The sequence below is a fragment of the Engystomops pustulosus genome, chromosome 1 (assembly GCF_040894005.1).
Source record: "Engystomops pustulosus chromosome 1, aEngPut4.maternal, whole genome shotgun sequence".
NCBI lineage: Eukaryota > Metazoa > Chordata > Amphibia > Anura > Leptodactylidae > Engystomops > Engystomops pustulosus.
In genome coordinates, this window is record NC_092411.1 from 239,778,004 (window position 1) to 239,848,489 (window position 70,486).

The 70,486-nt window shown below is 39.2% G+C and overlaps 1 protein-coding gene across 1 annotated transcript; it reads right to left on the reverse strand.

Annotated features, from left to right (window-relative positions):
* Nucleotides 1–38,386: 38,386 nt before the first annotated feature.
* Nucleotides 38,387–44,022, reverse strand: FGF20 (fibroblast growth factor 20). The gene is made up of 3 exons (XM_072131132.1): nucleotides 43,292–44,022; nucleotides 39,912–40,015; nucleotides 38,387–39,380 (listed from the first exon to the last, which is right to left on the reverse strand). Exons 1-3 carry the CDS (start codon nucleotides 43,569–43,571, stop codon nucleotides 39,135–39,137), a joined length of 630 nt encoding a protein of 209 aa, XP_071987233.1. The 5' UTR covers nucleotides 43,572–44,022; the 3' UTR covers nucleotides 38,387–39,134.
* Nucleotides 44,023–70,486: the final 26,464 nt, after the last annotated feature.

Genomic DNA, 70,486 nt, shown 5'->3' on the forward strand with positions numbered 1-70,486 from the left:
ATTATACCATGTCAATATGAACACCATGGCCTGGTGATAACTTCCAACTTGAAGCATGAATCACGAAAACAGGTCTTCCTTTAGTAAAGGTGTACAGTAGGTGAGATGTAATATAAATATCTTTGAATTGCATCTCCACTACTATTTGACTGTTAACCTCGAAAAAAGGAAGACTTGTTTCATCAATACCTTCTGAAGTGGTATGAATGTCCCATGCTTCCATTTTTGATTAAAGTATAAAAATGTTGTTACTGTCTCAATATGGTGAATTTTGTACAAAAGATTTATGTATTTTTTAATGTATTAAACATAATAAAACCTTTATATATTTGATATCTCTTAGATCATACTGACCAAAACAATAAGGCAGAGTTGTCATTTGGAATGCACCAGGGTCAGACTGGGGTACCTAGGGCCCACAGGTGAAATTTACTCCAGTGGCCCACCCTACTGCTACATAGAAATATGACATTTATTGTGGGTGTCTGGAATACAGGAATTTGTAGGGAGTGAAATAAAAAAATTAAGTAATACCGTTTATTTGCCTAAAGTGCTTCAGAGCATGTTACAAGAGCCCCACTAGACACTAGCACATTGCATGGAATATTAAATGGCACCACTAAAAAGTACAATTTTCCCGCAGATAACAAGCTCTCACACATCTCTGTAAACATAAAAATGTTATTGCTTTTGGAATAACAAAAATAACGTGCAAGTCCAGTAAGGGTTAATCTATATTTAGTGCAAAAAGGAGGAGAGAAGGCCACAGAATCCAATATGATGAAAAAAGGTTAAACCTTTATTCACACTGATATACTGATATATATTTAGGCCCTCCCCCACAAAATAATTACTGTATATAGCCACGCACATTATTATTTTACATATAGCCCCACAAATTATTTTTTATATATTTTTGATTTTAAATATAAATAATACTTAAGATATAGGCCTCCCAACCTTTTCATAGTACATAGCACAATATTTCTGCAATTACACAGAGTGCCCCACAAGCTTCCCAAATCTGTTACTATTCAAACAAAAAAAAATATTTACTTACCTTTGCTGCCGCTCCCAGCAGCTCTCTTCTGCCTTCTCACAGCTGCAGCTCCAGGACTGAAGAGAACAGACTGCATGCCTGCGTTCCTGCATGACGACGTCATCACTCGGCTGTGTATCTGAGGTCAGAGAGCGATGTGCCCAGTCAGTCAGGCCATTAAGTCCAAAGTCGAATAATACATATGTCAATGTTATTATTATCGCAGACTTTTTCCTTGGTATACTCTATGAATATATCAAAGCTTAACCACAAGCACCTCTGGCATCTGGTTGATATTTCTTACTTTAGAAGCAAAGTTTTACATTGTATTAAAGATATCCAATGTCCATTTCTCAGACTCTTGAATGCACTAGACCAATTGACTCTGTTTTCCTGTTCTTTTAAAGAATTTACAGTGTACAGTCCTTTTAAGTTACAGACATGAGCTTTAAACTCAAACCTTAAAATGCAAACCCAGTGGGATGTAGTGTATCTCAAAATCTAACTTATTATAGGATTAAGCACTGTTTAACAAGAAAATCACCCTGCATTGCATTTGAAGGTAGAAAACTAAGAATATCTAATCCTTACAAAATCTTTCTCACATTTCAAAGTGAAAAAAACGTGTAAAAAGCAGAAATGTAACTATATCCTTTAAGGTATTCAAGACAAGTGATACGTGAATTTTCAAATGTCTATTATTATTGATGCACTTTCCCATGTTCCCCTTGACCATACTAACAAATTGGTACTTGATGACAAGAGAAGATAAGCTTCTCCCTTTGTGCTAAAGGACCTTTCTCCAGCTTCCAAGGACTCATTTGTTACAAGATGCATGTAAGTTTTAAGGTCCAAACTGTATTAAAGAAACATAATTTAGGTGATAATTTTGCTACACATGGTATATATTTAAAGAATTGAGTTTAACATGTTTACAATATGTGACTCTTATAAATCTGAATTATTCATTTATACAGTTGTATAAGGGAACGTTTAAACCTTCCCTGTTTATACTCAAATTGGTTTTCCATCCAATGGGCTTCCTGGCTTTGGTGGAGTTGCTGGATCATTTCTCATGTACACCAGGGTACTATAAGATTTAATAAGACATTGATGTAATGGGGAATATGTGGAGGGATAAAACATCCCATCCTCAGATTTTCATCCCTCCACCTTCTACCAAGTACATTAATGTCTCATTAAATATTATACTCTATTACGCCTCATGGTTGGCTCAAATTATACTATTTGGCTCTTTTACCATTAGACCCACTAATAAAGGCTGGCAGATTAAATACCCTGCCGGTGCTGAATTTATGTGTTAGAATACTGATACTGTACTTGGCTGCATCCCCTAGATGTTACTATCATAATAATTTGTAAAATTATACCACATCTTCATATATTTGCACTGAAAAGAATGTACAAATATATGAAGTGTCTGAGCCTGTTCTGTCACGTGGCTGCACTTTCTACTGTGCCACAAAATTCGGAACCTAAAGGGGCTTTCTGGTGCCAATTCGGACCATACACCACATTTTTTACAGGTGAGATTTTACATAAAAGATGGAACTCTACAAAGGACATTTCATACCCTATATGAGGGTGCTAGTAGTGTAAAGGGATAAAATCCCTTCAAAGACCCTTACAATAATCCAATTTCTCTGTCATCCTCAAAAGTGCAGGAGTAGAAAGTCCTTACTTCCACGATGAGTTTTAGGATGGAGCACTGGTTAGTTCCTTGAAATAACAATCCTAGTTAGTGAGTGAAAACAGGCTACAATGCTCCCTAATTCCACAGGGGGACGTATGTATGGCCGAAAGCCTGCAGCAGTACATACGTCCCCCATAGACAGCTATGGTGCACGGGCTCGGTTGGTGAGTGCAACAAGCGCTCACCATTCCCAGCCGTAGCTGCAAAATAATAGAACCTGCTCTTTGCTAGTATTTTCTATGGAGAGGGGCAGGGGCGAGCAGTGTTCACCCCCTCCTCCTCTTCCGTGCGCCGACATATGCACGCCGGGCTACGACACGGCGGGCATACGTTTGTGTGCATTAAACCTTAGAGATCCAAAGAAAATAAGGATTTTCTAGACTGAACTGCTTCCCATATTTTGTACAATATTACAAAAAAAATATCATCTCTATGTGTAATACCACAGCATTTGCAGTCTGTTATTCGGCCACCTGTTTTACTGGTAGCAAACTAATTGGAAATACTCCTTGCTCTTGACAGATGGTTGGTTCTATTTGCCCTCAGGTGCTTCCCTCTAAATTTTAATCAATAGAAACATATTCAGCTTTAATCTGTCAATTTATTAATTCCTTCACAGTGATGGAGAATTGTGAAGATTGGTCAGTGCAAGGCAGCCTGAATGAGAGCTCTGTGTACCCTTCTCGATTATAACCATGATGAGTGATGAAAAGTGCCCAGATTAGGTAATGTTGGGCTCTACTTTTACTAAAAAAAAACACTATAATCTAATCCAGCTGCAAAACCCAAAGTGATCTAACCTTATGCTGTCCTGCCAATACAGGCGGTCCCCTACTTAAGGACACCCGACTTACAGACAACCCATAGTTACAGACGGACCCCTCTGCCCACTGTGACCTCTGGTGAAGCTCTCTGGATGCTTTAAAATAGTCCCAGATTGCAATAATCAGCTTAAAATTGTCTGCAATGAAGCTTTATTGATAATTCTTGGTCCTATTACAGCAAAAAAAATTTAAACTCCAATTGTCACTGGGGCAAAAAAAAAAAATTGTCGGGAACTACAATGATAAAATATACAGTTTCGACTTACATACAAATTCAACTTAAGAACAAACCTACAGTCCCTATCTTGTATGTAACCCGGGGACTGCCTGTATAGAATTTGGTGCTAAGTTCAAATATATATAAAAGAACGTCTGCTCCTAAGAGGCTGCCCAATGTGTTGTAACTTATTTTTAGACAGTTAATTTGTCAATATGGAGATCATAAAGTCTTGGTGAAACCTGGAAGTAAGAGTTTCCCAGGAGAAATTAAGAATTACACACACTTTTTGGTGGAATAAACTTCTTTTTTCAGAATTACCGGAGTGCTGCTTCTCAATCGTATCTCCTTAAGAATTACACAGTTGTAGGTCAAAGGGATTTCCAGGAAAACAGAAATATATTTAACTGAATTATTGGCCAAAGTAAAAATAATAAATTCAGTTATTGTTGAGAAAACATTAAACAAGCCACAAACACACTATCAAATAATTATGTAATTATTGCTATAACTGTGCCTTAAGAAGTAACTCTAAACAAAACTAAACAATGGGAACAGTTATTGTGTGGACCATTCCCACACACCTTGTAAATTTCATACCCGAGGTCCTAATTCAGAATGTCAAGAAAACAGAATAACAATATCCAACCAGATACCAGTATCAAGTATCAAATTGACCGTAAGATTTAAATATTCCATGAAAGTTTATTATTCAAAGAATAAAGAGCACAAAACTATGTAAAGCAAATTGCTCTATTTCCTGAAAGTATAGGATGACCTGTAATACAATGACAGCATCTTTCTCCAAATCACCATTGACTTTCTTTTTCCGAAAACCATTCGAAGGGAAAAAAACATATAAGCTTCTTAATCCTTGAATAATAACATTTGGTGATTAGAACATTCGCTGAAAGCTACAATACATGGCACTGCTCCAGTGGCTGATTTCCTGTGTATTACACAAAAATAAGCATACTACTGAATTTATTATCAGTGGGTATACTGAGGGAGGAGAAATACATACATTGTACATAGAAAGATTCATATTAATTTAAAATGCATTGGTTTTACAAAGGTCTGGACTAGTATTGTACATGCAGTATGGGAGCAAGTCGAGACAATGATCAGAAGGCAAAGTCAGACAATAGTCTTGATAAGTCTACATTCCCACCACTAGGAAAGCTCCCAGTGTAAACGCTGACCGTATCCATAATCATATTTTGGTAGATGAAGGCATCCTTTTTCACTAGATCTGACCAGAATATGTCATATACTGTGGTAAACACAGTATGGGAAGAAGTAGCAAGTTGCATCTTTCCATCCTGCTCCCTCCCTTAAGGCCATTGGAGCCTACGTTTGACAGATTCAACATAATGCTTGATCCCTGGGCGTTAATGAAGGCCCCCAGTGATGTAACTGTCTATATAAGGAAGTGGGAAACAACGTGAACATCGGTAGCTAGACCTCCATTTTATGGATATGGCAGGTATCCGCCAAGCATATCCTTACAAAGAACGGTAAAGATGTGATACAAACCTACATAAAAATATTTTTAAGGAAAAAATCTGCTGGTATAATTAGCAAAGGAGCCTCAAACCTAGAAAAAAGAAGTCCCAATCTTTTCCAAAAAAAAGTATAACATGAAAATTTTAACTTCTCAAGGCAGCAAATGACACACAAATAAAAATCAAGTGATTTGCCTTGCAAAGTTTGTAGGAAACTGCGAGGATCAGTAGATATGTTCAGACTTAGCGTTATCCACCACGTGTCTTTGCATTTACAACGGGCCACTCCAACTCCATTCACCGATGGTCCATTAACTTCATTACAAATTAAAGTGGACATAGTGCAGGTAACTTTGGTTGCCCTGAAATTCTTGGATGAATTGAATCTGATCACTATACATTTTTATCAGACTGCTCTCTTTATTATTTTGTTGTTATATTGTTTTATATTGTTTTAAAACAATTAATAAAACCCTTGCAAAACCAAACTCTTAGAAATTTACAACAATCATTATGTTGCCCATTGCCATAGATCACAAATAAATTACATAAAGATCTTCGGTTCTATACTGTTAGCAGTAACTAAATGTGTATCATGTGTATTTATCATGTTGTATATGTAAACTATACATTTTAAATTTTTTTATTATTTCGATAATAAAATATTAATATTTAAGAATGAAATGACAGTTAGTTTATCCTTTACACAAACTATGCCAAAGATTGTAAATGTCACACCAATATTCCATAAATAAGAAATGTTTATGAATTATAAATGTATTTAAATTAAAATATTTAAAAAATAATTTAATGAATAAACGTATTAAATGTATTTTTAAATGTATTTACTTCTTGGGATTTTTGTAAGTTCTATAAGTTTCCAGTGACCCCCAAAGTTACTTTTATACTTGAAAAAACTTTTCTGAATTATTCAGACCTTATAGACCTAAATTCTAAAATTAAGGAAAACCTAATTTTAATGTCAACTTAAATAGGCTATTTCCTGCTCCCCATAGATATAGACTGTGAATTTGCAGCTGTCATTTTTGCAATGAAGGAATCTTTTGTTTCACTGATAAGTGGCGCATTGTTCAGCATTCAGGTGCCCAGAACAAAACATATAATGGAATACAATCTGTGTCTGGGAAGAAAAAAAAAGAATGTTCTAGATTACTTTCAGGTAAACTTTCCATTTCCATTTGTTGCACACCCTAGATTTGTTGAATATAGAAAGTAACTCTAATTGCGGTCTATTTTAATATCTGCCCCATCACTCTCTTTTATGTATACCATTGGTTTTATAAGGATCCTATTTTAATGCATTAAACCACAAGCCTCCTCAGGAAGGGTAAGAAATCTTCTGGAATTCCCTCTTTTATATGAATTGTCACATGTTTACCTCCTCCTAAGTCATGTTAACCTTACCGATGTGTGACATATCTGTAAGTCACACATCGGCTGCATGTGTATGGAGAGTGCTGTTGAATTCATCTGAAGATGTTAGTTTCGTGCAGCATCTCCACACTGCGCCCTTAAAAATACAACAGTACAAAACTGTGCTCCTAAGTAGTATATATCCCAAACTACACAATTACATATACAGCACCCTAATAATTTAATAATACTGCCAACCTAATAAATGAATACATAAAAAACCACCATAATGAACTTACAGTATATACAGCTCCCAATAAAATTCTATACAGTACCCCATAACAGCCCCGTAGTATAACAGCTAGCGGCAGGTCTAATGTCTAATGTTAAAAACAAAAAAGTGGTTGGTAACTCCAAACTAATTCCCTTATAAGTTGTATTATATTCTAACATGCAACATGAAAAAGGCACTGAATGCATATGTAAAGATTCATCTCTCTGATGAGCTCAGTAAACTATCACTAAAACTTCTTTCATTGGTTCCGGAGAATAAATATTTTATGTATGATACTACCTTGTATTATCAAAAATGCTGTACAGCCATTGGCTCAAGACTAGCACCAGCTTATGCCAATTTATTCATGGGCCTTTTTTAGGCCAATTTTTATTTTCCACTGATTCTTTCAGACAGTTTATCTAATTTTATCGACGTTATATCGATGACCTGTTCTTGATTTGGACAGGTACATCGGCTGATGCAAAATCTTTTTATGACTATTTAAATACTAATGATTGGGAGATATCCTTCTCCTCAGGAAAATACGATTACATTTTTAGATTTAGAACTTCATATTAAAGATGGCTCCATATCCACATCCACCTTTTTCAAAAAGGTGTATACAAACAGTTATATAATTTATGAGTGCTCTCATTTTGAAAAATGGAAAGACAACATCCCGTACAGTATAAGACGGTTAGAAAAAAATGTATGGGCCCTCTGTTTTTAATTAACAAACATCTGATAAAAAAAATCGTTTTCTGGAAAAAGGCTATCCACTACAAATTTTAAAACAGACATACCATAGGACTAACCCAGCAAGTTATCATCTGAAAAATGACTATACTTTCAATTTTAATACCAGGTACAATGATTAAGTCAGAGAAATAACTAATATATTAAGAAAACACTGGCATGATCTAGAAAAGACTAGGTACTTAAGACAGTTTTCCCCAAAAAACCCTTGGTCACATGTAGAAGGGCCCCTACTCTTAAGAATATTCTGGTTCCGAGACATCAAACAACATGGCTTGGCAAACCGTACTACAATCCATAAAACCTGATCTTCGGATACAACATCGCTGATTAGGAGATGCTGCCATAAACATTGATTGTGCTGTTCCAACATTAATAATAATGCCACTCTACAAAAAACTACAATGACATGCCAATCTAGTTGTATAATAATAATCTTATTAAATGCCTGTGTGGCTTGCAGTATATAAGTAGGACCACTCAAGAACTACATGATCGCATCACAGGCCATAGAGAAAATATTAAAAAAGGTTACCTACAACAGAGGCTCTCAAAACATTTTTTTATTTAAACATCATGAGAAACTCTTGATTATTAGCCAGATTGACCATATCCCTGAGAATGTACACAATGGATATTAAACACTATGTAGAAGAGAGGTATATTGGATTTATAAATTACATACCCTTAGCCCTGATGGCTTAAATGAAGTTTCCGAAATGGTTGTATAAAACCTTGCAGCATCCCCAAATACATTGGCTGTCGCGCACACTCTCTTATCCTTCACTTTTGGAAATATTTTGTCCACTTACAGCCACTGTAGTTCTTCCTGAGTGTTCCATTTAGCGTTTCATCTGGCCATTAGTCTTCTTCCGGGCCGATCAGGGACTTGCATTCCATGCTAATCTCGTCTATTGCACAATTTATGATTATATATGATATGTAAACTTAAAATCCAACAGTGTCCATATGCCTGAAGAATATCATCATATTGTAATTGCAAATGGTATTTAGGGTATTTAAACTTTCTTTTTTTCTTTATAATGATGAAATCACTTCTGCCTCTATATGTATATAATACCATGATGATATGTATTAAACACTGACCTGACGAAGTGCCGGGTAGTAGGCGTTGTCCTTTTTTTATCTTTTATATATGTTTATTATTTTATTTTTTGAATAAAATAACATAAAAAGTCCTTTTTTTAACTGACATCCAACAGATAGGAATTGACCTTCTTGATCCTTGGATAACCCCGTTTAGGCGGATCATGTGTTTTGTGTCTGCCAAGACCATTATGGTTTGTAGGTGTATGATGTATTTTTTACTTACCGGTACTTCATCAACTTTCTCTATTGTCTTTATTCAATTTGTGTATATCTTCTTTCCAGTAGTCTTCTTTATATTGTCAACAGTTTCATAGCTCCTCCTGTCCCTCATCTTATTCTCAAAATGTTTCTCACACCTGTTCTATTAACCCATTACCGATCAGCTCACGGGCTGATCCCTCTCCATAGCCGGTAAGTCTTTGCAGCATTTTGCATCGCCATCTTTTCAGAGGCGTAACTTTAATATTTTTTCGTTTACAAAGATAGTTTAGGGCTTATTTTTTTACATGTTAAGTTGTCCTTTCAGGTGGTACCATTTTGGCGCACATAACTTTTTTGATCCCTTTTTAGAACATTTTTGTGAAGAGATTTTATGAAAAATGTACATTTTTGGCGAGTTTTATCGGGTTTTGTTTTTACGGCCTTCACCGAGCGGGTCCAATAATATTTCTGAGTTATTGTACGGATTGTTTTGGACGCGGCGATACCAAATATGTGGGGGTTTTTGGTGATTTTGTGTTTTTTTCACTTTATTGCATGTGTATATGGAATGTTTGTGTTTAGGGGACTTTAACTTTATTAAATTAATTCTTTTTATTAAAAATGTTTTTATTCATTGTTTTTAACTGTTATTGATTACTTTTAAAGGTTAGCTTGAACAAGCGATCCACTGATCGCTTGTTCAAGCTCTTCTTCACCTTACACAGTGTAATTCAGATGACCGCATGCTCAGTGTGTTACAGTTCAGGAGCCGGCGCCAGAAGTTTGATGTCATAATACTGCATTTTGCGGGAACGCACCTCCCGCGATGCAGTACTATTACGTCAAATGTCGGTAAGGGGTTAAATACCACCATTTTGAAGTGTAATTTGTTACGCAGAAAATAAGCCATATGACACTTTTGTACATGGAAAAATAAAAAAGTTAGGGAGTGAGAAATGAAAACGCAAAAACGAAAAAGGGCATTGGCGGGAAGGGGTTAAACTGGACTCATCTGCTACAACTACAACATCTTCTGCTCTTCTTATCCCCCCAATTATTGTAACCAACAAGTTCAACACTGAATTTACTTGAAAACCACAATTTCATTTGGCATTAATAACAAAATTGGTAAATCCTTTAGGAAATTATGTATCCTACACATGACGTGAAATCTTAGTAAAGACAAAAAGGCAGGCCACACACAGAACCAGTGACATGAATGAGAGCTTTGCCACTGAGCATGAAGTAGTTATAGGCACTTAAGTGTTTCAAAAGGTCTTCTATTTAAGAAAAAAATCAAGATGGGACATGTTGGGATGTTTTAAAGCAATTGTTGCTGTTTTCTGGTCTTCTGTCTTGTTAACAATGGGTTCATAACGCACAATGTAGGATTGATTTCACATGCAAAATTGTATAATATGCATATGTACTCAATGTGAAGAGGGAAATACACTGCTCCCAGGCACCTCCAGCATTTAAATCCTTTTGGACCCCAAATTCTGACACATTTAGGACACCATTGTAAATAGCTAAATGTTAAGTTGACCAACATTAATTTGTCTGCCTTATCTGTTCCGCTTCTTTGTATCCGCCTGGGTCCCTTTCATTGAACCAAGGACAAAGTCTCATATTGTAGTTAAGACTGTACTAAATCTTTGTCAAGTGGTAACATTATAAGGTAATAGTGTACCATTATGACCCAATCCTGCTGGCCTGACATGCAGTGTCGTTGCTTGCTAATTTAAGGTAACCATCCAAAATGATACAGGTAGACTCAACATTTGTCGTACACTGAATCCCAACTGCCAAGTTAATACTTAGTGTAGTCGAACTTGACAGATGTTTACTGTGCCCAGGCCTGGGTGACCATTGGTGCTGTGAGATCACCAGCACTTGGCCACTGGATTTAAATAGGTTTGGGGCACCCAGCTGGGATCTCCAACAGCTCCAATGATAGCCCAGCTTCAGTACATAATCATTTGCATACAAAGCTGTAAGTGGCACCAGCAATGACGTAGAAATACCCTTGCCTTGTGCACTCACCCCAGTGGCTGGGGTGCTATTCAGATACTCCGGTCTCCAGATCCTTGTTGAACTACTTAATGTATTGCTATTGACTCTTCTTTGCCTCATGATCCTGTATCTCATAATCACTTGGACTTGACCTGGTTACCCTGACTATACTTGTGTCTTTCTGTCTCTCTTTGTTTGTCATCTGGACATACTCAAAGTAGGGAACATCAAACAGTTGCCACCTGTGTTAACACAGGACCTGGCAAGTAGGTAGGGACAGTGGTTGTGGGTGAGTACAAGGTCTGCACCTCTTCCGTGTCTTTACAAGGTCTCTGTATAATATATTAATAATAAATACTGGTCTTTTAATTTCATTAATTGGATTTCATTCAGCATGGAGGTTGTGTTCAGTCATTACATAACATGCTAATTGGACCTTGTACAGACAAATCTTTAAAAACCACCCACACCCTAATCAGAAAAGGCTGGCAGCTTTACTAATAATTGACACTACACACACTGATGCTGTCTCACACATTAGTAGTCAGTAAGTGACACAGACTTGAGTGGCATCTAGAACCTCACAGGATAGGATCTGCTCTATCAGGAAGAGAACTTCATCACAACTTCTCCAGCCATCACTGCTGAATTAACCTCCAGATGTCCTCAGTTCTATGCAGCACATCTCCGCACTGTACCCGTAAAAATACCACAATCATTTACACAGTCTATATACAGATTTTACTAAGCTGTATAAAGTAATTAATACTGAGGTCGATAGTTTAGCATTACAGAGAGATTTGTGGAAGCTTGAGGAGTGGGCAGAGAAATGGTTGATGAGGTTTAATGTAGATAAATGTAAAGTTATGCACTTGGGCCAAGGAAACAAAAAGTATAATTATGTTCAAAACGGTCATTTACTTGGTAAAACTGGAGCTGAAAAAGACTTGGGGGTGTTGGTGGATGGTAAACTTAATTTTAGTGAACAGAGCCAGGCAGCTTCAGCTAAAGCAAATAAAATCATGGGATATATCAAGAGAGGAATAGATTCTCATGATAAAGACATAGTTTTGCTCTTATACAAATCACTGGTCAGACCACACATGGAATATTGTGTACAATTTTCCCCTGATTACTTATGTACAGCAATTAATAAAAAAAATTATGGTATAGGTAATAAACGGTAATATACTATAGGTAGTATATGGTAATCATGGTATAGCATATTTGTGAAATTATTGGTGATAGTGGTCTTTGCAGTATGGTGGTATTATTCAGTCATTATGTAATGATAATAGGCATGACAGAGCAGTATTATTTGGAAAAGATCATCAATTAATACAGGTAAAATTTGTGCGATTAATTTTTATACTGGTCTGGTTTGGTCCTGTCAGTATGGTGGAATTTTCTGCCTAATTTACAGGCTGTCAGTGCCTTCCCAATTTGGCCTGTGAGTGTAAGGGAGTAGGCTAACATAATTTGTAATTACTGATTTTGGAATTCTTTTTGAATTGGACATGATACAGTGTCAGGCTCCAGGGGTAGTGGACCCACTGGACCACCATGGATAATGACGTTTTCGCCAGAGCCCGCCGCAAATCGGGTTGGACTTGCTGCGATGTGGTACCACCAGGTCGTTCCACAGGTGTGACTTTGGTTTCAGTTTTAAATTTGTTGGGTAATAAGCAGATTAATTGGATTTGGGGGTTTGGCAATGGGTTAACTCAAACCTCATCCATAATGCATCTATGAGGGACTGTCTCTGTAAACTTTAAAGGAAATCAGTAATATCTGTGTGCCTGCACATACAAGTGATGGAGCTACACAGTCTTGGACTGGTCCACAAGGAAGTACATTCAATTCTAATAAAGTGATTATATCTGGAGCTCAATATCACATATAGAGCTATTTTTCAGGAGGTGGCCCAAAGTTTATTTGAAGCAAAATCTGAATGAGAACCTATTCTCCAAATCAACTTTGGGACTTTTGACATTTTCACATTGGATCTGAACACCTTCTGAAAAGTGTCTACATAACCCGATGTCTCCAGTTATTATGATCTTTATTTAAAGGAAATATACCACATATTTTATACCGAATAAGCCACCAACATTGTCTTGAAGATGAAAGTATACAAAAGTCATGCATACCATTATATTGTGCTTTACTACATATCACCTCCTGTATAAATTGTTTTAATAATTATGTTAATTAGGCAGAAATGCTTTGGGGGCATTTCCAGTTTAAGAAGGACACAGCACACCCCAGGACAAGTGCACCTGCACAAGATTTAAATGGAACCTGTAACCAGGGACCTCATTTTCACTAAAGACAGATTGTAAAAGCCCATGACACCTGCAGTGCAAAAATGCCTCTCTGCCTTTTCTAATAATTTGCAGTACAGTATAATTGTGTGTTATAACTTACTCTTGCATCCTGACAAAATCCTGGGGTAGTTCCTGGGGTTGGGCTTTGGTTTGGATGCATTTCAAAAATCAACATGTGACTTGTCTGAGCTGCAGGCTGCCTCCATCTTTGTGCTCCTGTACAGCTTGGCCCTCCCCCACTAATGTCAGCTCACCAGGCTGTGACCTCTGAGAAGGAGCAGGAGGAGGAGCTGCACAGGAGCACAAAGGTGGGAGCCAAGCTCTGAGCAGTCTGCAGCATAAGTCACATACTGTTTTTTGAAATGCATCCAAACCAAAGTCCAGCCCCTGTAACTACCACAGGATTTTGTCAGGATGCAAGGTAAGTTATAACACACATTTATATTGTTATGCAAATGCTTAGAAAAGGCAGAAAGGCAGATTTGCACTGCAGGTGTAATAAGCTTCTGCAACCTATCTTTAGTGAAAATGAGGTCCCTGGTGAAAGGTTGCCTTTAAAGAGAACAGTTACGTCATTGGGGGAAGCTTCATAGGAGGCAGATGGGAGGCCAGAAATGCTGCAGGGGTTTTGCATTAGGAAGTGAAGCCAGAGCTCAGAGAGATCTGATAACGCCCCTGGTAGGACTTCTGCCAAAATAACATGGAACATGGTAAAATATGATATAAAGTCATGTCTGGCATGTGTATGCTTTTATCTTGAAGACAGTGGTCGCAGTTTATTGGGTATAAAATATGTGATATATTTCCTTTAACAACTGAATTTTCAAAGATGCCTCTCTTTCAGTTGTGCCCTTTATGCAAAATTAAATCAAAGTGTAACAAAAATTATAATAAAAATAATTAGAGGAAATCTATAATCAGAATCCATCATGGATAAACTAGTCTTACTCTTAGATCCAGACACTGTGACTGTGGTAATATAATACTCCAATTAGGTTCATTAGCATAATGTTAAATGTTTATTTTAGAAGGAGGATTACCAAAGCCACAGTGCCTAGATCTATGGGTAAGTGTAACTGGTTAATCCTGCTTGATTTTGATTTCCTTTAAAGAAATAAAAGTCTAATCTGTAGTATAATTATGACAGTATGACAGAAAATATAAAAATAACAATATCTGGGCAAGAGAAAATGTAACTAATATAATGAAAGAAATAGCATTTGCACAATACCTGATTCCATTTATATTTCACAGGGACATCATACCACTAGGGGGAGCAGTATGAAAACTGATTTATTAAACGGCCATTGAATTCAGCAAAAATAGCCATCTTCACTTAGCTCCCAAGCTCCCTCTGCAGCTCTGTAAAATATATTTAATCAATCAGCAAATTATTTGTTTAGTGGGAAAAAATAATTAGTTCTATTAATTCTAGTGGCATAAAAAGCTACAGTATACTGAGTTTAGACATAGTCATAGTGATGTCAAGGGTTATCCCATTGACACTGTACTATATGTGACTGTTATATTTTTGGGGGTGCAGTGTGGAGATATGCTAAAACTAGCCAAAAACATCTGAGTGTCAAATTCTACAGCAATAGGTCTTTGCACTTCTGCCCATGTTTAACTAACCTTCTAGTATGTGAGACAATGATATGTATGTTACATGAGGTAGTATTGGTATCCTTAATGTGCGCTATGGATAGGGGGGGCACAAAATTTGCCTCCATGGAGTGCAGAAATTTCTGGTTGCAGATGAGATGCTTGTTTGTGTTAATAAACCACATCTTTCACAAGGGCAGAAGTTGTCTTGTAGACGAAACTAGAAATAAATCTACCAGACCTAACTATTTTTGACATACTCCTTGTTTTAACTTATAGATATTGATCTATAAAACTGAAAAGTAATTATAATAATAGCATAAAAATTCAAAAAACTGACATTGTAATAAAATTCAATATAGTACAAGCAAAATGAGAGGAACCTGCCTGGACTTTGGGACCACTTAAGTCCTGATTTCCATAAGCCTGCCTTGTATGCAAGACTTTTTTCTGAGACCACCTTAGAAGATGTTTTTAAGTAACACAATTCTTAAAAAAAATATAAAGTTTGAGTTTAAAGGTTAATAATTTTGTTAACCCGCCCACCCTCACAACATAAACACATAATGGGCCCGGGATGAAGCTGGCAGGTACTCCAGGAGCATTTGACTGAATCACTATGCCATGGCTTTTCTGCTAAGCTTCTCTAATTTCTAAATTACTATCCTGTCATTCTTTGATCTGTGAGTGTCTGTCACATCTGACTCTTATAAATCCCTCAGTTTGCAAGAGATGTTTCTAAGCATTTGAATAGCACAAATGTAAAGTATGCAAAGGTAAATCAGACTTTTAACTGTCTCCAAAAAGGATTCCAGAAAAGTTAAAGGTCAAAGGAGTGTGAACTGACAGCCATCTAGCAGCACAGGACACTTCAACCCTTGTAACCTTACACTTGTTGCCTAAAGTGGATCACTAAACTCAAGTGTTTCCTTAACCACCAGTCATCTACTACACATATTAAAGAATTCCCCAAATTTTAGGACCGGTGACGATGGTAGACCTTTGCAATACTTAGATTTCTATAGTATGTCTATAGTGATTCACACAACAATTATAGGAAAAAAGTCACAGCCATATTCATTGTGTTTTCACAGTTGAAAATAACAATTTTGTGGACCTCAGCAACATCACAAACTTTACCTGTAAATTATGTTATTAGAAAGCCTAAAACCTTCAAAATTACAAATGTATTAAAAAGAGTGGCATGTAGTTACATAGTTACAAAGTTTATACGGTTGAAAAAAGCATCAGGGTTGGCAGCGGAGGAGCATAAACAGGAACAGGTCCGGGGTCACAACGGGAAATCAAGAGACGAGCACAGGGAAATAATACTAGCTTTCTCAAAGGCATGTAGCACAAAGATCCGGCAGGCAGGGGCGTTGCTCGGGTGGTAAAAGATCTGGGGCACAGGCCCCAATGCATTTGTATTAAATTGACAGTAATGACCATTTTTGTACATGACCCCCTCAAATGAGTTTCCCACCAAAACCAATTGAAAATTCAGGAGAAATCCCTACTTATTCCATCCATTGCCTGCAGGTGATGTGTCCTCGGACTGTAGTTGTTCTCTTCAGCCACGTTTCCTCCCTGTAAAGTTTACCACACAGACATCTTATGTTCTTTATTGTTCCTATATCTTGGTCCCATAACACGGTTATCCTGCTGCTACCTCTAACACTTTACTTCCAAATACTGTAAGAAGACTACACGGAATACACAATTTATAAGCCTAAAATATTCTAGTTTACACATACTACACTATCCCCATTTTAGCCCCCACAATAACTGACTCTCCACAATACATTGGCCCCATAAGTTACATTACTCCCTCATTGTGCCACCCACCTGATAATGTTCCCTAAACATGGCCTAACATGTAATAATGCACATAATACCAGTCACCTCTGATAATGCCCCTGCAAAGTGACCCTTTCTAATTATCTAATTTGGAGCCACCAAATAATTCCCACACTAAATAATGCCCCCAAACACTGAATAAGGTATGTCCCCACAGACCCCATTCAGTAATGTCCCCCACAAACCTCCAGTATATAATGTTATATATATATATAATGGGCAAATAACAATCCCCAAAGAAATTGATGTTCCCCAAAGCCACCCAGAAATTCATGTTCTCTGCAGCCCCCACGACAATGGATGTCCCTCCTGCGCTTTACACGAATTGATGCCCTCCCACCCCCTCCCAGTAATTGGTGTCCCCCAAAGCCTCCCAGCAATTGATGTACCCCCTTCAAAAATGGATATCCCTCCCAAAACCCCAACAATGGATACCCCTCAGAAATGGTTGCCCCCATCCCTAGCAATGCATGTGCCCCAAAGACACCCAGCAATTGATGTCCCCCCCACTTCAAGCAATTGATGTCTCCCACAAATCCCCCCAGAAATTAATGTTCCCATTAGCTCCCCATCAATGTTGTCATATACAGTCTCCCCAGAAATTAATATTCCACCCCAGCCCCCCAGAGCAATGGATGTCGTCCACACTTTCCCAAGCAATGGATGTCATTACCTTCCCATAACCTCCCAAGCAATTGATGTTGGCCGCCACAGTGGACAAAGCCGCGCCTGTGGAACGATCTGGTGGTACTAACAAGTCCAACCTGTTTTGCGCCAGGGTCTCGTGAAAACCGGGTACCACTTAGACTCCGGTCCCAGGTGTCGGCTTACGTCATCGTCCGCGGTGGTCCAGTGGATCCACTACCTCTGAGCCTGACACATTTCTTATACAGGCAGTCCCCGGGTTACATACAAGATAGGGTCTGGAGGTTTGTTCTTAAGTTGAATTTGTATGTAAGTCGAAACTGTATATTTTATAATGGAAGTTTTAGACAATTTTTTTTCTTTTGCCCCAGTGACAATTGGAGTTTCAAAATTTTTGGTGTAATTGGACCAAGAATTATCAATAAAGCTTCATTACAGACATCTTACAGCTGATCATTGCAGTCTGGGACTATAGTAAAGCATCCAGAGAGCTTCACCAGAGGTCACATGGGGCAGAGGGGTCCGTCTGTAACTATGGGTTGTCTGTAAGTCGGGTGTCCTTAAGTAGGGGACCGCCTGTAATCACATATAGACCATTGTCTTTATATATAGTCCAACATTATCATAATACGGTTGATGTCTTTGAACAAATTATGGTTGGTTTACATTTATATGAAAATCTCATGAAACCATTCCAATAGGTAAAATGGGTAAACAATAACACAAAACACCATTATGTCATTATTCCACAACACCCAGGCTAAATAAGGGCAATGTTCAAGATGGCAGCATATGTAAGGTTGGTATCCTCCAGGGTATAGATCAGAGGAAGAATATCATATCTAAAAGGAACGTCTATTGGTAGAAGTCACTTTAGTGACCATCTGAAGTGTTCATATCCTACATGACATTTATATGCTGCTGTAGTGCAGTTTTTTTGACCTGGGATAGGTAATCTTAGTACTTTGATCTAAGGGTCTAGTTCCCTATCCTGGCTAGATTGAGAGGACCCACTCATATACCACATATTTGGTTTTAACACTACCAGTTTTACTGCTTGATTTATATTAATATAATCTTTTTCACAATTGCATCTCCTACTGATTAATAATAATTCATTTATTTATATACCGCACTCAGATTACACAGCACTTGCCAAATCACAATCTAATCAACTTACCAGTATGTTTTGGAGTGTGGGAGGAGACCAGAAACTGATTTCATGTATATTTGCAATAAGAATCAAAACATACCATATATAATAAATCCACTTGTTTTTTGTAATTTATTTACTGTCTGTTTCAGTTCTCCTTGTTAAATACACCTGAAGGGGTATAGAAACAAAGCCACGTGTCACAAATCAGCATCTGTCAATCTAGATCACGTGATCTATCGTGCAATGTCTTCACTATTTGTACTTGAAAGGCAGGTAATTTATACTGTTTAGTCTAGACAAAGACATTGCAGCAGGTCTATGATCCACATACACAGATAAAATCCATCCTTATATGTTTTCTGTGATAAAGAATGACAGCGCTTTTAGCTGTGTCATTTAGAAATAGAATTATACTGAAGACTTTTTTGTAGCCTAGTAGAAAGTATAATAGTAGGGACCTGATTGAAACTCTTTTCCAATAACAATTACTACATTTGTGCTCAGTTTTGAGTTTTCTAACTATTTTCTGACTATTGGGGTGGTTTCACATTGGATTTTTTTTTCACTTCATTGATTTTTCACTTAAGCCATTTTGGCCTGTGGACACATACAGATTGTGATTTGTCACTGATGCCTTACTGACCCATTCTTTTCAATGGGCTTGTTCACACTTGAAACTTGTAGCCACTGATTTACTGTTATCAGTGAACACAAAATGAACAGGTTCTAAACTGATTATTGACCAGTGAAAAAAAACTGTAATGTGAAAAAACCCATTAGAAGGAATGGGTCTGTAAGACATCTGTAAAAAATCACTGAAGCCTGTATGAGTTCATAGGCCGAAATGGGCTCAGTGAAAAATCACTGATGTAAAAAACCGCCAATGTGAAACCACCCTTATTAATCTGAGTAATCTGTGCTCTCATTGTGCATTACCAAACCCTTTGGAATGTGATAGCTCCAGGCCACCATACACGTGTTAATACCAAATCTACTATGGTTACTCCACTATTTCCAACCATAACAGGGGAGTTTAGGTACAATGTTCTGCACATGTATCTAACATAAATGGCTACAACCAATATTAATGCATATTTGGGGTCTACAATATATATTGGCCACATAATCCAGACATTATAGTGTAGGCTCAATAAACACAGGAGCAACATTGCTAAAGGGCATTTGCTTCACAGTGTATGCAAAGACGCTCTAACTCATCATTTATGCTCAATAGACAATTTACAGATAGAATAAACAACCATGTCGCCGTAGCTAGTTGTAAAAATCTCAAACAGATGGAGATATTCTAGATTTAAGTTCCAAAATCTGGTTCCACCTGGATTCAATGAAGTATTAGACCAAAATTGACTTTAATAGTAATTGATTATTAGTATTAATTTATTTAAACTATTTTATTTAAAAGCCCCCCTTTTGTGACAGAGTGTGATGCTATGTTTATGGATTGTAATTTAATACATTTACTTATTTATTATGTAGGCCATACAATGTCCCACTAAGTATTGGTGGTTTTTCTAGGTTACTTTGTTTTCATTTTTCATACTGTAACCGTAGGTATTTAATTATAATTTTTATAGTTTATACACTGGAGATCAAAAGTAGATCTAGTTTAGTTTATTAAACTAACTGTGGCATAGTGAAATTATTTTCCCTATTTCTATGGACTTTTTCAAAGACTGTGTAAACCGGTCTTATACGGTGAGTAGCTCCTTAAAGGGCAAGCTGTGCACCACACACAACTGTGTTTCTGTCCTGGGGCGATGGCCTGAGTGCCCACAGAAAGGGCTCTGAGTGCCACCTCTGGCACCCGTGCCATAGGTTCGCCACCACTGCTCTAGAATATTGCAACTATACAACATCATAAACTCATTTAAGTCCCCCAAATGGCTGGTCACCTTCCAAAGATGAATGCAGGAGGGGACAGGATAATGCTCAGAATCTCCATGGGTAATTGTTTCAACACTGCAGCTGGAATTACTCACCAGTTCAGCACTAAACAGAGTAACGATCTGTCTCGTCATACAGTGTCTCAATGTCATCTCTGTGGACTGAAACTTTACTGTGCAGTGACCAAACTTCTCATTAACAGAAAGAGTCATTAGGCTAGACTCACCTTTGCTGTGGAGCGTGTTGTGTGGACAGAGGAAAAATGGTAAATAGTTTATTTTAGTAATGAAAAAAAGTTTAATTTATTTGGATCTATTGGGAAACAATATGTTCGTCGACAAACTGGGGAGAGATTACAAAATTCTGAAAAATCAAGTTCTGCTGCCATTCTTTATGTTTTCTATATGTAGATGGGTTGAGTCAAATCCCTGGGCTTGGCAACCGCCTGTGTTTATTCTTGTGCTGCTTTTTTAATTTTTAACATAAATATAGTTACCACATGAAAGTTGTGCAGGTGTACATACCCTATATAAAAAGTCACCTATGCATGTCTTTCTCAGACATGAAATCAGAATAAACGCAAAATTATACCTACATGCATTAGTATTTGATCCTTCTCCATTTACACATTGCAGAAAGCCACTGAAGTCTGCAGTTGGGTTTCATTATCATCATACATCTCTTCTGATGGTCTGCCGTCCACACCCTCATCTCCAACACAAGGGGGCACACTTACACCCGAACCCGCAGAGTTCACAAAAGTGCATTGTCCGACAATAATGCACAGTGCCCAATATCCTGCATGTGTCCCTTCCCCCGCTCAGGTCCGACAGAGTTCACCTTCTTCTTCCTGGTTCATGTATGTGCATTGTCTTGAAACACAATTTGAATCTTAAATTAAAATACAGTAAATTAAAGTACAGTAAATTGCCAAAATCCAGAGGTCAGTTTGTAACTACAGGTTGTCTGTAAGTCGGGTGTCCTTAAGTAGGGGACCACCTGTATTGATATTCTGTTAACTTTTGTCTGCGCAGACTCAGTGGGGAGAATCTATAAATAGTGCTCCAGCTCCTGATGGCGGCAACGAAAGCGTTAATAGCCGCGATCGGTGCTACCTCTGTATGAAGAGGACTCAGCCCGTGAGCCCTCTTCATACACACCCTATACCTCTGCGCCGTAGAGCTACGGCGCAGAGCGTTAAGGGGTTAAGTTGAATTTGTACATAACTCGAAACTATTTTTTATAATTGTATCCTTAGCCAAATTTTTTTTGCTCTTTGTGACAATTGGATTTTAAAAATGTTGGCTTGTCATCAGAACCAGGATTAAGAATAAAGCTTCATTGCATACACCTTTAATAACTATTATAGCTGTTTATTGTAGTCTAAGGCTAAAGTACAGTAAATTGCCAAAATCCAGAGGTCAGTTTGTAACAACAGGTTGTCTGTAAGTCGGGTGTCCTTAAGTAGGGGACCGCCTGTATTGATATTCTGTTAACTTGTGTCTGCACAGACTCAGTGGGGAGAATCTATAAATAGTGCTCCAGCTCCTGATGTTTGCCATTTGGCACAAGTCGCACCAGATGTACTGAGTCTCCATACTCTCACATGCCCATATTAATTCTATGCCAAGTACTGTCGGAGGCTATAGTCAATTTGCCGGCTTCTGGAGAACATTTTTCCACTGCAGAAAATTCCCTTAAACCTTGTCAAATATTTGCAGCTAAATGGCCCCGATATTTATAACTTTCATCATTCTTTATTAGTGGGAGACTCACATAAAATGTATAATAAATGATATGTGGCTTTCCAGACAATACTTGCAGTGGCTTACCGGTATTTATTCTCCACACAGAAATATCCATCTCAGTAGGGAGTCAGGGGGGATAGCTGTTTGGCTAAAAGTTATGTAAAGTGTAAGAGCAACTTTAGACTGATGCAGAATATGGCTTGAGCACTAATGGTGCCTAGGGGAGCATCATTAATGATGAAGATATGAATTCTTTACTCTCGGTACAAGAAGGAATCTGCTGATGGCACACAGACAAACATATCTGTGCCTTAATGAGTGGAGTCAGCATACAACTTCCTCATAAGCCACATAAACAAACGAGGGAGACATTTATGATTTGCTTTCGGTCAATTTTTTGGCAGTTTTTTTTCCTTTATTTGCCCAATACACCATATTTATGATGTGCCGGCACCACAATTTAGCTTCTTTTCCGACACTCACACTTTTTTCTTTTTTGTTGCTCAATTTGGATGCAGTTCGTCAATCCAGACCCTTTTCCTGCACTTCTAGTTTCCCAACACTTTTTTGGTGCTTAATTACACCAACAAACTTCTAAATCCCTTTATGAACGTGGTTTGACATTTATGATGTTTAATTCTGTTTCTCACGGTGCAACGAATAGTGGCTGTGCGCCACAATGTAACATCACAGTGCAAATCAATTCTAAAATTGGAACAAAAAAGAACAACCAGCGCCAAAAATAATGAATGCCAACCCTATTGTCCAAGGTTCTGCACCTCTGATGTAAGTCCTGCGCTCAGATGGTCGTGCTGCTTGAGATGAAGTTGTTGTTACTTTAATTGTTGCTATTTCATTCTCCATTCTCACCTCTAATCTTTAGTTTGGTTTTTAAAAGTCTGTAACCACCGAAGGTTTATATGTAGAGTACTTAACAAGGGGGTGGTAAATGTTTACTTTAATACAACACATGCCTCCTAAGAAAGTGAAATGTTACCTCCCTCTTGGCTAATATGAGCTCATTCACATAATAACTTCCAGGGGCTGTATATTTTGAACGGTGGACGGAGTTACAATAACAAACACCAAATTGATCAGGCACAGATGAGATGCTATTTAGTATTTTGTACTTGGTAAGAGATCTTCTTTAAGTCCAAACTTAAAGTTACAATAAAAACAAGATATGCAGTGCATCTTTCATATCATCTAAAATATGGTAATAGGAAATCTTCAGGTGTATAAATATATAAAGTACAAACATAGCTAAGCAAATGGTCCCCAGTGTGCCTCGTCTCTCAGTAGTAAGTACAAATGCAGGTGAAAAAAAACATATATTAAGATTGGCTTGGCTCACTTTACAAATCCATACCACCGCTTTTCTACTTGCATAGTATTGTGTGCTATTGTCGGCACGTGCGTGTCACGATATTTGGAATATGGAATATTATGACATTTAAAGAGTATCTGTCAGGGTGTGATTTGGGACACTAAACTACCCACAGGTCTTTATTGACCAGAAGTTTAGTGTCCCGAATTACCCTTTACCAAAATGAAAAAAGCAAACCTTTATACTTACCTAGCGCTGGGTCCAATAAGACACATTGGACCCATCTCTTGTGCTTCCAACACCTGTGGAGTCATGTGGTGAAGCTGTACACCCTGTCATTTCGCAAGTGCCGTAACTGTGGTGCATGCGCAGTGAAGCTGGGGTGTAGTACGTCGGCTTCACTATATGACAGCAGAGGCACAAGGAGCACCGGACTAAGGTAAGTATAGACGCTTTTTTTTTTAAATAGCGGCACATAGGCACTTGCTAAGGGGCAATTTGGGAGAACTTAACCACTGGTCCATAATGTTTGAGAACAAAGTGCATTTGTATAATTATTACCAATCGGGATAACGCTTACAAAGTATTCACATAAGGTCCCTATACTAACCGAAACATAAGTACCAAATTCAAGTATACAGAACCACAATAAAATTCTAAATTCATCAAAAGTAGATAAATCGAACAGTATATCTTTATTTCTATTTGAACACAAAACTGGCAATCAACAATCAATATTAAAAACATCCCATAAAAACAGAGAGTGGTGGTGGTCAATACAATAATCAATATTTAGCCATATTAGGCATACAAGTAAAACAGGGAGAAATATCACGGTATAACCAGAGTTCAGAGCCTTAACCAGGCATTCTACACTATCTATTCATACCACAGTAAGGAGACTCCCCGGCCACCACCACAGCACCCCTACTGTGGGGTGCTGTGGTGGTGGTCGGGGAGTCTCCTTACTGTGGTATGAATAGATAGTGTAGAATGCCTGGTTAAGGCTCTGAACTCTGGTTATACCGTGATATTTCTCCCTGTTTTACTTGTATGCCTAATATGGCTAAATATTGATTATTGTATTGACCACCACCACTCTCTGTTTTTATGGGATGTTTTTAATATTGATTGTTGATTGCCAGTTTTGTGTTCAAATAGAAATAAAGATATACTGTTCGATTTATCTACTTTTGATGAATTTAGAATTTTATTGTGGTTCTGTATACTTGAATTTGGTACTTATGCATTTGTATAATAACAAGTAAAACTACTGTGGGGCAGTGTATGTATAACACATAACTTATTGTATACCTCAGTTATAGAAGAAAATGTTGTGAAATAACCAAAGCCTATATATGGATATCCTATTCTCTATACAAGGATATTAATGAATAAGTAAAATGTATGTACAGGCAGTCCCCGGGTTACAAGATAGGTTCCATAGGTTTGTTCTTAAGTTGAATTTGTACGTAAGTCGAAACTGTATATTTTATCATTGTAGATCAAGACAAAAAAAATTTTGCCCCAGTGACAATTGGTATTTAAATTTTTTTTTGCTGTAACTGGACCAAATATTATCAAAAGCTTTATTACAGACACCTTACAGCTCATCAGTGAAGTCTGGGTCTATAATTCTTCTTAGATATTTTATGTACTATTTTAGCATTTTTTAATGATGTTTTCATCTTTGAATTTTGCAGCTTTTCTGTTCTGAATTTACTGTCATATCTATTTAAAATTTAGGAAATCCCCGACTGTCCAAACAGGAAAGCAAGCATTGTACCTACAAGTCAGTGATACAAAGCTACCTCAGCTGAAACCATCATATAGCTCTCCTCTGCTTCTAACATCTGATTCCTCAAACAATCAGGAGGATTAATTGCCTTTCAGAGCCTAACACTGCAGTCATTTCCCACAAAACCCACATCAATGATATTATGTTAAGACTCTGCTGTTGCTCGATTTAGTGCGTTTCTTCCATAATTCAGTGGTATTTACTGACAAAATCTTTCTTTAAAAAACAGCGCCTGCAGCGTATTGCACATTGTTTGGGAATCAACATTGTGACAGGTTTGGACAGAACAAGCATCTGCATTGTAAAATAAACAAAAGTGGGAAAAATCCATGCTCCAAGTTAATATCAAGGGTGTAAAGACTTAGCTCAAAGTGTATTATCAGTACTCATGCAACAAAAACCTAACATTTCTTCTAGATTCTGATGTTTAAAAATCTATGAAAATGTGTGAAATAAATTGATACTGAGCTATCACGCCAAAAGATAAGTTGAGATTATGCATGGAGGTATCCATACTTGGTATGGTTCTACTACTGAACCTTAGGTACTATGGGGGAAATTTATTATGCCTCAAGGGTCAGCCACAAACAGGAATTGTGACTTTTTGATGGTTCCCCAGATTGCGTGCCACCTTCTCCTAAAGTGGGAAGCCCCAGGGGAGGGTGCCTGCTTGGGTGGGATGCTCTCGGGGGGTTGTCATATTTCATATAGTCTTCTAAGGAAAACTGTTGGAGACTACATCTAACATCTCAACCAGGTCTGACCTGGCAGAGATTTCAATCGGGCAGCGGAGCACATCTCCGGATTTACTAAGAGGCCAGAGCCTTTGGAGTGAGAACGATAAACTCATCCTAAACGTGAACAAAACCAAGGAGTTGGTCATAAATAAAATCCCCAATTAAGCTCAAGGGCCAGGTTATAGAACAGGTTCACACCTACAAATACTTTGGCTTAGTCATCGACGATAAACTTGAATGGTTTTCCAAAAGCAAAAAAGTGTGTAAAAAGGCCAGCTCCCATATATACTTCCTTGATAAACTGAAATCTTTCTATCTGCAGTAGGATCCTAAAAATGTTCTATGACTCCACTATTGCAAGCAATGCCGGCCAACAAACTGAATCCGTAGGGGCTTTATATAGAATAACCATGGCAGAGCATTTTGGGAACACTGAGTGTTTAGGGAACACTGACTGTTTTAGCATCAGAATTTTTAATGTTGCCACATGAGTTCACTGCAGTGGGGCCCACTGAGGCTCTAGAGCCAACCGTGATTGCAAGTATCATCCTCTTTGTGTGCTGGAGAGGTGTTATCAAATTCGGGGAAATTATCATGTGCAAACAGCACCACATGTTCTCTACATTACAACTGCAACAGAGTTCCATCAGCATTCCACAACCCTTTCATCCCCAAATCCATCAAACTTTTTAAGCAAAACCTGATTTCCAGAAATACTAGGAACTAGCCCCCGTCCCAATGTGCAGTGTGTGTTCTGATCTCTTTTTTCTCCCCTACAGTTCCTCCAGTTTTTTGTTTTTGCCTTGACTTTGCATGTAATTACTTGTAACATCATAACACCGTGTACAAGTGATTTTGTATAGGATCAATAAAGTAAATCCAGCGTACAGTATACTGGCTGAGAGGGAATTAAGACTGGCGCACAATAGCCAAGTCTTAATAAGTTCATCCCGGTGTGTTGTATGAGCTGTCTGCATCTGATTATATATTACTGAACGGTTCTCTTTTATACAAACATTTTTTGTATCATATGTGTAGGGGAAAAAAAATCCAATTCCATGTTTCTTTAGGTGCCCCTCCCGACACAGCAGCTTATGTGCATTGGATGCACCACGGAGCCTGTATCACAGATTCCAAGTGATCACTACATTTAATTGGTTACTTTCACTTTCAGTTTCATTAAAATAAAGTGAGAGCCATACCACTATAATGTCAGTCAGGTCCCTAAACTGCAATACTACACTGTATTATTTAATTCTATGGATCACAAGAAGGCAGGGCACCCAAGCTAGAAAAAGTATTTTGGGCAAATCTCTATAAAATGTTATTTTTAGGTCCACGAGGGCTGACTGATTTGACATACCTCTATGTGTGTTGTTGGTGGCAGTAGGACTATGAAAAATGTATTCATATTCCAGGATTGTAGCTGGATGTACAGCAGTTGGGGAGTGTCCTCACACGCTTGTGTTCTTTGATCTCTGCATTCAGTCACTCCATCTTCTGTAAAATTTAACCAAAAGAGATCTCATGCTGCAGTATACCAAATGGAATATTAATGCATTTTTTCACAGCCCTGCTGCTACTAAAAAGGTATGGTTACACAGATCTCCAGACAATACCTAACACTGTATGATCAATCAAATTAGCGTAGAACAAAGCATACACTTTCCAATTTTTTTTTGGTGGCCATGATCTTTCCATTGTAAAATGGAAGAAGTTTGGGGCTACCGCAGAAAGATAATCTGGCTCTGATGTACAGTGAGTTCCCTGCACCTGGGAAGGGAGGAGGGGCCCCCTAAAATCAGTCACACTTAACCGGCCCTGGGAACTACAACATCACATTGTGACCCCTTTCCATGTTGTATGTTGTCTACTTTTACAACATTCATCATAATGGTCAAGGATATAAAGGGTAAGGTAAGTACAGAATATTTTTAAAAAATAGTCTTTAAAACAAATTAAATATCAAAATCAAGCATGCTTAACCAGATCCTGGTCTTTGATCCAGGCACTGTGACTGTGGTAATGTTCTTATGGCCTCCTTCCTTCTTAAATCAACTTTTAAACTTATGCTAATGGAAAAGAATGAGCCTTCAGTGCTGTTACACTGTCTCCACCTTCCCCTGCTCCCTCAGCACTTCCTCCCTCCCTATGCCTTTTGCAATCTTACATAAAGGTAGAGGGGAAGTGGTCCTGCACAGTGTAGAAGCCTATGAAGCTACAGCACAGATGCCTTTGGCAAATTAGAATAATGTTGAAAGTTGATTTTAGAAGGATGGAGGCTATGGATAATAATTATAAGAAGATTACCACAGTCACAGTGCCTGGATCAATGGGTAAGTGTCCCTGACTTATCATGATTGAGTTTGATGGTAGATTTATTTTAAGTATTTATTAAACTATCTAGCATAGATGTTAACTAAAACCTTACAAATGACCTGGCTGTTCCCTTGTTTAGACACAACATTCTACAAGCATTGTGCCAGATGAATGTTTTATCCTACAGCAGATCAAAGGAGCTCATTTCTGCAGCAATACATAACTTTATAGGACAGATGGAATTCAACCTTAAAGCCCTTAAACACTTAAAGCTAGATTATGTGGAGTTTAAAACACTAAAAAGTAATTACTTGCTCAAATCTTGATCCCCGCGCTGTTCGCGTTCTTTACAGGTTCTTTTCTTCTACTAGTTGGTCCAATCTGTATTGAAACTATTTCACCAAGTTCAAAGGTGGGATAAAGGGAATACTAAGAAAGTTCTTCCTTTTGAAGTCTTAATGTTTCCGATATCACACACGTTTAATGAGATGAATAACAAACTGTGAAAATAATAGTATAGCCATCAATAATCAGCTTGTAAAATGGGACAGCTGACTGTCAGGACTCCCAATCTCAGCAATGAAACACATGAATGACTCATTGGGGAGGTTTATACAGATCAGTACAGGAAGCTTTTGAAAAGGTAAGGTGTTGAGAGCAATCTGACCAAGTATGGCATGCTCCGCTGAATACTGCAATGAATGACCCCAGAGCTGTGATCAAAACCATGGCCTTATCTGTCATGTTTATCTGATACGCCGCTACATAGGAGGGAACAAGAATTATTTTGACAAACTACATTGTTTTTTTACTGAACCTGTATGAAAAAATACAGATTTGTGTAACAATTATTCCTTTCTGTATATGCCCATCGCTAAAAAATGGACAATGTTTAAAATACTGTATGCCCTCAGGGTTGAAAAAAACATTGATGACTGTAAAATCCCCATTTTGCTAAGTGACAAATGTGACTGTCACTGGGATCACTGATCAGGGAATGATTCTTCTTCTGAAATAGACCTCAGCTATAGATTTTAGACACATAATCCAAGACTTGACCCTGGCCAAGAAGTGCAAAAAGCTGCATGAAGGTTGATCACTGATCCTTATTAGGGCTTTTTCACATTGGCTTCGTTTATCACATTCGTGGTTCAGTGATTTCCACGGATGCCTCACAAAGCCATTGATTTCTATGAGTGTTTTCACATTGGCTTGTATTTTCACTGATCCGTTTTCTGTGGAAAAAATTATGAAACGTCCTATTTTTTCACTGATGCAGATCACGGAAGGCAATAGAAGTCTATGGGTCCGCAAAAAAAAAAACTGATGAAAAACCAGGTGTTATGCTGTCATAGCAATGTTAAACCTTCCGTTTTTCTTGTGGACACGGAGATAAAACAGAAGAAAAATGTAGTCATAAAACATCAGATGCGCAACTGAAGCTGAGCACCAACGTCAATGCGAAGGAGCACTTACAGATTAACTTTAGCCCCTTAATCTGCAGTACTTTTTCATTTTTACTTTTCTGATTTTTACTCCCCACTTTCCTAAGGCCAGAACTTTTTAAAAAATTTTCGTTCAAATAGCTGTTGGAGAAATTGTAGATAGTCTTAATGTTAAATACTCCATGCAATGTACTGGAAAGCTGAGAAACAATGCATTTTTGCAATTGTATAGGCTTATCCAAATGACACATCCCCTTTATTTTTTGGGTTAGTACGATCATTGAGATACCAATCTTGTATAGTTTTTGTATTTTTTTTTTAATTAAATCTTACTGAAAAGAGTTTCCAATTTTACCATATTCTGATGCTTGAGCTGAATGTAATGTTTGTTCTCTGCTTCATGTACTTGTAAGTCCTAGACAAGTAGATAGACCGAAGGCTACATGCACAGGAACATGTGGCCGCCTGGCCACACACGGGACATGTCCTAACTTTTTCCCGTCTACGTACAGTGCCGCCCTATGCACCCATTACCCTCTATCGGGATGTACGTACGCCGGCAATCTTGTGACCATACATACGTCCCCCCAACGGGCATGTGCATGGGACCTAAGGATTCTACCACAAGTTCAGTTTTTCAGATGCCCAAACCTTGAATGGAGTAAAAGTAGGAGGAGGAGCAGCACCTTTCAATTATCCGTGTCAACCCATTATCATCCACACCTGCTTTTGGCTTCATAAACTGCATCTGAAAAACTGAACGTGTATACGCACCCTAAGACTTTAAACACTTGAAGCAGCCGGTGGCGTGATGCAGCTTGTGTGCAAGAACCAGGTATATCCGGAGAACACCAGGGAGGCTACTTGGTTGTGTAGCTCCCACAGCCCAGAGAGGCTACTCCACGTCTCAATAGCCTCTGATGAAAATTTGCATATTAATTAAAGTTTGCATGAGTTTAGGAACTATAGGGAAACATAGTTTAGGGCTTAGGATGCAAGGGGGACCCTACCATCGCATTTACCATAGCTCTCCCTTAACATGGTCATGTCATCTAGCTTACCCACCAAAGCTGGAACTTTTTGCCTACTTCAGCAGATTGACTAATTTTCAAACACAGTTTCCTCCATCCTGGGCCCATAGTATTATATCCATTTACTTTGTCTTTTTGCCCCTTACTACAAGATAAAGAAGAATACATCATAGTAACAATGGTAATTCACTGGAAACAGCTGGATGAAATATGTCTAAATTAAAACTACATGTCATGAATTACAAAAATTCAAAAATTCAAAAACTCCTACTACTTTGTTTTGTATATCAGTGCTGTTAAGCAGTAAAGAGGCAAGAAATCGCATGTCATGGCAGTAAGGGAGCAGGTTATCACATCACGAGATCAGTGGAGTGCAGACAGTAGATTGTGATATTGCTGCCTAGTCACAATACTGAGAACTATCACCATCCAGCAAGGCTTAGTATGATCTGGAATATGGAGTGTCTGCATGGAAATAGGGGAAAGCTATTTTTCAACTTTGACAAACACATCTTTATTTCAGTGTTAAAATGTTCTTCAGTGTCATATTAAGCATAAAAGCAGAGATCTGTAAAGGGACCTCCATTCATCACATTTTATCCCAAGTACCATGACTCATATCCCAGACAAGTGGAAATCATGATGAGCTCACATTTACCACTTTTTCTATAGTATTGCTTATAGGTTGATATGCACATAGAGTAAAAGATGCAGTCAGTCAGCAATTGAGAGTACCTATATCCAGGCCTACTATTATAACTATATACAAACCTAGGTAAAATAATAAAATTATATTCACCTTCCCCTGATGTGTGCCAACCTCCTCCTCTTCCCTGTGCCACCAGTGTCAGCAGACTGGCACTGGTGGCACAGTGTGTGACGTCACTGTCGGAGCCCAATGGTCTATGGCAGAGCAGGGAATTTATTGTTCCATTGCTCTTCTATAGACTCAAGTGTTTTAGAACCAGCTGTTAGATCAATAGCTGGTTTAGAGAAAAGCTGGTTAAGCCGGACCTGCAAATATTGTGGGCAGATTTGGGCAGCCATGCAAGAGCCTGAATTACCTACATTTGGTGGGGGCCCCTTTAAGGGCAAAGTGGTGAGGGTCCTGGGGCGCGTCCCCCAGGAGCCACTCCTATAATCCGGCACTGCCTGGCAACAACCCCTCCCCGCCCAAGTGGCATAGGGCAATAGGTGCAATGCCTGGTTATACACCCCCCCTTAAGTCTCCACATTGATACAAAATAATATTTTACTGTTTAACCATCACTATTAAAATAATTGGAATAATTGTTGTGCCTGATTTGGAATGCAGAAGCAGATGTTAAAAAGGTCCCAGATTTTTGCACAACCACAAAAAGTTGTTCATTTTTTATGCCCCACTGCAGGCAGAGGTTGCTTAAAAATTAGCAACTAAAAAGGTAAAAATAAAACAACAGACTAAGATGTACCCTGTAAGATAAATCAAAACCTAAGCCTGCGTACAAACTGGCGCAAATTTCAAGACTTAGGCCCCTTTCCCACTTGCTTTTTTCACACATGTGTTCTGCGCTTGTTTTTGATGACCCATTGTATTCAATGGGTTTTGTCAGACCTTCAAATTTTTTCATGCACACACACATTAAAATCAGGTCACCTGCGTGAAAAACGCACCATACAAGTCTATGGAGACTTATCAAAAACGCATTGCACCCTGAGACACATGCAAGTGCAATGCGTATTTAATGGATGGATTGTTGTGATGGATGATGTGAAAAAAGGCAGAAAGTGGCACGTGGGTACTAACTGCAGAAAATGAAGCAAAAACGCAAATAGCGCACATGAAAAGTGCAAAAACGATATTGACTCCTAGCAAAAATCTGTCCAAAAATCTGTCCAAAAATGTCCCCTCCAATGTAAACAAGGAGGGGATGTTTTATGGTTACTATAACAGGTACTATCTTCTAGTTACTGAATAGTCTACATTTTAGATATGTTAAACACACCTTCGAATTTTAAACAAGAAATGGGAATCTCCAAGCATTGCCACATTCTAGGCAGCCACTCCACAAGGTAAAATAAATGTGTATTGCTGGAATGTTGTCTACTTTCAGCCATGGAATTCACGTATCAATGTCAAGCCTCTTTCACTCAAGAGTTAATGTACAAAACTCCTTAAAGTGCTAGATCTCATCCATTATTTATGGGCCTTGTCTACCATGTGAATTGCCCCCTCCTACATCCACTGACCTGGGAGTACCCTTTAGCAGTACATTGAATGACTGTGAAATGGTATCTGTATTGTTCTTGGGCTATGATTAAGTGACTGTAATGTTAATGCATATGGTTGTTAACACTAGAACGAGACATCCCATCTTTCACGTGACTCAAAGTGAAGTTTCATTCAGTTCAAAGGTAACGTATCATTGGCTTTACAAAATAAAAAGGTTTCACGATGGCACATTGATCAATTCTACATTTTTAGTATTAATAATGGCAACAATGTAAAATGTAGGTGCTAGTATTTGTTATTTTGACAGTACATTAGGTATTGCTATCCAAATATTATAGTTGCTTACTATAAATGTGAAAAAAAATATATATATCTACATTGAAATCCTTAAAAGTCTGGGATTTTGAGGGTCCAGAATCAACAAAAAATGCAAAAAGAGCAAACATGAAACAGGAATCTTAATTTCCACTCTATGACTTGGATTTTGAGTAATTCATGTACTTAGCCCAAAAAACTAAGGAAAATTTTTAATGTTTTAAGTAATTGAAGGAAAGAAGTTGTCAGTCTCTACAGTACTTTGTTCCTGAATTAAATAGTGCCCCTAGTGGTAACAGTTTAGTAGTCCACACTTGTTTTACCAATCAATAAACCCTACAACAAACTCTACCCAGGATGCTTTGTATCATTCATTAACTGACCCTTTACAAAAATTATTAGGTTCAATTATAGTATAGAACTTGCAGTGTTCTGTATGACATCTTTATATATACGCCAGTTTTCTGTATCACTTGGGTATAAAGTAAAGATCTCTGCTGTTTAAAGCCGATATCCACGGTTTAGAAGATGAGATACTAACAAAAAAGGGAGAAGTACTTTAAGAAAACATGATGAGACTTGTGTGAGTACAAATCATTATATGTTGTGCAAATGAAAGGCTGCAATATCACCCAACAGTCCCCATCATATTACAGACTGATTTGCATGGATTCGGTGTCTATCCAGTACATACCGTATATACTCGAGTATAAGCCGAGTTTTTCAGCACAAAAAATGTGCTGAAAAACAATAACTCGGCTTATACTCGAGTCAAAAAGCTAAAAAAAAAAAAAATCTAAACTCCAGCGGCCGCGCGAGTCTTCTATGCGATCCCTCTGGCTGCGGCACCAGGTCAGTGCAATGTCAGAGTCACAGACTTCAGCCGCCGCCGCCGCGATCGTATTGTGTGTGCCAGCAGCCGGCACACACTGTGATGTCAGTGCTGCGACTGACGTCAGAGCTGCGCGCCGCACGGACCTGGCGCCGCAGCCAGAGGGATCGCATAGAAGACTCGCGCGGCCGCCGAAAAGGTGAGTTTAGATTTTTTATTTTTTTAAATTAACTGTCCGGCTCCATAACGGGCCGGGGACTCGCCTCCATAACGGGCTGGGGATCCGGCTCCATAACGGGCCGGGGATCCGGCTCTTTAAGAGGGCACAGGGGCTGGTGGCTTAATACTTGGGCAGGGGCTGACAGGCTACAAATTGGGGCAGGGGGTTAAAGGCTACAAATTTGGGCAGGGGCTGACAGGCTACATATTGGGGGCAGGGGCTGACAGGCTACATATTGGGGGCAGGGGCTGACAGGCTACATATTGGGGGCAGGGGCTGACAGGCTACATATTGGGGGCAGGGGCTGACAGGCTATGTACTACTGGGGGCTGGCTGGCAGCTATATACTACAGGGGGCTGCTGTCTATATACTACTGGGGGCTTGGTGGCTATATACTGGGGGGGGGGCTGTGACCAATGCATTTCCCACCCTCGGCTTATACTCGAGTCAATAGGTTTTCCCAGTTTTTTGTGGTAAAATTAGGGGCCTCGGCTTATACTCGAGTCGGCTTATACTCGAGTATATACGGTATCCTAGACACATCAGAAATCCAAAATTTATTATGATATACTATTATTACTACGATAAAATTCTACTTTTAACATCTCTCAATTATGTTACATTAAAGCTACCGGTTTGCAGCTGGTGTATCATTGGCATGTGGGATCTGCTCACGCACAAATGACAATAGATAAAGAATGTCCGAGCCTCAACCGTGGGCAGGAACTGGACCTGCAGTCGCCTCATACACAGGGCCATGGAAAACACAGGTGTGTAAGCCCATATAATTTGTCCATATGTATGTAGTCCAAAGTAAAGCAGTCCAGATCCACATAAAAATTCAAATACATTTCCCTAAATTTTATTATTGATGGTTTATTACAGGGACTGGTCATGGGACCATCTACACAGATTTACTTCTATACATATGCAATTTAAGGTATAATTTAGCTTTAAAGACAAACTGTTACCACATTTTTCACAAATACAGCTAGTGACAGGTTCCCATAAACTCCAAACTAACAGGCACCCTTCTTTTAGCTAAAAATGGTTTCCCTCACATCCCCATAAAATCAACTTTGTTATCTTACCAGGAATCAGAGGGGGTATGTCTTATTCTGCTGACCACTCCCATCTTCTCCTCACATGCCCCTACCATTCAGCACTTTGTGTCATAAGATCAGGGTGATGTCATATAAGGTCCATTGCCCAGAAATATAATATTAACATCTAGTAGGGCAACACAGTGGCTTGGTGGTTAGCACTAAAGCCTTGCAGCGCTGGCATCCTGGGTTCAAGTCCCATACAGGTCAACATCTGCAAAGAGTTTGCATGTTCTCCCCTCGTTTTTGTGGGTTTCCTCTGGGTCTCCCGCTTTCCTCCCACACTCCAAAACATACTGGTAGGTTGATTAGATTGTGAGCCCCATTAAGGACAGGGACATATTTGGCAAGCTCTATGCAGTGCTGCGGAATCTGTGACGACTATATAAATAAAGGAATTATTATCTACCCCATGTATGTATCTGATCACATGAACTCACAGCCTGCCTCCGTGGACTGCTGTTGCCCATGCTGTGATTTCATGTGATCAGATGCATACATGAGATAGATGTCAATGTTAGTGGGTAAAGGACCTTAGATGACATTACCCCGGTCACATGACATGAAGGGCTCAATGATGTAACGGAGCTCTCTTTCAATGTTCCAGGAAGTCACTGCCAAAACATTTGACAAAGCATTTTCTACCGCTAATGATAAGTGAACAAAGTTGTTTATGTCTGCAGTGGAATATGCAGTGGAGACCTGTCAATCAGGAATAAGTAAAGTTTTATATGCAGGACTTCATTAATATGGACCACTGCTTGCATCCCATCATACTCAGCTCACCCACCAATGACCATTAAAAATGACTGCCCGGGATGGAAACAAAGAATTGGATCTGCTCTATCTTTTGCTTCTCGCATGCATGGGTCTGTGAAATGAACAGCTGTGAATGAGCCCAGTGCAAATGAGGACGTGTGCTGGCTGTAGAAAATACGGCTTGCACACGTCCTAATTTTCTCGTCATGTGCAGGTAGCCTTAAGCTGTAACGGGTGCACACTACAGATGTCACCTCACTTCTAACTCTCTGTATACAAACACAGGTTGGTTTTGTCTTGGACCAAGCAAGGGATAACTTATTATTTCTGAAATCACTTTGCCAATACATGTTTGCTTGTGTTCCGAGCAAACATGAGAGGAAAGGTTATTTTTGTGCTCACTGCATTTAATGCATACGAGCTCCATAATTATAGAAGAGAGAGGCAGAGGAGGAGTTATTGAGCTGGGACCCAAAGCTATTGTAAGAATGAAGAGAAACTGTATTTAACCGAATAAGACTGTTCAATTCAGTATTAATTAGTTGTAACTATGCTGCCGAACTACTGCTCCAAAACGGTCACCAATGCCATCATCTAATATACATGTGAGAAAAAAAAACAGGACTATAAAGTAGAGTGCTACTAGGTTGATAGTTGAGAGACAACACGTTTCAACACCGTAACAGTGTCTTCATCAGGCCAAAGACGTGCCAGGTAGGACCACGTCTCGGCCGTACCTACCCCTGTCTATGACTTGGTGAAGATGTTGCATTGAAACATGTAGATCTATGGGTTGACTCCAATAAAAGACTATGCCTATTAACTAGATCACTAACTCTCAACAACTTATCTTTATAGCTGGTAGCACTCCGATTTGTAAACCTGTTTTTTCTCATATATATCTGGGCACTACACTGGGGAGATTACCCATAGCCCCCCAGCACAGGGCCAGAAGCTTTAACCAGTCTCCACAAGAAACTAATGTACAAGACTTTTGTTTATCTGCACATAGGCACCCCACTCACTTTTTTTTGTACTCTCTTACTCAACATCTAATATAGACTTTGATTATCATACTGGGAGGTGCAACTTGTTGTCACAAGCAATTATTAACCAAACCGACTATCTGCATAAATTAGATAACTAGTTTACAGTATGTTTCTCATTTACATTAATTCTCAGGACTTAAAGCAAACCTGTCACCCGGAATGGGATTTTTAGCTGTGATTCATAGCCTATTCTGATTTTAAAAATGTCTTTGTCAGCATTCTGAATCATTTCAATAGTTTATGACCTTGCTCCCTGCCAGCTATGTGTGGCGAGTCCCTGAGGAGGGGGCAGCGGCAGCCAGTGTGCCTGTATCAGTCTTCTCTTCTCCACCCTCATGGAGTTCCCTCCCCACTTCCTGTTATGTGCATTGAGCAGGCAGGGGAGGGAGGGGGATGCTGTGGAGAAAAGGGAGAATGTATGAGAAGACACACACACACAGGCTAAAGCTACCCCTCTCCAGGGACTCACCACATGCTTCTAGCAGGGAGCCAGATAATGTGAATTAAGCTTATGTAAACTATTGAAATTATTCAGAATGCTGACAAAGACATTTTTAAAATCCACATAGACTATTGGAACCTGTAATGTGTCAAATGACACTCCTGGTGACAGGTTCCCTTTAAAGATAAATTTGCGATACCTTGGCATGTATGGGCTCATTTTGGCAGCTCTGATATCTCTGTGCATTACTTAAAAGGAAACTTGCTGCGTTCCTTTCACTTGATACAGTTGCCAAAACAAATCACATGACAATCTAGCAAATGTGCTGCCAAGTCACAGCCTTATCTTCTGAAAGATATTAAAAAATAATGTTCTTTAACATTGGCTGGAATGACAAACCACAATGAATGGAAGCAGGTAGCAAGTTCTCCAGCTGCATTAAAAGTCATTTAGGATATGTTTAATGTCAACAGGTTGTAGATACCAAGACTAAAATAAATGCCAAAAAACAAAACGATACCAACTCTTTCATCTCAGCGTGTATTTAATACCTTTGAAAATGGATATTTCATTTGATACAATTTGAAGGCATTCATATACATTGCAGGAATCTAATACCTCCCCTTGTTGCCAATATACAAGGTATTCTTATCTGATAAATTACTGTTTTCATTGTCATGGAAAATCAGCATTTTCATGTAGTAGTCACAAAACTGGAATGTTTCAGTAACCTCATAAAATATAGGTCACGGTCAAAAGAACTAGAAGGCCTACAATCACATTGGTAAAAAATAGAATTTCTAAATAAATAAGTATAAAAAAATAAATATATATATTTTTAGATATATGAATATTAAGTCCACAGATTGAAAACTGTATTTTTGTCAAGTTAAAGATAGTCTATAAGGAAGTACTGAGCGCCAGTTCCATCTCGTTGTTTACAGTCTTATGTGAGGCGACACATTGGCACATCCTACACTCATAAAAGTTTGTCAGAAATAGGAGGCGTCCTCAGTGCCAATCATATGGTCCAATTCTCTTTCGACATAACCATGTAATTCCGTAGGGAAGCAGCATCAACTCTTTGCTCTCTTTTTCCACCAGTTACATTAACCTCTTCCATGGTGTAGGTGGCCCTTACTATCAACACAGAAATTTTGGTCCTGGTCACCGATGGCATGAGAATCTGTAGTCCTTTCAGAGAACTAGGTCTTCACTTTTCCTCAAGAAAAAGCTGTTTTGGTATAACAAGCAACCATGCTTTGTCCAAATCTTCAACTATACCCCATTACTTCCTTATACAGTTCAGGCACTTTTTCTGGATCTACAGGTCGGGGCAGGAAATGTGTAAATTTCTGATGCCTTTTAGCTCTGGCTCCATCTCTTGGAGTGCCATCTTTATTAAGTGCTACAAAGTATCGCCTCCCACTGTCCCCATGTTTGTATAGATTTGATGAGTAAGTGTTATACCAGTTTTCCTCAAACTGTTCTCTGAAAATACATTCGGAAGTCAATTTTTCCTGTAAATAGGGTGGGAAAAAAAAGATATATTAGCCTGTTGTAGTGGTTACTTTATGATTGACTCATTCCATATATTAGCTGTATCTTTCAACACAATAAGTTTCACCTATGTTGTATGATGCCACAAGAGATACTTTTATCAAGAGTCACTATTACTGTGTTAGCCTACAGTACACAAATGAGTGACCCCTTCAGATTAAAATGAATATTTTACAACTTTATTAGTACCAGTTACTAAACATATCATGCTGTGATGATACTGCACTCCAATAAATTCATTAGTCAGAACAATGTTAAAAACCTTTGAAGTTGTACAATCCTTTGTTTGTATGTATACTGGCGATTATGGGCATTTATGCATAAAAGTCTTGTACCAGCTATACTGTAAGTATCAATGAATCAACATTCCACCATAAAAGATGGAAAAATAGTAATAATAGTATTAAAAAAGTATATATATTATGTTCCAGTGGCTAACACAGTACAAAGAATCTTTAAGTTTATATTATATCCCTAAATACCAAACTTACCGATCCAAAGAGTTCTCCTTTATCATTCATTCCAAGGTACAGACCGCTGTCCACCCCTCGTATACTGACCAGACCGATAGCCACGCTGATAAACTCAAGAATACCTGTTATACAGAAAAAAAAGGAAATCAGTGAATTAGAAATAACTTGGGAGAAACATTCCCAAAATGAAACACAGTTCACTAGTCAGTGAGTTATGTTATGTGCTGCTACAAAATATGAAAAATGCTAAGAAAGTATCTTTAAAGGGCTTATTCAGACTGCAAAAAATGTGGATGTTTGATGTCCGTGTTCAATCCGTATTGTATATTTTTTCACATTCACATTTTCCACATACATTTGAGAAAAAAAAACAGACTGCATATGTATGTCATCCGTTTTTTTTTTAGGCTGATCCATTGACTTCTATGGACAGGTAGGAATCAATAAGTCAGTATGCCATCCGCAAACAAAAAAAAAAAACAGATAGCATACGCACCTCAAAAATGAGCATGAGCCCTAAGGCCGCGTTCACACGCTGCGTTTGTTTTGCATTCAGAAGCGCAATACCAGTGCAGCAGCGAGGAGGTACTCCCAAACACAGATGCGTTTAGACCGAAGTGCTTGTATTTCAGAAGTAGCAACACGAGGTTTTATAATAAACAATGCAACACGAGTTGCTCCTCCCCAAATGCAAGCGTTTAGGTCTAACCACATGCGTAATACCGAATAGCTCCTCCCCTCTGCTCTTCAGTTGAGTCTCTGAACGCAATTAATATGGAACATGTGAACGCTTTCATTATGTGTAGGAACGATGACAGTTTTATTATGATACGAATACACAGAATATCAGTGTATACAAAATAATCAGAAAATATGGTAGAAGAAATATGGAAGAAATTCAGTGGCTGATATTTCCTGAAAGGATCTGATATGTATTTATCATGTCTGTGCATCATCAATGATTCTGCCTGTTCTCAGAAATAACCTAGTTTGCACTGGGGATGATGGTGGTATTTTGTCTTTTTTATGCTATCTTTTCAAAGCAGGTCTTGAAAAAAAATAACAATAAGCAGGTGAGTCAACCAGGCGAGAGACCACATCAGAGGAGGCTCAGATGAGAATAGGGGCAGCATAAAGGAGAGCGATATAAAAGAACAACACATGTTTGATCTCTATCTACTACTCATGGTTATTAGCAGTGGAATATCCCTGTTCACAGACCGTACAACACTTTTCTTGCTTCTCATAGCTGAACCTGCCCAAAGTGACAACCTGGCACCGCCATTCATTTATAAATGAACTTCACCTTCAGGAATTTTATAGGCTGGAAGATTAATTAACCCTTCAGTCGACGACGGCTTCTATTTGATGTCAGGCATCAAAAGAGTTAAGAATAATTGATATTTATTGTCTTGGCTATGGGAAAGTGACGGGAAACATTTTAATCAGTTATACAGCAGCTAAATCAATAAAAGGGGGGGAAAGTGCCTATCAACAATAGTTGGTTTGTTCAGATAACAAGAACATTGAATAAATACCCTGATCATTATTCACTCTTCCTGTCAGATAAGCCTTTACATCCTTGCCTGTCCTCTGTGCGGGGACAGAGTTTGCCAGCCTGTGACAAAGGTGCCCACTTGGCCAAGAGATGTAAAGTATCTGCATGGTGTAACAAATAACAGTCATGTCCCAAAACCATTAGAATGTCATGTAAATATTAACATTTTTACTCTTTTGCTTCTATAATAATCAGCAGTTTTGTTATTTTTATGTGAAGCAGTAGTTACAGTGCATGTCTATATCCATCTAGAAAAAGATATGCCTTTTGGATGAGTTTTGCAGGGCAGCAGAATACACTAGATGGATTTAAGTAAGTAAGGGGTGCAAGGTTTTCCTCATGATGACCAGTCATTGTTTGGAGAATTGCACATTGCTATAGGCTGTATGTATATTTTGCAGCATAATTTTCTGCCCTCAAGTAGATGTACAATACTAAATTGCATATGTTTATGTGTGTGTAATATATAGTTCATGCAGGTAAGTGTGCATTCCTGGCATCACACACTGTATATATAATAAGTAGGCGTGTGTAAACAGGAAGGTGTAGTGCAGGTACATGGGCAATGGCAAAGGGTAGTGAACATTATGGGAGGCATGTACTATTGGCTTTCCACTAGTCTTTTGGCAGATCTTTTTTTCCTGCTGCACTTCCTGTGACTTTCTGCGTCACTTACGACAATTCCTGCGCTTCTCGATTTCTGACACTTTTTCGGTGCACAATTAGACCAGTTAGAACCTGATCTATGAACCTTCATATTTGTGGAGTAAGTCAAGACCCCAGGCAAAGATACAGTACAATTTGTACACCACAATAATGGACCCTGCCATAATATTTATGAATCCCCCCCTCCTTCCCAATGTTTAGGTAGATGGACAATTCTAAAGTACAGTATATGTGTATATAGGTGTGCACTACTCACATACTATATATAATGTGTAGGTAGGTGCATTCCTGAAGCATAGTGTATGCTATGTGCGGCTAAGTGCGAAATCTTAGAATGTAGCAGCATTTTGGAGCATTCATCAATTGTGGTGCAGGATAAAAAATTTTTAGCACACGAATTGTGATAAAAATTGGCGCACAACCAAAAAAAGTTCTGAACAGATTTCACATTTATGAAGGTGAAATAAAACTTGGTAGACCAGCTTGCACCAAAAGTGTCAGGATTCCAAAGCTGAGCAACCAAATAAAAAAAAAAAAAATGTGCGAGTCAGAAATGGAGCAGAACTGTAGTACAAGAGGGGAGAAAATGGTCAGAAATAATAAATAAATCCCCCCCCCCATGTGTTAATAGATGGCCAATCCTAGTATAGTGTACAATTTGTGTTGTAGGTATCCAGTCCTGTAGGGTAGTATAAATTATGTGATTAGGTATGCAATCCTATATGTGTTATGTGTAGGTAGGTGTGCAATCCTGGAGTGTAGTATACTGGTGTATGTACAAACTGAACATGTATTTTATAATGATGCAAGGTATAATACATTAGGTAGGTGTGCAAGCCTAATTGCAGTATGTAGGGATAGGCAAGTGTGCAATCCTAGAGTGTAGCAAACAATATGTGTAGGTAGGTGTGCAATCCTAGAGTGTAGTATGCTGGTATAGTTACAATTTGAACATGTATTTTATAATGAAGCATGGTATAATACATTAGGTATGTGTGCAAGCCTAAATGCAGTATGTAGGGATAGGTAGGTGTGCACACAGGTAAGTGAGCTATGCGTTGTATGTAGTGGTGCAGTCCAGAAGGTAAATATGCACCATACAAGTAAAAATATTTATCTCCCCAATGTTCCTCGTGTCCCTGTGTCTCAGGAGGGGTGCCCACTAGGTACCTACCGAAGCGGCTGTGGTCCTGCCTGGTGCCCTGCACGCTGCCATCTGGGAGGATCTGGAGGTGGAAGCCAGTCCTGCAGTAGAGCTGGCGGCGGCGCAGGATGCCCTGGAGATGCGCCAGATCTGATGGGGCGCTCCGGGAGAGGCGCTCCCCCTGCCCCAGGGGGTCATTGTACAACAAGGGGCTATCCCTGGCAGGAGGAGGCAGCAAGAAGTGAGCTCCCACTTGTCCCAGAGAGTCCAGGCCGGCCAGGTAGCTGCCCACCTCGGCCAGGGGCGCCATGTGTGAGCAGGCTGGGGGTAGTAGTCCTGTCAGTGGGGAGCCCCTGTGCTAGCACCTGGTGCTCTGGTCCGGTCACTGAGACGTGGAGCTGCAGTCACTTTGTATATTGGCCCCGATGACATATGGTAATGAAGCCGGCTCTCAGGGCTTCTCCTTCACACCTCTGGTCACAATGTGCAGAGAGTCTCCTTCCCAGTGCTGGCCCATTCACATGTAATGTTAATCACAGCCATGATCACTATAATCCACATCTCCCTGCAAGATCCCCAGACTCAAGCCCAAGGACATGTTAGGGCTTGGAAGAAGAAGGAGATGATGATGACTAGGAGATAGCAGAGGTCCTGGAGGAGAAGCAGCAGGAGGGAGCAGTGATCTGGATGCAGGAGGTCCTCCTAATGCTCAGCCTGGACAGGTGCAAGGAAAGGTAGAGGAGGAGGAGGTGTGGTCTGCAGCCAGGACCTTCCCAGGCTCCACACATAGCACACCTGGGAGAGGGAAGGGTTAATACTCACCAAAACTAACAACTACTTCTTACCTCTTCATGGATTATTTTTGTTATGTTACTGAAATCATAGATCTAAGCCCCGGGATGTGAAGGGGCTGTGAAGGGAATATGACATTTTTTTGTCTGGAGTAATATGTATCTAATTATATGTATCTAAGTAATAATATGTATCTAAGTAATAATATGTATCTAAGTAATAATATTTAGGTGTATTAAGATATCTCTTATAAAAGAAAAAACTAACTTTATTATAGTCGTTGCACAATATTCTACTATTTCATTTGGTCTAATCCTGCTAATGTGATCCTTTTATTACGTGTAGTTCACCACATTGGGGGAGTTTATTTTTTATGCCTTTTTCAGTTTTCTGGCGGAGAAAGAGAGTGAACGCCCGGCCGCCCACATTTACTATGGTCCTAGCAAAAGCCAGTTGTGATCAAGTCTACAGGAAGGAGCTGGCAGAATTTGTGCCCGTATTTACTATAGAGCATGGTAACGCCAGTGTAAATGATTCCCCACCACTGACACACATGCTCCACATTGCAGTCAGATCAGCGGTATCCGTAATAGGCTGCGTTCACACGTGGCGTTTTCATTGCATTTTGAAATGTGATGCAACTGCCAAGAAACTAAATTGCTGTTAACATTTGCTGTTTACAAATTATGTTATTTCAGAGTCAAACATGGTTTACTATGTGCCCTATTAAGCAATAATGACCTAGTCTGAACCATTTTTGCATATCAGCCCTGAGAAATGGATGTGACCAGGAATCCTACTGTTTGTCTGCATCTAGCCCAAGGCCGCAGTCACATGTTCCACTATCGTTGTGTTCATAACGCAATGCTAGCGCACAGGGGGCAGTCCTCGGCTCGATCGCATATGCGTTTCCAGAGAAACGCATGCAATCGGTAACCAGGCCCCTGTGTCTTGCGTTTAACCAATGGGGCCTGGTTATTGATCGGATGCCTTTCCCTGGAAATGCATATCGATCGTGCCGAGGGCTGTGCACTAGCATCGCGTTATGAGTGCAACAGTAGCAGAACATGTGAGCACGGCCTAAGGGCCGCGTTCATAATGCGACGCTAGCACACAGGGGGAGGAGTTTGGGGCGATCGCATATGCGTTTCCAGAGAAACGCATGCGATCGGGTTATTAATTGCATGCGTTTCCCGGGAAACGCATATACGATCGGCCCGAGCCCCGCCCACTGTGTGCTAGCATCGCGTTATGAACGCGTCCCTTAGGCCGTGCTCACATGTTCTGCTACTGTTGCACTCATAACGCGATGCTAGTGAACAAAATGCATGCGTTAACGCATTGTTAACACATGCGTAAACATCGCGTTTATGATGCGTTTTGTAAACGGAAATGTTAACAGTGATGTAATTAGGCAAATCACCTCTCCTCAGCTGTTGTATATGCGTTTCAAACGCAATGAAAACGCAGGTCAAAACGCAGCGTGTGAACGCGTCCTCAGCGTTTTGATTTTGTTTTGTAAAGGAGTCAAATCGCACTGGGGTGGCCTGCGCCCAGTGTCTTGTATTGTGTAAATGCGAGACACGGGACGCTGATGGCGATCGCCTGCGTTTGCATAGAATGCTATTTTATTCAGTTACAAAACAGAATTAAAACGCGTGTGGCGTCACCCTTAGGGCGCATTCACATGTTGCGTTTTGATCTGCGTTTTCATTGCGTTTGAAACGCATTATAGCAGCTGAGGAGGGGTGATTTGCCTAATTACATTACTGTTAACATTTCCTATGACAAAACGCATGTTAACAAACATACATTGGAAATGTTATTTAGGCAAATCACCTCTCATCAGCTGTTGTAATGCGTTTCAAACGCAATGAAAACGCGACCAAAATACAACGTGTGAAAGCACCCTTAGGGTGGTGTCACAGGTGGCGTTTTGAACCCGTTTTTAGTCGTGCGTTTTCAGTCCGATAAAAAAAGCATGCGTTTTTTGAAAACGCATCCGTTTTTTGTCTGTTTTTAATTAAGATAATTGGGAAAATTGTGACAAAAACGGATGCATTTTTTTAACAGACTGAAAACGCATAACTAAAAACGTATTCAAAACGCCACGTGTGACATCACCTGCCAACACTTCTAGAATTGAAGATAAACAGGTTCAAACCAGCCAAACGCATGGTATACATACAAAACGCATACGCGTCAGGTTTTAATGCGTTCTTAACGCATTCAAAAGGCTTCAGCCTTCCACTGTATTTGCTAAAACGCAATTAAGCCTTTTGAATGCTTCAAAAACGCACTAAAATACGTGACGCATCGTGTGAACGCTCCCTGAGGGCGTTTTTGCGTGTTTTTAAACGCATCCAAAACGCAAGTGGGAGGGGTTCTACATGCGTCCACGCGTTCAGTTATCCAGCTGCAGTTTTTGAGGTATGGGTCATAATGGGTGAGAACAATTGAAGGTGATGGCACACGTGGCATTTTGAACGCGTTTTTGGCCTGTTTTTAAGCAGTCCGTCAAAAAACGCATGCGTTTTTTGAAAACTCATCCATTTTTGACAGGTTTGATCAATTATCTTAATTGAAAATGGGCCAAAAACGCATTCAAAATGCCACCTGTGCCATCACACTAAGGGGGGTGCCACACATGGCGTTTTTGTTTTGTTTTTAGTCTGTTTTTCCCAATTATCTTAATAGATAAACAGGTTGTAAGCAGCAAATGCATGGTAAACTGCTAAAAACGGACTGAAAACGGATGTTTAAAAACCGAAAACGCCATGTGTGACATCACCCTCATAGGCAGATGCTGCTCCTCTTCTTTTTTCAATCCACTCCTGGTTTGGACATCAGAAACGGCATCTGAAAAACTGAACGTGTGGACCCAACCTGAGGGCGTGTTCACACGATGGGTTGCGTCACGTTTTTTAATCCGTTTTTGATGCATTCCAAAGACTTCATCCTGTATCACGTGCTGAAGTAACATTGCGTTTCCATTGCATTTGCTAAAACACAGTGTTACTTCATCATGTGATCAAGGTTAAAGCCTTTGTAATGCGTCAAAAACGCATAAAAAAGTGACGCAACGCATCGTGTGAAAGCGCCCTGAGGATGGAAATCCATGCAGCATAATAATGCATGTTGCTAGGAGTCCCTGCATACTGGTGAGACAGCAGCGTCAATGAAGACATGATTACAGCTTGTCTTCATAACTTCATAACTCCTAGTATCATATATAACTATAAGGACGGCGGCACATGTGGCGTTTTGAACCCATTTTTTGCAGTTTTTAAGGAGTCCGTTAAAAAACGTATCCGTTATTTTAATTAAGATAATTGGTAAAACTGGTCAAAAACACATTTCGTTTTTTAACGGACTGCTTAAAAACGTCCCAAATACGCTTCAAAACACCATGTGTGGCGCTGGCCTAAGACCGCAGTCACACGTTTGGCTAGCGTTACGTTCATAACACGACGCTAGCGCACAGGTGGCGGGCCTCGGCGAACGATAACCCAATTGCATCTGCTTCTCTGGAAACGCATATGCGATCAGGCCGCCCCCTGTGTGCTAGAATCGCATTATGAACGAAACGCTAGCAGAACGTGTGACCGCGGCCTAATATGTAGAATCTAATCTATGAAGTAGTTTTCAGCCCATGAAAGACGAGGGTTCATGTTTCACAGAAAAAACACGTGATGTGAAAAAAGCATCAGGCCACTTACACCTGAGTGAGTGTGATGCGTCCAACTCACACTCGTAGTGTTACTGGCTGGTGAGCCACCGGGACTGACATTGCAGTTGCTCAGCATTCGGGACAGGCGTTCCTGCCAGCACACGCTACAAGTGTGATGGGAGTTGGAGGGGCCTAAGACCCTTTCCTATAAACATCAAATTCTACTCATGCTCCAGGCTCATACATGAGTAGCGCCTCAAAAGGATACCTCAACCTCCCGGTAGTAAAATCAGTGTCATGCTTTATTCAATAATATAATAAAACATTGCGGCGCGTTTCGGTTCAGAACTTGAACCTTCTTCAGGCGGTACCTATAACGTATTTTCCTATAATGTAGTTAACTCTGCAGTGGAGCCGAGCGTCGTTCCATGTTGCATTTCGTATACAGGTGAAAATATAGGTAATGAATGCCGGACTACAAGTTTCAGCATGCCAATATAGATTGCTGCTCTCAAGCTGGCATAGCTATCTATCCACAGAGCCATCCAGAGCTACTCTGTGTAATGTTAGATCAGGGAGATCAAATAGACCTTCATTTCAGTGCTGTATGAAGTGTTGGGAGTAATTCATTGGCAGATGTTTAAGAGCAGGTAACGTTACACCTTCCCATCCTTTCAATGCTCAATAGTGCACCTGAACTATAAACTGACTCCTTTAAAGCGGCAAGTCCTCGGATGAGACCGGGCCAGCCTGCTACAAGAGTGTAAACGGATAAACTGCCCCTCGGAAAAAAAAAAAAAAACAGTTTTGGGTTGTCAATGAAATAGCTGTAACAGGTATATGTTACACTATTTACCTTGCAAATGACAGGATTCTGTCATGTGGAGGGATCTGCAATACAGTATAGTTGTGATTTCAAAGCACATCTGTGTAAACATTATCACATCAGTGTAAAACACCGGCCAATGAGTTTGTGCTTTGAACAAAATCTGCTTAATTGCTCTGTTAATTCAAAGACACTCAGATCAAAGATCCTCAAGTGCTTTTGTATCCAAGTGAATAGAAAGGGCTAGATTGGGAGTAGTTTATAACTCACACCAGGGAATTTTTATTGATATTGCTCCAAATAAAAAAAAAAAAAAACACCACTTCAAGAAGCTACTGGATTACTCGTGGTCACCGAGCGCTCCTACGTCTACATCTACAGTAAGGGATCATTCACATTGGCGTTGTTTTTTCACGGCCGTGGTTCAGTGATTTCCATGGATGCTTCCAAAAGCCATTGATTTCTATTGGTGTTTTCACATTGGCTTGTATTTTTACTGATCCGTTGTCCATAAAAAAAAAAATGATGAAACATGTTACTTATGCGGATCACGGAAGGCAATAGAAGTCTATGGATCCGCAGAAAAAAAAAAACAATGCAACATCCGTTTTATTTTCACTGATGAGGCTGAAAAAACAGTTGTGATGTTTTCAAAGCAATGTTAAGCCGTGAGTTTTTATTGCAGCCACAGAGATTTAGGTGATGTGTAGGGATGGTTTCTATGGGCTTATGAAAACTACGCCATTTTATTTATTCAACACATTAAAGCAATTTTACATTTGTTTTAGGGTAATTTATTGCTTCTGTTTATATACTTGTATACTTTATATACTAGGCAAACAGCAGCTACAAGTAGCATCTTCATCTCTGGAGGATCCTGCCTGGTTGTGCTTTACAAAGACGTTTAGTAGACAACATGTTATACTGTAAATGGCCATGTGGTGGCGCTTCTGTAGAATTGAACTACTTACAAGACTCCCCTGGTACCAGCATTAGATCAGTGGAGCCACAACTGCAGGATGCCTGTGGGATGAAAACTTTTCTAGCAAAAAAGGAACTGTAGAAAAAAGGACATAAAATTTAGGGACCCACATTAGAGGCATTGAATGTAGCAGGTTATATACACAGAATTGCACTTGGAAAATCAGCTGCAGATTATAGTGTCTTCATAATCAATTTGCGGAATAGTTCTGCATTAAACTTTAAAATCTGCATGGGAGTTTAGAATCTGCTGAAGAATCTGACTATTATCTATAGTGTATTTGTATGTAGAATATTTGGAAATTAAAGGGGTTCTGCATATGGGAATTCACATTTAATTTAATTTACCTGCCATATATAAACAATGCTTCAATTGGATGTTATTAACCTCTTAACTCTGTGTCCGATATTTTGGATGCTGAGCACTGTAACTCAGCACTCAAGTGTTCAGCATCCGATATATCTGATGCCATCGGTATACATGGGGTGTCAGCTTTACAAACAGCAAACACCCCACTGTAACACTCGCGGTTGGATAGAGTTATGATTGCATTAAATTCTGCGATTGCTGCACTTAAACAGCCTTCTGGTGATCTCTCCCTTACGGTCAGCCCACCGAGCCGTCTTAGGGTGGGGCAATCGCATATATAAACCCCACATATATAGCATCACTGTTGAAAACCCACCAAAATTTATGATCAAAATTGTGATTAAAAAAACATATGTACTCCAAAATGATACTGTTGCAAAGTACAACATGTCCCACAAAAAACAAGCCATCAATCAGCACCTTAGCCAAAAAAAATATCTATGTTATGCCAAAAAGATGGCGATGATAGAAAAATGTTAGATTTTCCCCACATTAGGTTTTATTTTGCAAAGTAAAAAGTAAAAAAAAGTATGGTATTCCCATTATTGTACTGATTATTAGGCTATACTGTGAACACAAAAAAAGAAATCCAGTACAGAATTATTGCTTTTCCACTCCGGCCCTCAAAAAAAGTTAAGAAGTTTTCAACAATAGGGGATAGTAACCCCAAAATGGTAACCAAGGGAAAAAGCATCTGATCCCGCAAAGAAAAAAAATGCCATCACATGACCCCAATAACGAAAAAACTAAAATTTTGTAACCTACAAATGGGCACCTATAAAGAAACTCAAATCCTGGCAGCTGCAGGGCACTCCTTCCCTCACTGTGCGCCCATAAAACAAGTAATGGTCACATGTGGGGGGTCTCTGTATTCAAGAGAAATTGCATAACAAATTTTAAAATGGGTTTTCTCTTTTTAGCTTTCAGGAAAATGTGTAAATTTTTGGGCTAAATTAACGTATTACCAACAAAAACGAACCATTCAAAATTTCATCTCCATTTTGATTTAATTACTATGAAGATCTGAAGGGGTTAACAATGTTCCTAAAAGCGGTTTCTGATAGTTTGAGGGGTGCAGATTGAAAATGGGTTGATATATAGGTGGTTTCTAATATTATATATTTAAAATTTAACAAAGTGTGACATCGAAATAAATTATTCAGACATTATTATGAAAACATAAAGCAGACATAAGGGAAATGTTATTCAGCAACTTATTTAGGTGGTAAAACCTAATACCTACTATTTATAAATAAACACAAAACTTATCAGCCAAATTTTACCACTAAAATGAAGTATAGCCAGTCCCTGGGTTACCTACAAGAAGGTTCTGTAGGTTTGTTCTTAAGGTTCTGTAGGTTTGTTCTTAAGTTGAATTTGTAAGTCGGAACTGGATATTTTATAATTGTAACCCCAGCCATTTTAAAAATGTTGGATTGTCGTAAGAACCAGGATTAACAATAAATCTTCATTACACCTTTAATAACTGTTAGTCGTGGACCCATAGCCTTTATTTTCACAAACAACGGATAAGTGGAAAAAAACTGAAATGTGAAGTAACCCATAGAAAATAATGGTTCAATAAGGCTTCAGTGATAATCACAGATGAGAAAAACAATGCGACCATATATACTCGTGTATAAGCCGAGTTTTTTTTGTGCTGAAAAACCTCACCTTGGCTTATACACGAGTCAATTAAAAAAAATTAATACTCACCCTCTGGCACCCGGTCCTCGGAGGCGGCTTCTGAACTTTTTCTTTCTTCACAAGCCGGCAGTTGCGTCCATGCGATCTGCCAGCGGGCACACACTATGATGCGGCGGTGTCATAGTGTGTGCTCGCCGGCAGATCGCATGGACGCAACTGCCGGCTAGTGAAGAAAGAAAAGAGAAGCCGCCGCCGAGGACCGGGTGCAGCCGCCGCTGAGGACAGGGAGCCCAGTATCAAAGGTGAGTATCGTCAGAGGGTGAGTATTAAGTTTATTTTTTTATTATTTGCTTGGCATACTGGGGGCTGGCTGTATACTACTTGGGGCAGGCTGTATACTACTTGGGGCAGGCTATATACTACATGGGGCAAGCTGTATACTACTTGGGGATGGGTGTATACTACATGGGGCAGGTTGTATACTGCTTGGGGCTGGCTCTATACTACTTGGGGCTGGCTGTATACTACATGGGGCTGTCTGTATACTACTGGGGGCTGTCTGTATACTACTGGGGGCTGGCTGGTTGTATACTACAGGGGGCTGTCTGGCTGTATACTACAGGGGGCTGGCTGTATACTACAGAGGGCTGGCTGTATACTACATGGGGGCTGGCTGGCTGTATACTACACCCTCGGCTTATACTCGAGTCAATAGGTTTTCACAGTTTTTGGTGGTAAATTTAGGGGTCTCGGCTTATACTCGGGTCGGCTTATACTCGAGTATATACGGTACTTATTTATTTTTTTGTAAATTGAAGACACCAGAAAACATATATACACATATATTTGAGTACATCACCAAAGTATAAATGAAAATAATCACTGCAAAATAGTCAAAATAGTAATAACTACATGTGCAATTATTCTCAATTTTCACCCCACACCCGAAAGCTGCCACACCTCTTGACCATGCCCTTGACCATGTAAACCCTCCCAAAAAACCCTTCCCCGACAATCCCCAGTCTACCTAAAGAACCCCTAAAGTTCTCTATCAGATACCACTGTATAAATAAAGGAGATCTTATCCTTGGAGCTAAAATGGTGGACAAAAAAAAAAAGTTTGGATTTCTTTCTTTCAACCTTTCTTTGTTTCTCAACAAAGAACATTTTTTTTCATTTAAGATACCACCATGGATAGGGGTGTAACTAGGAGATGCTAGGCCCCATAGAAGACTTCTGAATGGGACCCCCTTCCACTTAAAAAAAAAAAAATATATACAAATTTGTATATTCACACATGTGAGTTACAAACACGCACAGTATATACACAGCATGAGGGGAGATTTATCAGATGTGTCTGAGAGGAGAACTGTTCTAGTTTACATAGCAATCAATTAGAGCTCAGTTTTCATTTTAAAAACAGCTGGGTAGTGTCCTGTCCTGAGACACTTTTGATAAATCTCACCATCATATATACACACATGCATACTGTACTATATACACAGACATACAGCTTATACAAATCACATATACACACACATACAGCAAATACACCAATACATACCATGGAGATATTGAAAGAAAAAGAGGAGAGTATGTTGGGTAATTGCGTTGGCTCATATCTGCTCTCCAAAGTTGAATCCCTTCCCTTCCCAATACAGTTGTGAATGACAGCGACCCCAGATACACGCTACCAAATGATCTGGGAAGAGCACAGGAAAGCCATGTACTGGTAAGGAGAGTTTTTGGATGGGATTTAGAGAATTTTATACAGAATCTACAATATCATCTTAGCCTTAACTGCACCTTCAGGGCCACCTCCAGATATCAGTAGGCCCCTGGGCGACAGAGCCACAGTGAGCCCCATTACAGTGAAATCACATGGCGGCATTAAAAATTCTGAAACTTTTCTATATTTTATATACAGTCTCATGGGTTATATTATTAACTGCCACCCATGGATTTATTATATATAAACCCTGGCATTGCCAGGCTCCTGGGCCCACTAGCAGCTCTGGGCCCCAGCACTTTTCCAGGTACGGCAGGTGCAGGCGCCCACCCTGAGCGCCTTTATTTCCAATAACCTTTCCATTATATGCCGGTTCTATGAGAGATGTGCCTGCAGTGAGGGTCAACAGCCAATACGCTACAGTTGGTGTCGACTTCTTCCTGCTCAGACTACAGTGTAGCAGCATTCTGCCACTGTCATGCACCCACGATCACTGGCCAAATACTATTGAGCCACAACATAGGTCTTTAGTAGTAAAATGGCTTTGAAAAACCCTTATTCAAGCAAGCATGTTCACTTTGGGGGGCATTCATTATTAACTTTCCACAATTTTTTGGGCATATTTTTTTCTTCCCTTGCGGGTCCTTGTGCTCCATATCTATGAAGTGTTGGCACCTCAATATAATTTTCCACCAGTCACACCTTTTTGGTCCATGCTCCACTGCATGAACCCCTTGCGCCACAATCTAACATCCCAGTGTAATGTACCACAGAATTAGTGCACCAAAAACATTGACCCTGTGCCACATTTGATGATTGTCCCCCTTTTATCTGTTGCATCTGTTTTCAGTCTGGTTTCAGTACTGTATCTACATCCCCTTATTTTTCATATCCCAATGTCATCTGTTGTTTTCACGTACGAATAATTGGCAAAAATTGACTGGCCAAAAAATCTTGTTCTTCAACAACATCTCAGAAACCATTGGACATTTGTGTGCTTTTTCCCTACAGACGCATTGATTTCCATTGAAGTTTGTGGTCTATCTGTGTGAAAAAGTAGTGCAGGCTGTGTATTTATTCTCACTTACAAACTTTCTCAAGAAACCCATAGAAAATAATCAGTATGCAATTAGTGAAAACCATTGATAGCATAAAAACACATGTCTGAATAAGCCCTAAGGTGTATAGTAATCTTCTCCAGTACTCAGTAGAGTGAATGCTATCTGTCAGAAGTCAAAAGTGAATCTCTAGTACTACATAAAATTCCCTAGTAGTAATGGATATATTTTCGGTAATATTGGTGTAACATGGGATTTGTGCTCCATAGTAAAAAATAAAATAAATATCAAGACTAATTGGGGGGCATTTATTATTTCTGGTGCTAGGTGTTGTCTTTTGGCACCCGATTTTAGTAGTGTTTTCCAATGTGAATTTATGTTGTGCCGCACAGCCATAATGAATTTGGCGCACCGTAAGATGAACAAACCAGTGTCAGAAATTACACTCCACGTTCACTAAGGAGTTTTGAAGTTGGTAGACTTGTACAAGATAGGTTCTTTAGCTTTGTTCTTAAGTTAAATTTGTATGTAAGTCGGAACTGTATATTTTATAATTGTAACCCCAGCCACATTTTTTTTGGTCTCTGTGACAATCGGATTTTAAAAATGTTGGGTTGTCATAAGAACCAGGATTTACAATAAAGCTTCATTACAGACACCTGTGATAACTGTTACAGCTGATCATTGTAGTCTAGGGCTAAAGTACATTTCGTTATGTTTTTAAACAGATGTAAAGTGTTTAAATGCTTTAGTAATCTTTATATACGAGGTAGATTCACCGCATCATGCGCGCAACTGTGCGTGCTCCTGAATAGGAAGTGGTCGCGCGCATGGTGCGCCGAAAGTGTACCACGGTGCAGTGAATCTACTTTGTATATAAAGATTACTAAAGCGTTTAAACGCTTTACATCTGTTTAAAAACATAAAGAAAATAAGCACCGGCACCAGATCACCCTGAGCTGGTGCACGGCATTTGCAGCTTAGAAGCACGATTGGAAGTGGTAGGTTTCCTTTAAATAACCAATTACCAGAGGTCATTTGTAACTAGGGGTCTTCTGTAAGTTGGGTGTTCTTAAGTAGGGGACCGCCTGTACTTACATTATGTATACTGCTTCAAAATTGCCTTCACATAAAGTTTTTGAAATGTCAACATTTTTTAAGAAAGAAAAAGAAATAAAATTGCACCAGGTTTAATTCTCCTGACTATCTTGTGCTACAATACCGCAAACTAAAAAAAGGTCCACCAAAAGGATGTGTGACTTTTATTTTTTCTGTGGAATGATAGTGTGTGGCATCTGGCCATCAGGTTTCCCTCGAGACTAGTAGATTTATGCTACTTTGCATAGATTTTTTAAAAGGATTTTTGACTCACTGACTAATGGTATCTAAATCTCACCTGCTACAGTGGCAGAATAAAGCCAGTCTGACTAGAGACTCTCCTGGATCCTTTCCCACAAAGAGAATCTCATACATCATGACATGTCCCCCAAAGTTGTCACCTTACATCAACATTCCTCAAGGCAATATGCTCTTCATGGGGAAGATATAGTAAAGTGCTTAGAACCTTTTGTCAGGGTTTAGTCTACACTCTGGAGATCCACTCATTTCTAAAGTCTTAGTCAGCTTTTAGTCATTGGAATTCAGGCAGCATTACTCACTTTCTTAGTCACTTTTTATACGTAAAGAAGGATGCAGAAAGTCCTCTAGATGCCCCCAGGTCCTTTCATTATATGTCATAAGGCATATTTTACATACAAGGATTATTTTTATAAGATTACTGTTAGGGGATAACTAGTGTGGAGCCGATCCGAATCTCAAGGGTGCAGTCACACTTTGCAGTTAAAACTGCATCACAATCAATTTTGAGATGTTTTCAGCTCCAGATTTGTTGATTTAACAGGTGAAAGACATTAACTGAACGGGTGAAGTCGATTTTGAATGGGAAACCTGTTCCAGAAATGTCTTTCACCTGTTAAATTAACAAAATGGCACCTAAAACCATCTCAAAACTGATTGAGATGTGCATTGTGTAACCGCACCCTAAAGTTCGAGTTCATATCGTAATATTCAGGTTCCCTCGGACCCAAAACTTTATTAGCTGCACTAATATGTTTAGTCCCCCGAACAACCACCGCCATCTTGGGGAGGAACGTCAATCTCGGATCACTGTCATTTAAACAGTTTGCCAGCACCGATCACAGGTGTTACTGGTGAGGGTTCGGGTCAGGGTCTGGTACCTGGAGCTGAACAGATTTTTAAAATTCTTAGGGGTCGCTAGGGACAGGGCTGGCGCCAGCACTGGGCATACCGGGGCAAGTGCCCACAGTGGGCCCATGGCTCCTTGGTGGGGCTCACGTAAGTCTGTACATAAGAGTGGGCGTGCCATGTCCTAAATTCACTGGGGGATATGAGCATCGAACAGTTTGTGGACCGGTGCTGCTCAGAAGAGGTACAAATGAGGGGGGCTGTATCTAATGAATCCATATAGGGGTGAGGTGGCTTTATTTGAAAGAAAGCTGTTTGGTATAGGGAATATTTTAGGCAACAGGAGACTGTTTTAGTTTCTGAATTTTAATGGCACCACATGAGTTCATTGCAAAGGGGCCCACTGAGGCTCTGCTACCCAGGGGCCTACTGAAACCCGGAGACGACCGTGGTTAGTTATGTGTTCTGTTTGTAAGACAAATCCGATAGTTGTGCCAATTCAATTCCACAGTGACCAAGAATACATTGACTTACATAGTGATCTGCCTGGTCTCTGCAGGGTAAAATAAACATGAACAGGTTTAATAGAGCTGTCTTAGATAATGGTGGTGGTACTTGGCACAGTATGCTCCTTGGGATTGGAATAAGAGCAATTCTTCACACATTTTTCGCCTGTGAGCCCAATAATTTTTGCTCACAACTTTTCGGGTGTTTTTAAAAGAGGAAGTTATAGATATGTCCTTATGCCATTCTAAATTTAGATTGGTTTTAGATGGATTTTAAATATTTTGTAGAAAATTAACTGTCACAATAACGCAAAGAAAAAAAAGCAAAAGGAAAACATAAGGGAGTAAAAATCTTATTTTTTTGGCAACAATATTACTTGAAGCTCACAGGTGTCAGAAAACAGAATCAACCTTATTTTTAATCTTTATATATTCTTATTGGTATATTCCTGGTGTCATCCACTCAATTGACTTTATTTTGTTAAATTTGCCTTCTAAACAAACACCTTAAAGGGAACTGAAAGGGAAATTGACCTCAAGGCATTCACCTCTCCACCACCATGACTTTATACATCTAATTTACATCTCTCTTCAAAGATGATTTTCTGGATGACTAAACCATATTGGATTTTGAGGTGAATAACCAGTTTATAGGTTGCGCTGGTATCATAAGTTTATATATATATATATATAAAAACATGTTCACATACAGATAGTTGATTCTAAAAAAAAATGTGAAAGCAATTCTCACTAGTGTATTTTGTTTTATGTGTGGAGAAAAGATGACATGATGCGCGTACTGTATTTCATGTGTAAACTGTCCAAATTAGAAAAATTATTTGGTACTGGGAAAAGGAAGGAAGGCGTTATGTTATAAGAAATAGATGTCATGTTATATTTAAATTTAAAAAGAAATTGTGATTTTCTACTAACCTTTTGTCCTGGGGGCTGGAAGGTGAAATAATCTGCCAGAAATGGTAGGCTTCTGGGATATTGTTCAATGCTAAGGGTGAAGCTCTAATAGTCGGCTAAATGGATGATCGGTGGACATGAGAGATGCGGAGAGGGGGCATGCCGTGTCCTAAATTCACTGGGGGATATGAGCATCGTTCAGTTTGTGGGACCGGTGCTGCTCAGAAGAGGTACAAATAAGAACGATGTGTCTTAAAGTTATTAAGGAGCATAAGTATCGCTGAGTTTGTGCACCTGGGGATCCTGAGGGATTTTGAGAGGTTTATGGAGATATAGAAAGCACGGAGGATAATTCCAGTATACTGAATCTATCCTATAGTTGATGAATTATAAGAAAATCCTTGTGAACAAAAAGTTAAATTAATTCTTCTTAGTTTCTTTTTTTAAATTGTATATATATGTTTTGTATGCTGTATAGGAAAAAGATATATATGTCTGCTGTATCCTTTCATATTTTTTCCGATGGTTTCATTCACACCGTATGGACTTATGGTGTTCAGCTTAAGTTTTCCCTCTTAATAAGTTGGTTTAGTCTATTGGGATGATTTTTCGGAATTTGTTCAATTATACTGATTCTGCCTAAAGAAAAGTCCTTATTGTGGTGAAGTTTGAATGAAGTGTCGGGAGACACTATGTAGCAGATATCCTGCTTTTGTCTTATTGCAGTGTGTGTTAATCCTTTCTCTGAGGGGTTCGGAGGTTCGGCCCACATATTGGAGAGGGCATGGGCACTCTAAAAGGTACACTACATGATCTGAGGAACAATTAACAAAAGATTGGATCAGGAATGATTCAGTCATACTGTAAGACGTAAAGGTCTGTACCCTGTGTTGAATAATTTCACAGGTAAGACATCTAGAACTGTTGCATCTGAAGGTAGCTTTTAGAGATGGAAACATGGTCGTTCATTGTGAGCAAGGTGTAATGTCCTTTTTGATGGAACGCATCCTAGTTGGTGCTAAGAGTGTCTCCAGAGTCGGGGCCCACCTGTACGTAAGTTTGGGATTTTTTGAGAGGGTTTTTGCCAAATATGGATCTTTTTGTAGAACGGACCAATGTTTCTCCAGGACAGATTTAATGATTTTGTGGTCCGAAGAGTATGTAGTAATAAAATTAAGGTTCCAGTCATTATTCGTAGATAAGAGTTTGGAAAATGGATGTAGGTACTCCTCCAGTGTGTGGGTGTTTGTTTTTTGGTAGACATCCTTAATAATGTGGGAGGGATAGCCTTTTTGTTTAAATCGCTCTTTCAGAATTCCTGATTGGTTTTTGAAAGTCTTCATGTTTGTACAATTCTTTCTGAACCGCTTTTACTGGCTATATGGGATGTAGGTCAGCCATTTTTTGTAGTGGGAACTGGAGAATTCTAAAAAGCTGTTGACGTCGACTGATTTGAAGTAGGTTTCTGTTATTAATTGTGTACCAATCTTGTATTGTATTGTATTCCAAACCATATTGGGCCATAAAATCTGTGTAAGGCTACATTCACAACGCCGTTGCCTGCCGTACCGTAGCATGGCGGCCAGATTTCTGCGGCAGGGAGAGGAGGAGGGTGTTAGCTTGCCTTGGAAGAGTGGCGTTATCTGCTGGAGGGAGCTCTACATCTGGTCTGTATCTACACGGATCACAAGAATCTCCTATACCTCCAGACCGCCCTGCATCTCAACCCTTGACAGGCTCGTTAGTCCCGCTTCTTCTGTCGTTTCAATTTTATGATAGACTTCCGTCTAGCAGAGAAGAATGTTAAGGCTGATGCCCTCTCTCATGCCTCTGATGTCATTGGAGAAGAACCGGCTCCTCGTCATATTGTTCCTCCAGAACGACTGGTTGTTGCACCTCCTGTGGATCTGCGGCAGCTTCCTCCACTGCAAGTTCCCTCTGCAATCAACTGCAGGTCAAACTGGACTTCTCCTCTGCATATCATCCTCAGTCTAATGGGCAGGTGGAGAGAGTCAACCAGACTCTGGGCTGCTATCTACGGCACTTTGTCTCTGCCCAACAGGACAATTGGTCCTCCCTCTTACCTTGGGCGTAATTTTCTTATAGTTCTCTAGACTCTGAATCCTGGAGTGCTGCTTCATTGTCTACCGACGACTTCCATGCCCACCTCTTCCTCTTGCCGTTCTTTCTGATGTTCCTGCTGTAGAAGAACTGGTACAAGATCTTAGTCCATCCATCTGGGAGCAAACTTGCCATTCTCTACTTTGGGGATCTGTCCGCACCAAAAGGCAAGCTGACAGGAAACGTAGGCCTCCTCCAGTCTTCTTGTCTGGAGATAAAGAAGACTGGACAAAGTTTGTCCTCCAGATATGTCCGTCTGAAGATAACCGGCTACAAACTCGGTCCTCGTTTTCTGGGCCCATTCAAGGTACTAAGGCGCATCAATCCTGTGGCATATAAACTTTGTCTGCCTCTCACCATGCGGATCCCGAACTCCTTCCATGTCTCCCTGTCTGCCGTGCTATATCTATATATTTTTTAACAGTGAGCATCCTTGCTCTGTATATTTAAAGTCTTTTGTTTTTTGTACCAAATGGAATGAAATAAAGAACATGAAGTTTTAATCTACCTGTAACGAGTGCTGGATCCATCAATGCTTTCTCCATGAATTGCACCTGAAGCAACACTGGATTTCTCTCTCTCGTGACCCAGGCACCGTTCACAGTGGTCTTTTGGATGCCACACATTCAATAACGAATACTCTGACGAATAGGTGAGCTGAAGATACATATTTTATACATCTCTTCTTTACTTGAAAATAATTTAAACCCAGTTAACACCACTGTTTGTGAGATCAGAGATTGAGGGAAATGTATAGTCAGAATCCACTGTCAGATAAATCATGCTGCATGATTTATCTGAAGTAGATTAGAACTGTGGTGTCATACTCTAGGTAAGCCATTTGTTGGTATACGTAGGAAAGCTGACTGAAAATGGTCTAAAAGCCTGAATAAATGTGCCCTAAAGCATTTCTGGTGCAAATTACTCCAGAATTATAATTTTCCCCCATTATGTTCCGTACATAGTCAATGGGGCACATGTATCAAATTTTTTTATTTTAAGACTTTTCATGGTGGATATGGAGTTTTATCAGTGTATCAGTGCTATCACCTGAATCCAGATCTAAAAGCTACAACTTTAAAGCATCACAAATTTTGGTGCAAATCTACAACTGCCCCTTACCAGGAATAAAGACTTTTTGTGCCTCAAATGTTGGATGTATTAAGGAAAAAACACTATGGTACATCTTACCAGTAAAAGCCAAAAAAATAGCACACAGCAAGACATATTATACAATTGCCCCATCGGTTATTCGCCACATTCCTATAATAATAAATGTCATCATATATTAGTCAATGAACCTGTTCTCACCACTTGAGTTCCACTTTAGGGTACTTTCAGACGATTGTATGATTTCCCGGGTGAGCATACAGCCGTGCAGAGGAAAGAGAAGGAGTGAGCGCTGCTCACCCCTCCCCTCTCCATAGACAAGTGAGCGGCTAGGGCTATTAGTAGTGTGAAAAAATGGCAATTCTTGAATATCTATTTGCAATTATATGTAGTTCATTACTATACTATTGTATATACAAAGCCTTTAACCCACCTTTAGCCACCATGATAGCTGAGTATACTTAAAGCACATTACTGAGAACACATCAGGTTTCTATTATATTCTTTTAAAGACACATAAAAAGATAAAACTTGTGAGGTCCTGAAAGCTTCTGTTTGGCAGTAACAGCACTGAATGGTATTTATGCCTGCCCTTTGCAGGTGCAGCACCATCAGATTGAACTGCTGACATGTTTATGAGGCTTGAACTAAATGCATACTACGAAAAAAAAATACCGAATGTTAAAAAAGTTACCCCATTAATATGCTGAAGGATTCCATTAATGTGGTTTACACAGAACATGTTTAGGTGAACTAAGTTATAATGTTGCCCCAAAGGACTGATCACAGAGGCCATAGCTCAGTCTACTGGATATCCCCATGGCTATTCATAGTTCTCTGTGAAAGCAGATCTTACCATGGCTAGTTTTTCACTAGAAAGACTGACAATCAATGAAAGTATGACATCCCCCCTCCCCAATATGTCCTCTGAAACAAGAATTTACAGCTCTGTAAATGGAGAAATAATAAAAGTTATGCATTATGGAAGGCGGAAGCGCAAAAACAGAAAAGGGCTACAATAGTAAAGTTTGGACCTTTTAACATAAGCAAAGGCTATGTATTTGCTATGTATTTATGTATGTGCTATGTATTTAATCAGAGGTTAAGCTGCAGTTACCATCCCGTTTTCAGGACCATCTTCAAGAGACATATGCAACTATTTAAGAAAGAAAAAAAGAAAAATATTTTCAGCTCACCAGCCAATGTTCACACGATGCCGACTTGAATGTGCAGCCGGTGCACGGACATGCTGTGCGGGGAGCAGTTAGATATTCCACAGTACTAACAAAGTAGAGGTCCAGCATCCAGGCAAAAGTTAAGATATAAAAATCCACTTTTATTCAAAAATTCATTAAAAACATATAGAGACGTCCTATATAACATGAAAAACTGACGCGTGTCTTAAGAAACCATATGTATAAATGTATTGCACCATAACATTTTTGTAGGCTACGACTAAGGACCGCGAACGGTCCGAAACGCATCCGTTTTTCATGTTATAGGACGTCTCTATGTGTTTTTAATGAATTTTTGAATAAAAGTGGATTTTTATATCTTAACTTTTGCCTGGATGCTGGACCTCTACTTTATTAGTACTGTGGAATATGCAACTATTTAAATTGGTTCTAGGACAAAGCAATTCTCCCTTATGGTTCTGCACAGAGGCACCATTTGGCGGGAAAGGGGTGTCTGTAGGTCAGGACCAGAAGAATCATTCACAAGTAAATCCAATAAATGTTCTGAGCAGAGAACAATCATTCAAGAAAACATCTTTTCTCTTGACCAAAGGTTTAGCAAAAAATTCCTTAGTAGAAATTAGTAAAATACCTGTTTTTCATTTTTTTGCATTTTGGATGGTGTAGAAATGCTTGTGGTTGACACAGAATTTTGAATAAGAATATAGATGGTGTGAGGCTTCACTCTTTCCAGGTGGGAAGTATTATAATGCAACAATGTGTAAACATGGTTTGATATAAAGGTTGATTAAAACTAAGTGTGAACATACAGCATTCTGTGAATCCTGGTGTGAGCACTAAGTATTGTATGAACCAGGTGTGAACATCCAATTGTGTAGTTAACACTTTGCTATACAACTGATTGTTCACCCTGAACAATCAGTGTTAAATAAAAATGATGAAGGTGGGAACTAGTGGGCAGTGCTATGGTGGTAACAATACCATGACTGGATGATCAGAGGTTTATGCCACTTTGGTCTTGCCACAGTTTCTAAAATAAATTGGGAAGTGTGTCACCAGTCTTCAGCCATTTGGTTCTTCTACCCCTACAGCTTTGAGCAGGTTGTGGCTCCAGCAGACGTGTTGAGTCTACTCTTCTTCCTGACAAAACCATAAATGGGACACCAGAGCAACCTGCCCACAAGACAGAAGGCAGTGCAAGTTTCCTCACTTCTCATTTTATGGTCAGACACAATTGTTCTTTGTTACGGTGACCCCATATACACAACGTTGGGGACAATAAGCTACTTAAATGATTGGAACCATGTTTACTGTATAAGGCTTCATGCACATGTCCGTGAGAGGCGGCCGTAAGCTAGCTGCAAAGATGGCAGCTAGAATTTGTATAATTTTGGAAGTCAAAACTAGAGAGGATTGAGCTTCCTTTGTAACAGCAAATTGGGACCTCCGGTCTTGATGCAAATATGTTTTCAGTATAGATAGTAATTCCTAAAACACAATCAGACGCGTTTCAGAAGTATCTCCTTCCTTCCTCAGTGATAGCTTCTGTTAACCGCACCTCTTTTATGGGGTTCAAGATCTGGACTGGATCATTTCCTAATGGGAATACCAATAGCAATGCATACAAAAGGATTTTTTTGTAGGAATCCAGAATTGACTGGACTGGAACATTTGATAATGGGAATACCAATAACACTGCATACAATACTGCATTTTTCTTTCTCACTTTTTCTCCTTTCCATTACAGAAAAATATAAAATTATAAAATGAATAATATAATGATGTATGCAATTATAAAACTACGAGCCTATGGAGATAAAACTGTAAAGGATCTATACAAATGTATACAGGTTATGTACAACTTTTATTTGGTTGTACATTGTTGTACAAAGTTGGTACCAGTGAAGTACAGGATTATTACCAATTATGGAGCTCAATAAGCTCAATATAGTTAGATACAATACTTATAACAAATGTATAAAAAATTATAATAAATCATTTTATTATTTTTTATTTTATTAGTTATATAATCCTAATATGGTGAAAATGAGACACATCACCAGATGAGGATAACATTACTGGTGGTCCCCGGGTTAAGTACAAGGATATAGGTTCATAACTTTTGTTCTTTAATTGAATTTGTATTTAAGTCGGAACTGTATATTTTATAATTGTAACTCCAGCCAAAATTTCTTTAGTTTCTGTGACAAATGGATTTTAAAAATGTTGGTTTGTCATAAGAACTGGAATTAACAAAAAAGCCTTTGATAACTGTTACAGCTGATCATTGTAGCCTGGGACTAAAGTACAGTAAATTACCAACATCCAGAGGTCTGTATGTAACTAGGGGTCATCTATAAATTGGATGTTCTCTAGATTCCGCTCTAGACATCTAAGCTATATACCTGCCCCCTTTTGGTTTTGCGTAACAGAATGTATTGCCGCAAAAAAATAATTTGCTAGAATCTTGATTATGAGCTATTTTAAAGTGATTTGATAGATTATGGCTTGTAACTTAGATTATGTTGCGAATATGTTCACTAATGCGTGTTTTGAGTGGTCTAATGATGTGACCTATATATTGGTTACGACATGGGCATTATATAATATAGATTACACCTTTGCTTTCACACTTAAGTGTTTCTCTAATAGTAAATTGATAATTATTTACAATAGATGTAAAAACCGCAGTCTTACGAGAGGAACTGGTTATAAAACAACCTATACTATATCCACATCTATAAAAAAAACCTTTGAGGCTTAATGAAGCTTCACCAATCTTTCTATTTTTATATGTCTTGGATGTTGGGGGTGATCTTTAGAGATTTGGAGCCTTCATATAAACAGTGGGAGGTTTAATATCTGACAAGAGTTTGAAAGATGACGAAATCTTGTCAGATATTATTCCAACAAAACCTCCCATTGTTTATACGAAGGCTATTATGCATTGCTATTGGTATTCCCATAAGGAAATGATCCAGTCCAGATCTTGGACACCAGCTTTTGATATAAAAGAGGCTGGGTCGCAGTAAACAGAAGCTACCACTGAGGAAAGAAGTGAGATGCTTCCGAATTTTATTTTTAATATCAAGCAGTACTTAGCAGAGGGCCCATTGTCCTGCTCATGACAATGTTGTGACTGGGAAAGTGGGACCCCCTGCTAAGCCAAGCACAGTAGTGAATTGCATTGCAGCATTTGCTCCTACAGAGAACATTACATACACTAACCTTACATTGCCTAGAAGTGCACAATCTGCTGAACATAGGAGTAATATTGGAGTCCAGTGTTCCCTCTCACTGGTTGGATGTGCAATAAATGGGTATTCTGAGCCCTTCATTTTCAGGAATGGTTTGATTATGCAATGTCCTAACAATATGCATTTATGACATGGGAATATAATGGGGCATTTATTATTGGCATTCTGATATTTTTCTTCAGTCAGATTTTTTTTTCACCTTGTGCACCATATTTATGATGTGTCGGCAGCACAATATTGCTGCTCACTTGCGGAGTGTATCTTTGGAATCCCAAAACTTTTCCTGTGCTTATAAGTTCCTGACAATTTGTTTGATGCAATTTTTAGCACACAATTATATACCAAGTTGTATTTCACCTTCATGAATGTGGAGTCAATTCAGACCCTTTGCGGTTGTGGGCCACCACCAGGATGAAGGATTGTATACCAAACACAATTAAATGTAGGTGTGTCTCATCTCTTCATCTGTTAGAGTTGGCTCTTCTTTAAGCTCCTGATTTCAAGAAAAAAGGCTTTAAAATTATGCAAATAAACCTGAGGGGCTGGAGCCCTTCTGGCTCATTTGCATACTTTTAAAAATCCTTGATTCTGGTGGTAGATGTCCTTTAAGCACATTTGCCACAATCTAACATCCAAGTTGAACTAACCGCACAATTCAGGTGCCAAGATAATAGACCCTGCAACACCAATAATAAATGCCCCCCAATGAATATCTTTAATTGGCTGTTGTTCAATGCTGCTTAAAGGGGTTTTCAGGGTAATAACAACTACAGTAATAGATAAAATTTATTCTTACTGGTTCTCACCTCGACCACTTCCAGTGATGTCCTCCCCCCAGTTTTTTTTATATGACTATAGCAGGGAGGCATCTGTATACATACATCAGCACTTCTACATATACTGCTCAGGCCACTGATTGGTCGTAGCAATGATGTGTGTATATGGACACCTTCCTGTTGCCATGTAAACAGCCCACGATGAGGTGGACCAGAGATCAGTTCTATCTTGGAGGACCAGTAAGTAAAGTATATTTTATTCTTTTACATTGACTCCCTCCTTGCAGTCAGACAGGTTTTTTAGGTAAAATTTAGAAAATTTCTTTAAAGAAATTGAAGTATCCATTATTTTATATTTTTTTATTATTTTATATCATTTCTCCAATTATAAAAGTTAAAATACACATTAATGGCTGGAGTAGAGGTGATCAGGATCTATACTGGTAGAGAAAGTTATGTCAGACATTTATGTAACAAGCGATGGGACTTATACTGAAAAATATAGGGGTGCCTTTAGTTTTTAATCTGTTTTATTGCTATATTTGCATGTTGTGACTGTCTTAAAATTTGCATCTTAAAGGCTGATTTTTGGATATGTCAGTTTTAGTGATTTTTTGATGATTTATTCATGTGAACATATGACTATGAGGTTATCTGTGAACTCTACACATCTTCATCTATTACATTTAGGATATATGAAGCTGATTATTTTATGTTTGGGGCAAATGTTTTGCCATCAAAGTGAATTATTTGCATTTTTTTAATAAAACTTTACATTTTGAATCAAAATTGCATGAAGGTACCTATGTCTATAAATTCTTTAATTCAATTTTAAAAATGTAGTTTGTTGGGGTTTATTACAATTCTTTATGCTGTAATTTCGGTTTTATTTGTATACATCAAAATTACATAAATTGCTCTGGCCAATAATGTGTCAAAATTTCCAGAAATGCCTGCCAATGAAAGTGTTAAAGGGGTTGTACCATCATAGCAAGTTAGGCCCTGTGCACAGTGCACCAAAAAAAACTGGTGCACACAGTTTAAGTGCGGTTGGTGCAACGGTCCGTAATAATCTGGCACACTTTGCAAATACCGTATTTTCCGGGCCATTAGGCGCACCGGAATAAAAGGCGCAACAGTCCGATGCGCCTTATATATGTAATAATTCCATATATAAGGCGCATCGGACTATAAGGCGCACGGTCGGGGGTGTGGCGGAGGTCCCGGGGCGGAGCGGAGACCCGTCGGGACGCGACGCCGAGAAGAGACGCGGAACGCGGGGAAGGTGAGGGGGAGGTGGAGAATGGAATACTTACATAGGTCCCCGCTACTGGAGACAGCAGATCTCCAGCGGGAACTGCAGACCACGCGGCAGAAGTTGTTCGTGCCGCGTGGTCTGCAGTTCCCGCTGGAGATCTGCTGTCTCCGGTAGCGGGGACCTATGTAAGTAGGGTCCGCTGCCCTCATATAGGGCGCACCGGACTATAAGGCGCACTTTGGATTTCCAAGGAAATCCAAGGCTTTTAAGTGCGCCTTATAGTCCGGAAAATACGGTAATTAGTTTTTCTCACTATTAATAAATGTGCCCAGTATGTATGTATATCCTGTATTGGAGTATACAGTATATATAGTTTACACAGTAGTTATGTATGGGAGTATATATAGGGTGACATGTATCATTATTTCTGCTAGTCAAATTGTCTAATTTTTGCGACTTTTGTTGTATTTGCCACTTTTTTGCGACTTTTCACTTGTCGTTTTTTTTAAGTACGCCTTGGTCCGCACCTTGTGCAGTGTGTCTTATGTATCATTGTTTCCCAGATGTTCTGTGCGACTTTTCACTTATAAATCACTTTTTTTGCTTATTTTTGCGACTTTTTAGGCGCAAATCTGCACCTGGTCCAGGGCAGGTGCAAAGGAAGGATTTTTTTCATGGACCCTATTTTAACATGTAAATTGGAATTATTTCACATGCTTTAAATGTTAAAAATTTTGCACAGTAGCCTGTTTTTTTTTTCAAATTCAGAAATTTTTGCATTTACATTTTTTAAAATGTATTGGTTACTTCTAAGGGTGAGGTCACATGTTGTGTTTTAATTGCATTTTGAAACCTATTACAACATCTGAGGATAGGTGATTTGCCTTATTACATTACTGTTAACATTTGTGTTTACAAAATGCAATATAAACGCAACATTAACGCATGTGTTATGTAAATGCAAATGTTAACAGTAATGTAATAAGGCAAATCACCTCTCCTCAGCTGCTGTTATAGATTTCAAAACGCAACGTGTGACCGCAGCCTCATTTGTCATCATCTCCCTGGGGTGTGACTAGAGGGCTTTAAAATGCAGGACACAGCCTCAAATCCCAAATTAACAGTAGTGTCCACTCCTGTATATAACCCCCTCACGTGGCTTGTGTCCACTCCTGTATATAACTCCCTCACGTGGCTTGTGTCTTCTCCTGTATATAACCCCCTCACATGGCTTGTGTCCTCTCCTGTATATAACCCCCTCACGTGGCTTGTGTCCTCTCCTGTATATAACCCCCTCACATGGCTTGTGTCCTCTCCTGTATATAACCCCTCACATGGCTTGTGTCCTCTCCTGTATATAACCCCTCACATGGCTTGTGTCCACTCCTGTATATAACCCCCTCACGTGGCTTGTATCCTCTCCTGTATATAACCCCCTCACATGGCTTGTGTCCTCTCCTGTATATAACCCCCTCACATGGCTTGTGTCCTCTCCTGTATATAACCCCCTCACATGGCTTGTGTCCTCTCCTGTAAATAACCCCCTCACATGGCTTGTGTCCACTCCTGTATATAACCCCTCACGTGGCTTGTGTCCACTCCTGTATATAACCCCCTCACATGGCTTGTGTCCACTCCTGTATATAACCCCTCACATGGCTTGTGTCTTCTCCTGTATATAACCCCCTCACGTGGCTTGTGTCCATGTGGATTTTAGACATTTTCAATAAAAAGTCTCAAAAAGAAAATTTGCGCCTGTCAGGATAGGAAAACCAGAACATGTGATCATATATAAAGTGTAAAAAAGAGCCCCCAAATGTCTTAAAAACTCACCACAGAGAAACAAAACTATGATACATGTGCCCCATAGAGTATACCAGCAGCAAAAAAATAAGACCTCATGCAATTGTTTTCACACTTAGACATACAAGGCCTCCCCTGACAATAAGACCTAGGGATAACTACTGCTAATTGCTACTGCTGCCCCCGCTCCCCCATACCATACAGTAGTATTGGTAGATCGTTTAGGTTGTGACATGGGTGATGAAGTCATACGATAAAATCTCTGACCGCTGCGTTTAAAATGCACTACCCGGACCAGATTGTAGGAAAGTGCAAAATGTGAGAGATTTGGGACAATGATTCTAAAATCAATGGAGCCTCAAGAAATTCAGAATGAAATTCAGATTTTGGAGAGTTATGATGAGGTTCCAGAAGGTGGTGATCAGAAATTAATATGACACTGTCTTATTTTTGGCGAAACAGGTTGGGTGTATCCTTGTATATAGACTCTATATATATATATAGATTATACAGACAGTATATAGATATATGCTCTATATTGGAGCATACATAGAGTATACACTCAGTATATAGAAGTATGCTGTATAGTGGAGTATATACAGTACAGACCAAAGGTTTGGACACACCTTCTCGTTCAAAGAGTTTTCTGTATTTTAATGACTATAAAAATTTTATATTCACACTGAAGGCATCAAAACTGAATAAACACATGTGGAATTATATACTTAACAAAAAAATGTGAAACAACGGAAAATATGACTTATATTCTAGGGTCTTAAAAGTGGCCTTCTTTTGCTTTGATTACTGCTTTGCACGCTCTTGGCATTCTCTTGATGAGCTTCAAGAGGTAGCTACCAGAAAAGGTTATCACATCACAGGTGTGCCCTGTCAGGTTTAATAAGTGGGATATCTTGTCTTATAAATGGGGTTGGGACCATCAGTTGTGTTGTGCAGAGCTCCGGTGGATACACAGCTAATAGTCCTACCGAATACACTGTTAGCTTCATT

Excerpts from the sequence above, each read along its gene's own strand:
- FGF20 (XM_072131132.1), bottom strand. The coding sequence starts at position 43,571 with ATGGCGCCCCTGGCCGAGGTGGGCAGCTACCTGGCCGGCCTGGACTCT. Across the intron at positions 40,016-43,291 it reads GCAGGACCACAGCCGCTTCG|GTATTCTTGAGTTTATCAGC; the intron begins GTAGGTACCTAG and ends TCTGTATAACAG. Across the intron at positions 39,381-39,911 it reads AAGGAGAACTCTTTGGATCG|GAAAAATTGACTTCCGAATG; the intron begins GTAAGTTTGGTA and ends CCCTATTTACAG.